Below are 52,116 nucleotides of genomic sequence, written 5' to 3'. Positions count from 1 at the left end.
TGCCTGCTAGACTGTTTATTGCAGGAGAAGATGAACATCTTTTTAGTGAAGAAGGGACAACACAAGGTGATCCACCTGCTATGGGATTTTATGCATGTGGTACAATACCATTGATTGATGCAGGAAACATTGAGAGAAAAGTGACTCAGATCTGGTATGCTGATGACTCTGCTGCTGGGGGAAAACTGGAAGAAATGAGGAAATGGTGGGATAACCTCTGCATTAAAGGACCACTTTTTGGTTACAACCCTAAATCTTCCAAGACATGGGTGATAGTCAAGCCTGAGCATGAAGAGAAGGCAAGAAACTTGTTCCCAGATGTCAATGTGACAAGTATTGGTCGACGATATCTGGGCAGCTTTATCGGAACTGATGAAGGAAAAGGGGCTTTCATCGAGGAAAAAGTTCAAGAATGGTGTCGTGATCTTAAACAATTAAGTGATATAGCATCAAGAGAACCTCAAATAGCATACAGTGCATACATGTATGGGCTTAGTAAAAGATGGAACTATGTGTGCAGAACTACCCCAGGAGTTGCAGATAGGCTCACTCCTCTGGAACAAGTAACACGCGATGAGTTTATTCCAGCTATCATCAACAGGCTGTTTAGCTGCACTGATGAACTAAGGAACATGATGGCTCTACCACCAAGATATGGAGGATTGGGTATACCAGTTATGATGGACATGGCAGAGCCACAAAACCCCTTAAAGAAGCTATTCTCAAGCAGGTAGACAACTACACAGAGGACTGGAGAGTAAGCAAAGGAGTGAAAACTGAGATAACAACTGAACGAAATCTCTTCTATCGACAAAAACAAGCGGAAATACGCCAGGAGCTCGAGTCAACACCACTGGCAAATTTGATGTTCCAACTAGCTGCTGAGAAAGGGGCAAGTGCTTGGTTAACAGCACTACCTTTAAAAGAGTATGGATATCTGATGAACAAACAACAGTTCTCAGACGCATTAGCTCTCAGGTACAGCCTGAACTTAAAGGACAGCCCTAAGACATGTACGTGTGGCCAAAAGTACTCAGCAAACCATGCGCTCATCTGCAAACTCGGTGGATATGTGTCACTGCGGCACAACTCGCTGAGAGACACCTTTGCTGAACTAATGAGAACTGTGAAATGCAAGGATGTGCAGACTGAGCCAGTTCTTCTTCCAGTTGATGGTCTGAAGTTGCCTAAGGGAACAGTACTTGGAGACCAAGCTAGGCTGGACATTTCTGCAAGATCGATTTGGAATGCTTCAGAGAGGGCATATTTTGATGTAAGGGTATTTCATGCCCCAGCCCCCTCCAATGCAAGCAAATCGATCCCAGCAATGTACCAGTCCCATGAAAATGAGAAAAAGCGATGTTACAACGCAAGGGTTCTTGAAGTGGAGAAAGGAAGCTTCACACCTATAGTGTTCTCGACTTCTGGTGGAATGGGTAGTGAAGCTGAAAGACTGGTAAAAAAGCTGGCCAGTAAGATGGAGTACCACACTGGCCAGAGGTACTCGGATGCTGTAGGTTACATCAGAAAGCGCCTTCGCTTTGAAATCCTAAGAACAACAGTGATTTCTCTCCGTGGAGACAGAGGTGCGAGAAAAAACATTGTTAATATAAACAGTCTAGATCTTAACTTGGAGCCACAAGGCCAAGGGTAATTTTTGAGTGTTTAGGGAATTTTTAATATTCTTAAAGGTTTGATTTTATATAGGGTCATTGCTATATTATGTGTATATTGTTTGAATAATTTTATTCTTAAAAAAATATAACCTTATTGAAGCTTTTAAGGTTATTAATGCTATGACTGATTATGGTTCAGACTTGTTCAGACCAAGCAGATCAGACCTCTTAATCTGGTTTCATCCAATAGATGTAGTAAAAGTGTGACAAAGGTCAAGAATATCCAGAAGTCTTTTCTCCCGGAGCGAGTTATTCCATATTGGAACAAACTCCCTCCGGACGTCAAGAACTCTGTGACAGTTTTAGGTTTTAAAATTAAATTAGAAGGATATAAGATAGATATGATTTCTAAAAGTATTACAAATGATTGCTTTTTTTGGAATGTTTCTAATGAAGTTTTAGTAAGAATTGAGGGAGCCAGTTATGTCAGTAATAAAGAGAAACATAACAATTATCTTTGGTTCCATCCTTATGTGGCAAAGAAGCGTTTTATAAATCTTTATTCCACTGGGAAGTTTTAAAAATAGGATAATGTTTTTGATGAGATTGTTTTTAAATATTGTATTTGATAATTAATTAATGTTGGTGGGGAAATATTTATTATATATTTTTTCACACAGTGCGATGATAGTTTGTAGACATGTGTGATGATGTGATGTCATAAATTTTACTTTACTTTACTTTGCATATATATAGTTTGAAAATATTTCTTTATATCATCTTTCAAATGTATAATGAAATACAGCATATACCAAAGTTCACTGATGAATATCCACAAACTTAACCGATAAGACGAAATATTGCATTGGCATTATTGTATTGACCGAAATCCAGTTGTCCAATTATTCAATTCAATATTTTTGTGGTTCTTACATTTTATTTTAATGTCGGAAAATATCAGTCGGTGATTATTTTCAATTGATAAGATTAAACGTTGTAATCTTTATTCGTATTTTATGAATAGATAATAACATATTTGTAAATTATTTGAGTAGTACTGGGCCGCGCGGCGCACAGAATCTTAACGGGTGATACTCGAGTCCAACTCGGCGCGCGTCCTGGTAGGTTATAAACCTATTGACCATTGTTAATGGTCTGGCCCGGCGCGCGCTACTTCGTAGCACTTGCCGTCGGGCAAGAAAGCGGCGCGCGCTACTTAAAAGAAATTTAGACGAGTAACATCCGTCAAATAAACCTACAACGAGATCGTGATAAGATTTGTTCATGTTATTGGTACAAAATCTATGCCAAAAAAGCTACATTAAAATTTGACTTTTAGCCAAAAGCTGTTAATCAATAACAAGTATTTTAATGGTCAATATAATGAAAACAATAATGTCCAACAAACAATATTTAAATTTAAAAGTTTAGCATTTTAATTTAAATTTGAAATTTGTTTTTTGTATTCACTTAAATCCATTTTAACATAAATAAGTAAATCCATTGACTGTTGACCATGTCAATAATTTGTTGAGCTTGTAACTGTACGTTGATATTGCATATCATAGCAAAAAGTATTATTTTATGCGCGGCGCAGCCCAAAATTTAAAATGCTGTGCTAGTTTCTCGATGTTATTTTTTGTTAAATTAATAAATATTAAAACACAAACTATTTTGTGCCGTTTAGCGGTATAGTGCAATTCACTAGGACCAATAGGCCAATTAGCAAAAAGGGGTTCGGAAAAGCCAGTAGTGACACTCGAGACCTCAATTTTATCGAGGGTGCACTGGGCCGGGCCTTTTGAGCTGCCATCTTTCAGCTTCTGTTGATTGAAATTAATGACGATTCAAGTTGAGATTACCTGGGGACCCCAGGCTATTATGTTTATAAACTTGCTCTAACCAGAGCCCTCTCGTGAAACAAGCGCGTCATGCAGTACGCATATACACATGGCTATGTGAATTTATAAACATAGCCTGGCGTAATTGAACGTTCTGATCTAGGCGCGTTTGTGCGATTTTATAATCTACCAAAATAGGTTTATCAGTATACCAAACAAATAGTTATTTCTGTAGATAAGTTCCACCAACAAGAGTGCTGCGGTCCGCCCGCTCACATAGTCACTTGTTAGACTCCGCCACAGCCAAGCGACTAATAGTGAGGAGTTGAAGATATGTATAATCTGTAATAAAGATCAAAATTCATATTTATATTTCTTAAAATTTATATTTCTTAAAATTTACAGTTATTGAAATTTATATTCCTTAACAAACAACTGCGTTTATAACCCCTTTTCCAAAAGTTGTAGACTAGGAACAGTGAAATTACTTGGGTTTCTTTCACAAATCAGGGATTTTAACGACTTTTAGGCCAGTTACAACCCCCACAACCCTTTATTGAATCCAACCCTTACCAGGGTGTCAGAATTCATCAGTCCTCTATCTGTCATCTCTGGCATTTCATTAACATTTCATTGAGCAAGCCCGGAAAAGTGCTCATCTGTTGTAAATGGCCAACGAAAATTTGGTTTAAACATAAATTGAACAACAGTCATTGCTCTTATTAGAGGAGAAAGAGGGTTGAAAAGTTAATAGTGTAGTAAAAATAGCAGACTTAGATATAAATTTAGAGCCAATAAATTGAATTGGCTACTTTTACTACTTAAAATTTACTCAGATTTTTATATATAATTTGTATATAGGGTCATTGTGATATTATGTATATATTGTTTGAATTTATATCTTCGTTAAAACAGAAATTATGCATGTGGTGTAAAATCGTTAAATCAGTGTTGTAATGAAGGGCGCCATCTTAGGGGGCGCAAAATCCTCGTTTGAATGTGGGACGATTTTGAAAAAATTAACTGAGGTACTAGCAAAACTGTGCGTTTTGCTCTAGAAACACTTTTTTGGGAGATTTTACTGGCGTACTTTAAGGTAAATGGTATAGAACTTGAAGTATCTGCACAGGAAAAAGATTTGGGGGTTATTACCCATAACTCTCTACTTTGGAACGAACAGATCAAAGCATGTATCGCTAAGGCAAATCGTATGATTTGTTGGATTGTAAGGAATTTAGTTATTAGAAAAAAGTTGTTATGATTGCTATATATAAAGCTTTAATAAGACCTCATCTTGAGTATTGTGTCCAATTGTGGAATCCACCCGCAGCTCATGGAAGTTGGGGGACTGTTTTGGAGATGGAGAGCGCCCAGAGGCGGTTTACCGGTCTGATTGATTCCAATCTACAGCCGTATATTGGAAATCCTACGGCAGAGCGGCGAATACGTCACGGGGATCTCATTGAAGCTTTTAAGGGGGGGGGGGGGTTCACCCTGATTTTTTTGTGAAACTTGGTTTCGAGATAGCAGTTGACCAACAAACTAGGACCAGTGACCAAACTTTTGAGGGGGTTCCGAACCCCAACCGCCAAACGGTGCCCGCGGGGCAGCCACGCCCATATTTGGTCCAAATTAGGCCCAATTTAGCCAAATACCCTGAACATGCCCAAAATCCAGATTTTAGGTGCTCTACTTGTAGCTAGTGGTTCCCTGAACTCGTATATGAATTTTCATCAAGATCAGACAAAAAATGACTGATTTATGAGCAAAAAACCATATGACCATATTTGGGCATACGCACCAAATTTGATCGATTTTGGCCCATAAATTGGTGAAATTTCAATATTTTTGAATGAAACCAACTTTATATGGAAGGTAAGCCTATACTACACATTATCTATGATTATCAGCTCAGTATCTACCTAATTGTGGATTCTATGTTCAAATAATCGCAAAAAATGAACAAAATTGCCCATATCTCAGTTCGCAATATTTGCAAAACTGACTTCGCTCAAAACAATAGAACTCAATAGGGTGTCAATATTTTTTCATGAAATTTTCAGAATCAACGTAGAATTGTCTCATGACCTTAAGTTTTGGGACAGAATTTTGAGTTAGGCCTTTAAAAAAATTTGGCGGCCAAATTCCAGTTTGGTCCTAGTTTGTTGGTCAACTGCTATCTCGAAACCAAGTTTCACAAAAAAATCAGGGTGAACCCCCCCCCCCCCCCCCCCCCCCTTAAAGTAACAAGTAGGTTAACTGATTATGGATCGGGGATGTTTAGAACTGGCAGATCCGGTCTTAATCTTGTTGCAAGCAATAGATGCAGTTGAAGTTTAACTAAAGTAAAGAATATCCAGAAGTCTTTTCTCCCGGAGCGAGTTATTCCATATTGGAATAAACTCCCTCCCAACGTCAAGAACTCTGTGACAGTTTTAGGTTTTAATAAGAATTGAGGGAGCCAGTTATGTCAGTTATAAAGAGAAACATAACAATTATCTTTGGTTCAATCCTAATGTGGGAAAGAAGCGTTTTGTAAATCTTTATTCCACTGGGAAGTTTTTAAAATAGGATAATGTTTTTGATAAATTTGAAAAATATTGTATTTGATAAATAATTAATGTTGGTGGGAAATATTTATTATATTTTTTTTCACATAATGGGGGGGGGGTGACATGTCTCCAATGTCTCCCGCACCTTATCTTTTCGAAAAAGACAAAGAAATTGGAGACATTGGAGACATTGGAGACATTGGAGACACAGCTTTTGGAGACATTGGGAATATTGGGGACATAATATGGATATTAGGGGGATCATGTTTTTTGTCCGTTTGGTACCCTATATTTTCAAAACGGACAAAAAATAGAGCAGACAAAAACGGACAAAAAATAACAAAATGGCAATAACATTTAGATGCTTCCTCCTCCTCCTCCTCCTCCTCCTCCTCCTCTTCCTCCTCCTCTTCCGCCTCCTCCTCAGTCCTCCTCAGTCGTTCTCCTCCTCCTCCTGGCTCCTCTTCCTGGCTCCTCCTCCTCCTCCTCCTCTTTATCCTCTTCCTCTTCCTCCTCAATCATCAGTCCTCCTCATCCTTCTCGTCAGTCCTCCTCCTCCTAAGTCCTCTTTAAGTCCCCCTCCTCCTCAGTCCTCCCCCAGTCCCCCTCCCCCTCCTCCTCCTATTCAGTCCTCCTCCTCCTCTTCAGTTCTCCTCAGTCCTCCTCCTTCTCAGTCCTCCTCCTGAGTCCTTTTCCTGAGTCCTCCTCCTGAGTCCTCCTGAGTCCTCCTCCTTCTCCTCCTCCTCCTCCTCCTCAGTCCTTCTCCTCCTCCTCAATCATCAGTCCTCCTCATCCTTCTCGTCAGTCCTCCTCCTCCTAAGTCCTCTTCAAGTCCCCCTCCTCCTCAGTCCTCCCCCAGTCCCCCTCCCCCTCCTCCTCCTATTCAGTCCTCCTCCTCCTCTTCAGTTCTCCTCAGTCCTCCTCCTTCTCAGTCCTCCTCCTGAGTCCTTTTCCTGAGTCCTCCTCCTGAGTCCTCCTGAGTCCTCCTCCTTCTCCTCTTCCACCTCCTCCTCAGTCCTCCTCAGTCGTTCTCCTCCTCCTCCTGGCTCCTCTTCCTGGCTCCTCCTCCTCCTCCTCCTCTTCTTTATCCTCTTCCTCTTCCTCCTCAATCATCAGTCCTCCTCATCCTTCTCGTCAGTCCTCCTCCTCCTAAGTCCTCTTCAAGTCCCCCTCCTCCTCAGTCCTCCCCCAGTCCCCCTCCCCCTCCTCCTATTCAGTCCTCCTCCTCCTCTTCAGTTCTCCTCAGTCCTCCTCCTTCTCAGTCCTCCTCCTGAGTCCTTTTCCTGAGTCCTCCTCCTGAGTCCTCCTGAGTCCTCCTCCTTCTCCTCCTCCTCCTCCTCCTCAGTCCTTCTCCTCCTCCTCCTCCTCCTCCCTCTCAGTCATCCTCCTTAGTCATCTTCCTCAGCCATCCTCCTCAGCCATCCTCCTCAGCCATCCTCCTCAGCCATCCTCCTCAGTACTCCTCAGTCCTCCTCCTCAGTCCTCAGTCCTCATCCTTCTCCTTAGTCCTCCTCCTCCTCAGTCCTCCCGAGTCCCCCTCCTTCTCCTATTCACTCCTCCTCCTCCTCCTCAGTTCTCCTCCTCAGTCATCCTCCTCAGCCATCCTCCTCAGTACTCCTCAGTCCTCCTCCTCAGTCCTCAGTCCTCATCCTTCTCCTTAGTCCTCCTCCTCCTCAGTTCTCCTCAGTCCTCCTCCTTCTCAGTCCTCCTGAGTCCTCCTCCTCCTCTTCCTCCTGAGTCCTCCTCCTGGGTCCTCTTCCTCCTAGGTCCTCCTCTTTCTCCTTCTCCTCAGTCCTTCTTCTCCTCCTCCTCCCTCTCAGTCATCCTCCTCAGCCATCTTCCTCAGTACTCCTCAGTCCTCCTCCTTCTCAGTCCTCCTCAGTCCTCTTCCTGAGTCCTCCTCCTGAGTCCTCCTCCTCCTGAGTCCTCCTAAGTCCTCCTCCTGGGTCCTCCTCCTCCTAGGTCCTCCTCCTTCTCCTCAGTCCTTCTCCTCCTCCTCCTCCCTCTCAGTCATCCTCCTCAGTCATCCTCTTCAGCCTCAGCCATCCTCCTCAGTACTCCTCCTCATCCTTCTCCTTAGTCCTCCTCCTCCTCAGTCCTCCCCAGTCCCACTCCTCCTCCTATTCACTCCTCCTCCTCTTCCTCAGTTCTCCTCAGTCCTCCTCCTTCTCAGTCCTCCTCCTACTCCTCAGTCCTCCTCCTCCTCAGTCATCCTCCTCAGTCCTCCTCCTCCTCCTGGGTCCTCCTCCTGGGTCTTCCTGATCCTCTTCAGTCCTCTTCCTCCTAGGTCCTCCTCTTTCTCCTTCTCCTCAGTCCTTCTTCTCCTCCTCCTCCCTCTCAGTCATCCTCCTCAGCCATCTTCCTCAGTACTCCTCAGTCCTCCTCCTTCTCAGTCCTCCTCAGTCCTCTTCCTGAGTCCTCCTCCTGAGTCCTCCTCCTCCTCCTGAGTCCTCCTAAGTCCTCCTCCTGGGTCCTCCTCCTCCTAGGTCCTCCTCCTTCTCCTCAGTCCTTCTCCTCCTCCTCCTCCTCCCTCTCAGTCATCCTCCTCAGTCATCCTCTTCAGCCTCAGCCATCCTCCTCAGTACTCCTCCTCGTCCTTCTCCTTAGTCCTCCTCCTCCTCAGTCCTCCCCAGTCCCCCTCCTCCTCCTATTCACTCCTCCTCCTCTTCCTCAGTTCTCCTCAGTCCTCCTCCTTCTCAGTCCTCCTCCTACTCCTCAGTCCTCCTCCTCCTCAGTCATCCTCCTCAGTCCTCCTCCTCAGTCCTCCTCCTCCTCCTGGGTCCTCCTCCTGGGTCTTCCTGATCCTCTTCAGTCCTCTTCCTCCTCCCCTCCTCAGTCCTCCTCCTCCTCAGTCCTCCCCATCAGTCCTCAACAGTCCTCCTCCTCCTCATCCTCCTCTTGGGGCCTTTTCCTGGGTCCTCCTCCTGGGTCCTCCTTCTCCTGGGTCCCCCTCCTCCTGGGTCCTCTTCCTCCTCCTTCTCCTCCTCAGTCGTTCTCCTCCTCAATCGTTCTCCTCCTCAGTCGTTCTCCTCCTCAGTCGTTCTCCTCTTCCTCCTCCTCCTGAATTGCTGTACAGGGAATGTAATGATGGATGTAATAGTCCTTTCATCATTTAGGTGGGGGGTGTGGCACAATCATACATCTACGTCTCCAGTGTCTCCAATGTCTCCAAAAGCTTTGTCTCCAATGTCTCCAAAAGCTGTGTCTCCAATGTCTCCAATGTCTCCAGGACATGTCTCCGTACCCTATCTTTTCGAAAAAAGACCCCCCCCCCCCCCAATAATGCGATGATATTTTGTAGACATGTGTGATGATGTGATGTCATACATTTTACTTTACTCTACTTTTATTATCCTATAAAATCACTTAATTTGCTCAATTTTAGGGGGTCACATTTTCGACAGGGGGGGCCCCCGGGGGGGGGGAGGGGGCATGCTTCACATTTGAGACCTGCAAATTGTCAGATGATATACTGTTATTACTCATTCGAAGATTCCAATACATGTTTGTGCAAGTTACCTGCCTCATGCACATCCGTTTTTGACATTGGTCATTAAGTTGGTCCAGCAGCTCTATAATCACATATCAAATACTTCTCAAATTGACCTTGGTGCACACTCAATTGTATAGTACAAGTAGATAGTTATTATTTATGATTTTAACTATTTTGCTCTCAAATTTTATATTTCCAATTCAATTAATGGAACAGGGAGCTAGAGTTTTCCATTTTAGGTGTACTGTATGTTTTCGTCGATAATATTAATTATTTTGCAAAATGCCCAGCTCAGGTCAAGCTCATGGTGAAACATGTTATTGAATTGTGGTTATATTTTTCTTTTTTAAATTGCCAACATGGAAGCTTATAGATTTTATCAAGTATTTATTTTATTATATCGTCCGCCTGTTACCATCACCTCAGCTCAATTTTTGGAATCTTTTAAAACTTTTTTTAAAACGTACCTTTTCAAACTGTCCCCAGATGAACTTGAAAAACTTTATCGATAACTATTCTGGTCATACTTAATATTTTATCTTTGCATAATAAATTTAATTACCATTTTCGGGCTTTAGTATTGACGTTATATTTTCAAGCATAAGGTATCGAATCTTTTAGCTCAGTATTCATGATATTTTCTGGGATGACTAGTTCAAACACTGCTGAGTATAAGTTTTATCTTAAAAGCGGTGTTATTTAATTTCAATTTATTATTATTATTATATTTATTTCATTGTAAATAAAGGACAAAATTGAAAATTTGTTTCTAGATATTAAACTTGTTTCTCTATTCATGAAAGTTTATTGTGTAAGTATAGTTAAACATGTTAATTTATATTTTCCTACAGTACATTTGAAATGGCAGCTATTGAAGTGGAAAAAGCTGCAGCTGTTGAGGTAAGAGCGGTCTATTATTTATTATATTCTATGCTTTTCTTAATCAGTTAAACAAAAATTTCAATTAAACCAAAATTTCAATTTTATGCCATTTATTACAGAATCAACAAGTTTACAATAAATCAATAATTGATATTTAATGGAATCCTAATTCAATGTGTAGTATGGCTGTCACTCTTTGAATAGATTAGATATAGGTTGACAGGGCAAAGGAGTGTGCGTGCTGTTCGCTATTGCTCACACCAAACGACAACCTAGTTCAAGACTTGATCCAATAGATTCAAGCACCATGCAAGGTTTTAACTCTGGTAAATACAATTGGTTGCAAAGGACAAAGTTTTGTAACTACCTAATAACAACCATAAAACTAAAAATGTATTTTTTTCAGATACTGGCTTCAGCTGAAGAAAAGGTTGTGGAAGCTCCCAAAAAACACCCACTCGAAAATGCATGGACTCTCTGGTTCTTCAAGGAAGAGAAAGATAAGGATTGGATTGAATGTTACAAGAAAGTAGCATCGTTCACCACTGTTGAAGACTTTTGGGCACTCTATAACTTCATCATGCCACCCTCCAAGCTTGCAGTGAAATGTGAATACTCTGTTTTCAAGGTATAGTTCTTAATTTAAATTATTTTGTAAGTCAATTCTAATTTGAAAGTGATGATAAGATGGTATTGTAATCAGCTGAACTGTTAACCAGACAACTTAGGTACCATATTAAATCTTTAATTAATCTATTAGACACAATTTAGCACAATGTGGTAAATAAACCTTGGCTAGATAAGCTCACTTTTAAATCAGATCAGCTTCAATTTCAAGTACTTCTAGTAATTTCAAGTAATTTCAAGTACTTCAATGTGTCATTTTAATTCAGCTTTTTTCAGATTCACGTCTTGAAAAAATATTTCTCGGTCATTCTAAAATTTGATTATGTTAATTGCGGACAACTCGATGCCTTCCAAAAAGATGTGTTAACTTGTTAAATTGCTTGAGACCCGACAACCTGAAGTTCCTTTCCTTTAGGAGGGGATTCAGCCCATGTGGGAGGATAAGCGAAATTTAAAGGGAGGTAGATGGGTGTACGCTGCTCAAAAAACGATGTCATTAGACAAGCAGTGGATGGAAATGGTAAGATTTCTTTCTCCTTTTTATTGTAATTGTACGCATATCTATTTTAGGAGGGGATAAGCCCTATGTGGGAAGACCCACGGAATTGTAAGGGTGGAAAATGGCGCTACAACGTTCAGCAAAAGCACCAAGGCAGCCTTGATGATAATTGGAAGGAAATGGTGAGAAAAGGTTTTGTTTCTCAAAGCGTGTGTGATAAGTGACAAGTAATGAACAAACTTTTATGCAAACTGCCATGCTTTTACTAGCTGCATCGTGAAATTGCAAATTTTGAAGTATTGAAGGATTTAGCAAATGATCTATGGGCAAGATTCTTGGGCTACGTCCTCTTATGGATTATTGATAAGAAATCCGTAAGAAATTGAGAACTTTTAATTACATAATTGGTTCCTGTCATTATCATGCTGACTATGATGCTGCATGTATTTTGTTTTTACATTTGCATGTAATCTTCTGCATTTGAAAATCAGAAATTCGTTAAATATTTTGTATCTAATTTGGTCACCTGCAGTTGATGAGCATGGCTGGGGAACAATTTGACGAGTATTCAAATGAGGTGAATGGAGTAGTACTACAGCGACGAGCAAGGAACGACAGATTAGCTATATGGGTAGCAGACACTAACAATCTGAACTCAGTGCAGAGCATCGGGTACGAATTATCCTGTTCCTTGGCGTGTTATCATTAATACCACTAATTCTGTTTTACTGAAGTTTAAATGTGTACTATTTGTCAGTGTCGTGATGTGGTTTTGATTTTGCTGTGTCGAATATGGTGTTATTTATTGATTCATTTTTAGACTGAAGTTCAAGAACACCCTGGGGCTACCTTCTAACATAAACATCCATTATGAGGTAAAAATTATTATTCATTTTTTTTTTACTCAAATATAATTCTTATGAACGGCCGATATCTTCTGTGATTTTCGATTCGTTTTGACCGTCATAATTAATAATCTATGTATAATACTCCAGTAACAGGTATTATTTCAGTCCCACGCAGATGCTCAGACCAAAGCATCCAGTCACAAGTTCTCTCTGAAGCTATGATTCGAAATAACTCCAATTTAATGTTGATGTTGATAATTTTCTATACAATTTTATCATTGCACAGAGGGTATTGTAAAAGATAAATTTGGTGAAATTGTTTACCTCAATTTAATGTTATTTGTTGACACGTCATCTAATGTTTGTAAGTTATTTGAAACATTTCCTTGTTTAAAATGGAATTAAAAGCTGTTTTATTACGAGTATTTTCCTATTGCAAGTCAAATTTTAGATCTGTTCAAATTTTAATTCTGGCATAATAAGCGCAAGCATTTAATTGTAAGTCAGAAGATGCCAGTCAATGTTACATTAAATAAGGCCCAAAAATACATTTGCATTATACGTAAGTGATCAGAACGAACATTTCTACTTTCATTTCTATTACCTTTTGGGAGTTCTAATTTATCAATTGCAGGTCAAGGCTCGGTGTTTAAATATGGATGGGTACAAAATTGGTGATATAAGCAGCTTCCTCAACGCTAGTTCCACTGTTGACCAGAAACCTGCCAATGATTTATTTGCAGCTGCTGCTCCGGCTGTAGTGGCTGTTGAGGAAGTTTATGCTCCAAAACCAGATTCTGTTCCAGGGAAACGTCCTAAAAAGAATAAAAGCATCGAAGCTGAGCCAGAAGAACCAAAATTCCCCCAGCTCTCTCCTGAAGAGCAGCTAGAAGTAAATAAACGAACTCTTTTTGTCGGAAATCTCCCTGTAGGGTTAAAACGGAAGCAGCTTCGAAAATTATTTGCAGACTTTGGTAAAATACAGAGTTTAAGATTTAGATCTGTTGCAATAAGTGACCTGAAACTTGGCCGGAAAGTTTGCCTGAAAACAAATAAAATCAACGAAAATGCAACCAGCAAGAATGCTTACATTGTTTTTGAGCACGAGGAGTGTCTTGATAAAGCCTTGGCTAAGAACGGTTCAGTAGTTAATGATCTTAACATCAGAGTGGATAAAGTAGTCAAGTCAAAGAAGGAAGTAAAAGAGGATACTAAAAACTCAATATTTCTGGGCAACATTCCATTTGCAGCAACTGATGAGGATATTAGAGCTGCTCTCGCACAATGTGGTGACATTGAGTATGTACGACTATTACGTGATGCTAAGACTAATATTGGGAAAGGAATTGGTTATGTTAAATTTGTGGATTCGGCAGGTGTTATGTTTGCAATGAAAATCAAAGATAATGTAGAAGTAAATGGGAGAAAATTGAGAATCCAGCGCTGCAAGTCGAAATTAACTCTGGAAAACACACAGAAAGCTAAAGAACTGAAGTCGAAAAAGAATGAAGAATCCCAGAATAGTTTTAGAGGAAGAAAGTCTAAGAGTAGTGATAAGGAAGTTTTTGCTGGGAAATCGCTAAGTCACGGAGCAAGAAATTTGACCCTAATAGAAGACCCAAACCAAAGACTCAAAAGCCGATGTCAAAACAGAAATTTGATAAGAAAGTTAATAAAACTTCGAAGAAAGGAGGAGTTGTTGCAACTAAGGGGAAGAAAGACAAGCAATGATCATGATAATTGTTCCAAATTTTAGCTTAACAATTCACAATAAAACTTTTGGTTGGGTTTCATGATGGACTGCCTCTGCTTTTTGGTCTACTTTGATCAGCTTTTTTAGAATATTTTAAGGCTGGAAGTCTGCTTACTCCATCATATTTTAATTTATTAAATTTCAGATTGAGCAAGGTTTATGGTTTCTTTTACAATTTTTGTCAATCATAACTTTTTAAGTGACTACTTTGTGGGCATTACATTTGTTTACTCAAGACCCCCCGACCCCCCACCCCCTTCAATACGCACAGAGCGTGAACTCTGTTCAATCAATCATCAAAACGTTAACATGGCAATACATTTGAACATAAATTCCAGTTAGTTGTTTCTATTATCTGTTATCTATTATATGTTTCGCACTATAACTAACATTTTTGCCACAGTAGTCATGGCTTTAGCCGCAACAAGGAGAACCAATGTAAGTACATTAATTAAAATACATCATTATACTAGGTACATGGTACTACATCATGTAGTACCATGTACCTAGCATTGTCCTCTGGCATTTTGTCCATATTTTAAAATACTTTTTAAGGAGCTATATTATTATTGTAATATTACTGTCATTGCATTTTATGTACTTTTAAATGTTCTTAACCTAAAACCCCGTTATTCCCAGGTTCGTTTACCACCAGAAGTTAACAGAATCCTATACGTCAGAAATCTGCCGTACAAAATCACAGCAGAGGAAATATACGACATATTTGGAAAATATGGTCCAATCAGACAAGTCCGAGTGTAAGTTTAATAGAAGCGGTTTTAGATTGTCGTGAAATAATAGTAATTAATTAATAATAATAATATTTATGATAACAATAATGATATTGCAGTGTTGTACGTGGGATTAGCTGACTAAATAGCTGATAAAGTACAGGGTATCATCATAATACTCAATCATAAATACTGGCCCAACTAAATAGTGAATAGACGTGTTATAATATTATGAATTTTTGACAGCTTTAAATTTCAGTGGAGTGAACCCAGAAACGAAAGGGACAGCATTTGTAGTGTACGAAGATATATTTGACGCTAAGAATGCTTGTGACCACTTGTCAGGGTTTAACGTGTGTAACAGATACCTTGTTGTCTTATATTATCAATCTACTAAGGTAATTATTATTAACAGATACCTTGTCTTATATTATCAATCTGCTAAGGTAATTATTATTATTTATATTATCAATCTACTAAGGTTGTTATTATTATCTTTTAAATGCTGTTGATATTTAGCTTTTTTAAAACTTGAGGTCATCACTTTGTCTGCCCGTCCCAGAGAACAGATACGCAATGATCTGTTTTCTAGCTCTAGCTCACCGATTTGTTGGTGTTACGACGTGCATCATACTAGGCCTCCTATGTAACAAAGTTGTTTAAATTGAATTGAATTGAAGAAAATAACATTTGTGATCTGACATTTCAATTAATCCTTTGCTTAACAGAAGACTTTTACCTCAGCTGTACCAGAAAGTAGATGCTGAAAAGAAACAAGCACAGTTGGACGCTGCAAAGAGAAAGTACGGCGTGGACGGTATTGCTAAGTAAAGATAGAGTTATCTACTTTTAATTTAATTTGATGAGCAGGACAATCTAGCCGAGTCAATTATAATTCAGAGACGTTGCTGATTATTCAGGAAATTAAGATGAAAGTAAAAGCTTCGCCATGGCCTACAAGTTTTGATTTTCATGATCCAAATGACATCATACAATATACTGAACGTCTCTGTGAAATACTATATGAGAAGTAAACATTGCTTTAAACTTGACTCGATCTTTCGCCCTAGTACTTTTCTATCTTATTTATGCAATATATAGGTTTATTTAACCGAATTATGTACCTGTCATTGCAAACTTCTTATTTTATTCACCTTGCCCGAATGTCAGAATAATTTGTTTCCTTGATTTAATAATGTATCTTCAAACTTAAAACTCAAATTGTGATAATAAGGATTCGATATTATACGATCAATATTATAATCAAATATCCTCAAATACCCAAATTTACATTTTAGTTACCTTCAATCTTACACTTTAAAAGATACCACAGAGGTTGTACTTTCTCTCCAGTCCTCAGTTTCAAATACCTACAAAATAATGTAACGAAGTGTGTTAAATATATAAAAAGGAGCAAGATGGCGACGAAAGCGTTAGCAAAGTCTCTAGGTCTCGTCTCCAACCCTCTCCTCCAGCGGCAACACCACCCCAGAAAACGAACTCAGCTATTCCAGTACCTCATAGTGCTAGACTTCGAGGCAACATGCTGGAAAGACAAACAAAACCAACCATCCCCCGGGGAGATCATAGAGTTTCCAGCTGTACTGTTAGATTGTAACACCGGTAAAGTAGAGGACACATTCCACCAGTACGTGATGCCTGTGGAGAGCACTACTCTCTCTGACTTCTGTAGAAATCTAACAGGAATATCACAAGAAACTGTCAGCCAATCAGATCCACTTCCCGCTGTCATGAAACTGTTCAGTGACTGGGTAAAGTCAGTGTGTGCTGCTAGAAACATCCTTATAAACTCCACTACCGAGCAACCAGGTAAACATCACGCTACGTTTGTCACATGGAGTGACTGGGATCTAGGAACACAACTACTCTACGAGTGTAAGAGGAAGTCAGTGTTCCGTGCTTCCCACTTTAACGCCTGGATTGACTTACGCTTGGTGTACAGGAAGTACTATAAATCTAAACCTCAGGGATTAAATGGAGCTCTGGAGGAGAGAGGGATGATGTTTGTTGGGAGGGAACACTCCGGTATTGATGATGCAAAGAACACAGCTAGGCTTGTTTTTAAGATGATCTGTGATGGTCACTGTTTCAGAGTAACTAAAACAATCCAGGGTAAACAGGTGATGTCAGTGAAACCTGCTACCATCTCTAAACCGAACACAGTTATCACTAAACCTCCCTGTCCTTTTAAAACCACTATAACTCCTCCTCTTTGTAAGTGTGGAACAGCGTCTACTAGGAAACAGATACTGAATGGGGGGCCGCATCACGGTAGATATTATTTTACTTGTAAGAGCAAGTCTTGTAACTTTTACTCTTGGGAAAGTGTTGTAATTCAACTCAATAAAACTCACACGGAACACAGGGGGATCAGGTACTAAACGGAACACAGTAATGGCTGGTAGATAGAATTTATATCAGGATTAATATTATTATTTTGTTAGGATTAAATCCGATTGAAGTTTCTTAAGTGCCTAATATTTTGTCAATAAAGTGTATTTTATTTGAATTTGCTGTTAAATTTGCTATTGTAAGTTAAATTATACGGCTGACATTACAATTGCTGTATTACTATCAGTTCTTTAGTGATACCTTAAATAACCACGGCTCTTATTTCCGTCCATTTTCTTGTCGGAACTACGAATTATCAGAACTACGAAATATTCAAGATCCGCGACTCATTTATTACATTCTTGTGAACTACATTAATGAAACTGATTTCTGAAGTCAATTACCTAGACTAAGTTAATTACCTAGACCAAGATAAACTTTAAATTTCAAATTATCTTTATCAGTTATCCTATAGGTAGAGATAATGAACTGATTGGAATGTAGAGAATGTGATGGCTGCTGCTGAGCTTAAGAAGTTTACTTCTCTTTTCATCAAAAATCAAGAGCAAGGTAAGTTAGGTACAATACAACAATAGGTTCAATAGGTAGGAACAACGCTAAAACAAGCGCGGGCTGTTACAAACGCCGCTTCAATATTAACATTGTATTGTAAAACAGCTGATATTCCCCTTGTTTTAAAGACTCGTTTTAAATAGAATATTTTAAATATCCCTCATATCTTACTCTCCCTCAAGATCCTGACACAGTAGAATTACTCCCCCTTGAACCTGAACCCTCTTCCTCTGCCACCATGTCAAACGAAGGGGGATCAGGCTACAACTCCTGGATACCTAATGTTTGGAACAATGCGGTCCAGGAGGACCCGTGGATGCCAGCCATGACAAAGCAACAGCGCCTCATGGGTTTCATGGCATTCCTGCTAGGGGGGTGGCTTTGTTTCGGACTCTCCATTATCTACATCCCCTTCATCCTGATAAAAGCTAGAAAATACGTCCTGTTATTCTCTCTAGGAAGTGTGTTTACTCTGGGTAGTTTCTCAATGTTGTGGGGCCCCTGGAACCACCTTGACCCACCTGCTCAAGAGAAACAGACTACCTTTCACTGTCTCCTACTTCTCTACCCTCTTCCTTACTATCTACACTGCTATGGTTATGAAGAGCACTGTATTGACTGTTCTGTGTGCTGCTGCCCAGTTTGTCGCTCTTATGTGGTACGTGTTTAGTTATGTACCTGGAGGTGTCACTGGACTTAAGTTCTTTACTAAGTTATTTTCTAGAGCTGTGCTGAAGAAGGCTCAAAGTACCTTGCCTATATAGATTACAGATCAGAGTAAAATTAAGTTTGTTTTCATCATAGGAGCATGCTGTGGTTTAACTTGCATGTTTGATAGGGGTTGACTGTTGAGACATAAGTTTATCAAATATATTGCATGATTGTTGTTTAAACATAATTTAATTTTGGTAATAAATTATTTGACTGTACTACTAAACTGTTAACCCCAGTGACATAAATTTAAAAAGGGACTAGGAATCCAGTCTGGAAAGAAAAAACGGCTACCATATATTTTTAAAACGACTACCATAAATTTTTCGGCCGCTCCGCGGCCGGATAACGATTTCATTTTACTTTGCTAGTTATATTACAGAGGTTTAGTTATTCATTAGTATAGTTATTAATTCATTAGTATAGTTATTCATAATTGCCAAAAGATTGTGAAAGAATTCCTTTCCGGGGCTCGAACTCGCGATCTGCTAGTGTAGTCCTGACGGATTATCCAACTAAGCTACGATTCCATGTACGCTATTGTAATATTTACATATAGATATTCGCGCGTTCCTGCAACTACCATACTACCATACTACCAAACAGTCCATACTACCATACTGGTAGTAGGAAAATCTTGGATCCTGACAGGGATATCTTGGATTATTTGGTAACGCGCAAGTTAAGCGCAAGAACTAGGAATCTGCTGGGAATCTGGCATTTGCGCTCGAATCGAACATCTTCTCGGATAAATATAGAATTAAAGTACAGTGCGCGGCGTTACAGTGTGTAACAACCGAGACCGACTATTTAAAGTTGATTTAATAATTTTGTTGACAAAAATTAGTCGGCGTGGCTATGGAAATTAATATGGCTAGGAATTAGATTCTTAGATTCCTCACTTTATGTCACTGGGCTGTTAACGTTGCGCTAATGACGATTAATTTCGTCTTAACACAGTATAATATAATCAGTTTTAGTTAACTAAATTTGTGATTGTTTTGCACGCTGTTTTGAAGTTTTACATATAAATAATAGAAGTGATTGTACATTGCAATTGTATATTTCATATCAGAAGAATCTATATTCCAAAATTTACTTTGTAGTTCATTGTCCATAATTAAATATCCAATATCATTTTAGTCAAACTTCATTATTGAAATTTAAACGTTGTACGATTTTGAAAAAAATATGAAAAATTGTCTGATCGTTTTATCTGCTATTTCATTTTACCCTAATAAAGTTGATTCACTATAATGGGTATAATTCACTATTATAATTCGAAAGATTATTTCTGTATGTACGACCGCCCACGTGCAAATTATATGAGAAATAGGAAGTTAGGTAAAAACCAAAAGGTTGCATAGCAACGGTGTTGTAATGCGCACGTGCACGTGCAAAGATTTTTGAAACGGCATTTTGATCGGTTGTGTGGTAATTTAAAGTGTCTCACATTTAAATCGGCTGTATCTTCTGTTGGGATGAATATTTTTTTGATGCGATTAAAACTTTCTTTCGAAAGAACACTATTAGCTTCATCCCTGTTACCACGGGCTTTTTAGTTCACTATAATTCACTAATCACTATAATTCACTATAGATAAGAGATCTGAGGCTGATAAAATGACTACAAAACAACCCCTCTTCAACCTAGACAAAGATAAAATAGACGAGCTGTATAAACATGGAGCATTCCTTATTGTTGATGATATGCCTCAAGGTACTGGCAGTTAACATTTCCTAATCTGTCTTATCACGTGATATACTTCTTGAGATAACGACTGTTCTGGAAAATTCCGATATTGTTATTGTAGTTAACTTAATAGCAAGAACCTACATTTTACATTTCTAAGTGGCCAATTTTCTACTGTAAATACTATATTTTAAATAATCCCAGAGAATACGTGTGATTCCACTGTAAGACTACAACATATAACAACAGGTACAGAGTTTGGGGTGGACTACGCTAGCTGGTCAATAGGACCCAAGTTCAGGGGCCTCAAGATGATACCACCAGGCCTACACTTCATATTCTACAGTGCTGTCAGTAAGGAGGGGACTGTGGCTCCTAGAACGGGATTCTTTCACTGTTTTAAAGAGAAAGAGGTAGGTTCCAAATCGTCTTCCAGAGGTAAACTGTGTGCATTGTCCTACATAATGTTCTGTAGTAATACTAAATTATTTTTAATTCAGATCGTGGTTAAAAGATACGACACTCTACAAGAGACAATACTAGATAGTGATACCCAGTACCAACCCAAATGTATTGATACAATGTTAGCTCCATATCCTTACCAGCACTATCAGAGGTTCGTTATCTTTAAGGGTCCTTGTGTGACGTCATAACACGTGGTGTGACGTCATAACACATGATGTGACGTCATAACACGTGGTGTGACGTCATTACCCAAATGTATTGATACAATGTTAGCTCCATTATATCCTTACCAGCACTATCAGAGGTTCGTTATCTTTAAGGGTCCTTGTGTGACGTCATAACACGTGGTGTGGCGTCATAACACGTGGTGTGACGTTATAACACGTGGTGTGACGTCATAACACGTGGTGTGACGTCATAACACGTGGTGTGACGTCATTACCCAAATGTATTGATACAATGTTAGCTCCATATCCTTACCAGCACTATCAGAGGTTTGTTATCTTTAAGGGTCCTTGGTTTACACTTAACCTAATACTTATAGAATTATATTCTTAACAGCTGACCATGTTAGACATATTTTAACATGTATTAGACGTTAAGGTGGACCTCCATTATATTTTTTATGGAAATATGGTATATTACTCACATTAAGTGTGTCCATCACAAGAATCCATTCAATAAAGCACTTAAACACGGGGGCTGTATGTTATACTGTGTACACTGTACAGCATACTGTAAGAGCTTTAATGACAATGTGCAGTTTATAGACGTTAGCCGTCAAGGTGGACGTACCCTCCATGTCGTCAATTTTAAGGTAGAGCGGGTGCCTCACAACCATAGTAACCATAGTAACTATAGTAACCATAGTAACTATAGTAACCATAGTAACTATAGTAACCATAGTAACTATAGTAACTATAGTAACCATAGTAACCAAGTAAGATAACACATGTATTAATGTTATTGTATCAGATGGTGCAGTCTAACAACCCACGTGACCTCGACAACAGTAACACGTGTGCAGCCCCAATGTAAACTGATACAAGCTGCCACGCCCCTGCTTACCAATCCGGACGCCGCGCAGGATGTTGCACGTGCTACCTCGGTGGAGGATAAACTGGATGCTAATTTTATACAGGATGATTCACAGATCATGAGGTACAAACTTTTAATTTATGTGTTCTTAGGAATATTTTGGCAGTTTAAATATTGTAAAGAAGTATGTAACTTAATATGTAACTCTTTGTTACATGCACATTACATTATATATTATAAACCTGAGCGCAAGGGGCTCTTAAACTAATATTTGCTTTTTAATGACTTTTGTACCGCAGTATATTCATTGTACAATAGTTTTAAGTAACTAGTTAGTAACTTTGAGCTTCTTTGCCAAGTTTCTTGTAATATTGTATCTTGTTAAGGTTCAGTAAGGTTGATAGAAAGAGTGCTACAGCTGGATTTAGTGCAGCCCAGCTTACACAGTTCTACATGGATACTACTTCGTCACTTAACAGTTAGTTACTAACATGAATACTTAGCAATGATTGGTTGATATCAATTATACAGTTCTATTAGTTCTGTAGTTATCTTGAGTAGTGGTGTACTACTTAGCTGATTGATTATTGTTATCATTTTGCTATAGATAAACAATATTTGCAGAGTGTAACGTATGCAATACATACATTACATTTTTTTTCTGTGGGTACCTAGCCTCTTATATCTCTGTTAAAAGAGATGGCTGAAAATATATCATACAATAAAACACCATTTTGATAACAATTTGAAACTACGATAGTCTACTGAATAACAAGCTGTTTCAAAAAGCTTTACTGCAGGTCTAATCGAACATTCCGGTTCAGAAGAAGAATTATTAGGAGAACTTCAGGTGTCCTTCATAGTATTCCTGCTAGGTCACGTGTACTCTGCCTTCGACCAATGGAAACGTCTCGTGGACACAATCTGTCGCGCCCAACAAAGTCTCTCTGAGCGCCCAAACTTCTACAAGGCATTCATCAGAACCCTGCACTATCACCTAAAGGAGACACCAAGTGACTTCTTTGTGGACATTGTGTCTCGTAACAACTTCCTGGTTACCACACTGAAGCTGTTGTTCGAGGGGCTGAGGGAAGAGGAGGGGGTCAGTGGTGAGCTGAGAACCCGAGGGGACAAGTTCAGAGCTCATTTGGAGAATTATTATACTTGGGATTTTAATTATTGCGAGGATGATGATCCTGTTGTAGTTGAAATGTTTGAGCCGGGATAATAATTACAACACCTGAAGTTGTTATGAATCTTATTAAGTTAGTTTAACAGATACAGTTAGAAGAAACTGGCATTTTTAAGTAGCATTTATTATGTAATATTTATTGATTAATTTATTCTATCCGAATTTTATACTACACCAAATTTTGTGTTTTATCAATCTAACTAACAGTTAGATAGCGGGTATATAATTATTGTAATTATTTTGAGATATTGAAGTTTAAATGTTCAAACAATATTGGGTTTTTCAAACTTTTCAAACTTTTTCTATCACTTTATAACTGAAGTCATCTTCTTTAGGCTATGTCAAATGTCACAGCTAAGTCAATACAGAACATCACCTTCAACCAAACAAACACATGTTTCGCGGTTGCCATGGAGACAGGCTACAGAGTTTACAACTTAGAGCCGCTAGCAGAGCTGACTCAGGGTTCATTTGAAGATTTTGGGTCAGTGCGGATTGTTGAAATGTTGCACCGCAGTAACTTTATAGCACTAGTTGGTGGTGGTTATCAGAGTAAATTCAGCGCTAAAATGGTCCGGATATGGGACGATAGGGAAAAGACATTTATTTTAGAGTTCTCGTTTGATTCACTGATTAGAGCTGTGAAGATGAGACGAGATAAGCTGATAGTTGTGCTGACCAACAAGATTTATGTATTCAGTTTTCCTGACGACCCCAAACACTTGCAAACAATAGAGACACGCAGCAATGCGCGCGGGCTGTGCCAACTTTGTCCTAGTCTCAGTAACTCTCTGATGATATTCCCTGGCACGCGCGCTGGCAGTCTACAGCTATTTGACGTGTCCACTGCGGGGGCTGCAGTTGGTGCTACTTCTACTCCTCCTACTATAAACGCTCACAGAACAGACTTACAATGTATTGCAATCAATCACAGCGGAGGACTGGCAGCAACTGCAAGTGGTAAAGGGACACTGATACGCGTGTTCGATCTGAAAACCAGGCTACTTGTCATTGAGTTGAGGCGCGGAACTGATACCGCTACTGTTCAGAGCATTACTTTTAACGAGGACAGTTCTTATCTCTGCGCTAGCAGTGATAAGGGCACAGTTCACATTTTTGCTATCAAGAATCCCGAGTTGAACAAGAGGTTAACTGTTGCGAATGTTGGGTATCTGGGGCGCTACGCTGGTTCCCAGTGGGGTATGACTTCCTTTGCGCTGCGTTCTGAGTGCCCGTGTATCTGCGTGTTTGCGCCACCTGGCTGTACGCCAGGCACTGCTGTGAGAAATGCGGTGATAGCGCTTTGTTTTGATGGCACATATCACAAGTATGTGTTCACGGCTGATGGAAACTGTAATCGTGAGTCGTACAATGTCTTTCTAGACGTGACACAGGATTTGGAGATTTGAATGGAGAGTTGTTTAATTCATTAAAATATCTTCATTCTTTAAATTTGCTAAGAAATACTAAGTATTTGTTGTTCTTACTAATTTCAAATGTTCTTTCATGATTTAATTTTCCGATTGTACATTTTGTCAATAATGTTTGCATCCATGCGATAGTTTCAGTTCTGCATTGATGATAGTGCCAAGGTTTGTTTCCAAAACTATAGTTAATGATTTTGTTATGATTTGTTTTGTTAACGATTTTTTATATATTGACTCAAAGATGAAAGATTTTGTTATCTTGATTCTCCAGAATTTAAACTGTCTTGATCTTCTTCTTGGTTACTTCTCTCGAAAATGAAAATGAACTGCGTCATCGAAAAACAATTCTATTGAAGAGCAAAATTAGATTACCTTACTCGGGATTATTACGACGGGTTTATTAACGACCGGTTAAAATATGGTTCGGGAAAAATATGGCGAAATTGCTCAAAACCCACCACATTTTCCCGGTCGCCATTTTACCGGTGTCCAACCTTTCAATTTTAGATTCAAAAATTTTGTCTCAGATGTAAATTTCCTTATTAGAGATAGGCAAGTTTAGAAATTTTCGCATTGCTCACACTTGTGAAGCAAGTCGAATTATCAATAATTGTTGAAAGTAGACAGAAATAATGACTCGTGGTTAATCAAACTAGATAGAAAATAATTTTTAACATTAGAAGCGTAACAACCAGATCGATATTAAGATAAAGGGAGAGCTGTTTAGTCTTCCAATAAGTTGTAATCATCTTCTTTATCTTCATCTGGATCATCCCTTTCATCATCCCCCCTTTTCTGAGCCTGGAACTCGTAATCATATGCCGCTCTTAGGAGTACCTTCATTTTGTCAGCTAAAGGTGCGACAAAATGAAGAAATTAAAAATTGGCCGATTTAAATCAACTTTGACAATAAGGATAAATGACAAGAATTGGGCAAAAAGGTGAATTCTTTGCAATTTTAGCCAAATGAAGTCGAAAAACCTACAACAAGTGTCCCAATAGTCTTCTTTAGTGAATATAAGACAACGATTAAAATATGAGCACCCATACCCCTTGGGAACCCTAAAAGCTGAGTCGGCGGGTTTATTAACGACCGGTGAAAATGTGGTTCGGGAAAAATATGGCGAAATTACCCTAAACCCGCCACTTTATCCCGGTCATAATAATCCCGAGTAAGGTATTTAATTACTATTCTGTAACCTGTATAGTGTATACTGGTGGTCATTGTGTTTCTGGTGGTCATTGTGTTTCATCTAATACTTTCAATTAGTAATTTTTCTCGATAATTTAAACTAATATATGGAAATATATTATTGGCGGAGGACTATGCTGTAACATCCTGATCGAGTAGGTAATACCTGGTACAACACTCAACACACATTTACCTTTAGGATGAGCTACGATCAGTTGTGCCAGAAGATTGGCAGTGCGATCTTCAAAATTGGCAGCAATGGTGAGTACTTCTCCAACACTTCAGTTTATCTTTCTTCTTTAATTTCTTACAGTTCCAAGAATTAGTAATCAATCAGCCGCACAGTTTAAAAACCATCCCTAATTGCAGATAATTAGTAATTAATCAGCCGCACAGTGTAAATACACACTATCCCTAATTGCAGATAATTGCGCATCAAAAATACAATAATTGCCAGCTTTATCCCCCGGATTATTATGTCTGATAACTGTGGTCACACTTGTAACAGCTCAGTGACACCAGTATGTTTCAGTAACTGCAATGCAGAAGTTGGTAGTACAGCTGGGTACACCTAGTGAAACACCCAACGTTAAGAAGCAGCTAGACAGCAAGAGATCAGACGTACAGAGAAGTATTGAGACTACAGGTGACATGTTCAGGGAGGCTACAGATCAATGTAAAGTAGGCTCACAACAAGAACAGGTTAGAACCATATCTAACATATATGTAATGTGTAGTAGTAGTTAGTAGTTAGTAGTTAGTAGTTAGTAGTTAGTAGTTAGTAGTTAGTAGTTAGTAGTTAGTAGTAGTAGTAGTAGTTAGTAGTTAGTAGTAGTAGTAGTAGTTAGTAGTTAGTAGTTAGTAGTTAGTAGTTAGTAGTAGTAGTTAGTAGTTAGTAGTAGTAGTAGTAGTAGTAGTAGTAGTAGTAGTAGTAGTAGTAGTAGTAGTAGTTAGTAGTAGTAGTTAGTAGTTAGTAGTTAGTAGTTAGTAGTTAGTAGTTAGTAGTTAGTAGTAGTAGTAGTAGTAGTAGTAGTAGTAGTAGTAGTAGTAGTAGTTAGTAGTTAGTAGTTAGTAGTTAGTAGTTAGTGTTAGTAGTTAGTAGTTAGTAGTTAGTAGTAGTAGTTAGTAGTAGTAGTAGTAGTAGTAGTAGTAGTAGTAGTAGTAGTAGTAGTAGTAGTAGTAGTAGTAATAGTAGTAGTATTTGTAGTAGTATTTGTAGTAGTAGTAGTAGTAGTAATAGTAGTTAGTAGTAGTAGTTAGTATTAAAGTGCATGTGTTTGTCTTTGATAATACGAATAAAGCTTTCGTTTTTATTGAGATTTTAAGCTTTCCGATCCCTAGAATATTGTATTATATATATTAGTAAATATACGTTCTATTTCCCTAGAAATCCCGGAAGATACAAGTGGAACGATTGAAACAACAATTCAGCGAAGCTATTCAGAAATTCAAGAAATATCAATTGGTACGGAACTCGCGCTTCTATTTAAATATTTAGTTTTTCATTTATATTTTCAGGTTTACCTATTTCTCTGATGAAACTGACCACTTTGTATATTCCATAACACTTGTTAAAATACAGTATTATATTTGATAATTGCACAACTGTTTCACAGCTAGAAGCAGACAAGGAGCGAGCAGCAGTGTCGAGGATGAGATCCAGAACTACTTCTCTTCGTAACGAGATGTCAAAACAACCTAATGTGGACACGGCCTATGCTGATAATGATAGTCTTATGGACGATGATTCAAGGTGAGTTGGAGGAAGAGATAATCAGATTATCATAATATCATCGATAATTACTATTGTTCAGAACATTCTTCATTTTCTGGCCAGATTCCTCCAGTGTAATGTGTAGGATCATATCATGAGCTTTCTAAGGTAGCAATAAAAGAGACAAAACAGAACTCATTGCTTTATACAATGTGTCACATGCTTTTCTTAATGAGTAAATCGTGACGCAATCTTTCATCTGTAATGAGAGTTTTATCTTTAGATTCGGTCACATGTTCAATCGTGCATTTTGTAATACGCGACGACATTTTTGGACTAAAAGTTTATGTAACGTAACATTACAAATTGTCACAGTGCCGCGCGCGCGCGCGCGTGTTTAAGATTCTAACTCATAATCTGCACATCATTTCTGTTCGTGAATCACGAGGTTTAACCATATATAATTGTTCAGGCAGCAAAATCTGTCACAGTTGCAAGAATTCGCTGATGATCTGGAAACAACTACAGCTTTGATTACAGAGAGGGAAGAAGCCATTCGAAGACTAGAGGTAACTAAATGTGATACTGAGCAGCCCAATTTATTGGGAAATAAAACCAACAAGCTAATTTTAGTTGAAGTAACGTTTTGGCATTGCTACGACTCTTTTTCCAAGAAAACGACATTACTTATCTCACAATAGTTTTACTTCAGACAGACATGGTAACAGTGAACGAGATCTTCAGGGAGATTGGAACTATGGTACACGAGCAGGGTGACATGATCGGTTCGTAAGATATATTTTTGCCAAAACCACTTATATTTCCTTTGAGTAGTTTGTTAAAAGTTAATGAAAAGCTGTTTGTATCTCATTGGATCTCATCATAAGGACACTTTCATTAAGTTTTGGCCCAATGACATTTGAATCGCATAGGCTGAATATTATAGTAGTACTAAAGTATTTCTGAACCATATTCGTGATTACTAGGGGGGTCACAGCACCAAATAATTCGATTTTAAATTTGGCAAAAGAGTTTTATTTGGTGTAAGGGTACTTTAAGCGTTATTTTGAGTAATTTAAGCGTTATTTGGTGTTATTTGGTGTTTTTATTTCAACTATTATTATCGAGCATTGTAATGAAAAAACATAATTTCAGATAACATCGAGCACAACGTTGAAGTAGCAAGAGACCGTGTGGATGACGGTGTTGTACAACTCGAAAAAGCTTCTACCTACCAAAATAAATATCGAAAGAAAGTCTTTGTGTTTCTTGCTATTCTAATCGTGTTCGGACTTGTACTGGGTATCATAATATGGCTCACGACCAGGAAAAAGAATTAAGATAAGCGAGATCTGCTTTTATTTGTTACTGCGAACTGAAAAAATGTACTGAAATATTTCAACTGAAATGTCAGAGATTTGAAAGTTGAATTTGTTTATATTTGTGTTATGATTCCAGAATATGTATTAAATGTACAAATCTGCCCCTTGTTTACAAGACGGATAATCTCATGATGATATTTAAAATTTTTTGTACTTTTTGGAGATTTTTTCTAGACTCCCCATCATTACCAACTAGCATAATGATGATCACAACCTTGATAATGGTGGCGTTGTTTGTATTGAAAGCTAAGTTTCAATACTGTACAAGCTTGATATGAAGAATATGCGTGCTATTTACTATTTAGGGGTGCATTCCTACACCCCTGCGTGCTATGTGCATTGGTTAACGTTTTTCCGGATATGAAATAATTTCTAGAACTGAATTTGACATATTATTAATATTAGACTTTCAAAAAATGTTAACTTCATTGTTTGCCATACAATCACGTTATATTATTGTCAATTGAGATTTGTAAAAACCAAAAATCGATATCAATGTTTTGTCTTTTAATCAAATTTTCGTATCACTGCTGTTAAAAACGAGAAACATTCGTTGCCTTTTATCGTGAGATATAATTTTAATTTATGCACGTTTCGTTAGTTAATTTATATATCATTGTAACCATGTGAATTGTAACTGATGAGCTTAATATATAGACTGCTGAGACTGCTGAGCAGCGGCACTTAGTCCAAGGAAGCACCAGTCAGGACGTTGAATAAACAAATAAATTAAACCATCTATCTTGGAATATAATTATCATAAGTATTACATTAAAACACGTTGATATGTTTATAATATTTCTAAACATTTGTGACATTCACTTCGTCCTCTTATTCCCAAACCTTCTATGATGATTATGATATAATTCAGTGATTTTCGAAATTCCACATTGTACATATTAATATATTATGTACCATGTAGAATTTCGAAAATCACTGAATACAAACATCCACATGCAAACTATTAAGAGTAATCACTAATCGATGAACTAAAACAATGAAAAGCATTCATCCCAACTGATATGCGAGGTATCATCTCTTGTTGATAAAAATTAGCCACATATGTCGTTGATAAGAATTGGATTTCCATCGTTACACTCGAACACGAGACAACCGTCGATGGTCGTCTTTTCTGAAGAAATAAAAACATGCATGAACTGTTAAAGTCAAAGCTCCATTGTAGACGTGGTTAATTATCAATTATAGTGGGGATGTGTAGGGTGTGGGTAAAATAAAGATTCGGATCCACTTTACCACTCGATTGAGAGGCAGGATTTTAATCAATCGAGGATTTGTCAGCTTATGAATTATAGTATAACATTGGGACAAATATTAACTTTTTGTCACAAAATTTTGACGAACGATCAAGGGAGCAAATACAATGGTAAGTTAAGGAATTGTTAGGCATGTGAGAACTAGCAAGTGAGATTGAGAACTAACGTCCATCCGTGAGACTAATGTTGCTGAAGAAGCATCCCTTTCTGCAGGAGTTTCCAGAGGCACATACAATTTTACCGTCTCTGCAAACACACTGATTGCAGTTCTCGTCCTTGTAGTAATCTCCGTTTTCCACTTCTTCTCCTTTATCTAAAGTTCATTCAAGTCAGTATAACTGATAACGAAAAACGGGGACAGTGGAAAATATTGCCTGGCAAGCCAATCCCAATGCGCGGCGCTCTTTTCGAGTTTCTAGCAAGCTAGGTAATGGGAAATATAATTCAGTTCAGTGATTGATACCCCCCTCCTCCTGTTTGACTTACTATCGAAGCAGGAACAGATCTTCTTCGTACAGCTGATGTTATCATTTCCTTCACAGGTGCAAGTGTTACAGGCACGTTTAAAGGTTTCGTTTTTCTTGATTGTCATTCCCATGTCAACGTTACAGCTATCTGGACACTGAATATGATTAAAGGTAACTACTACTAGCCGATAACAACAATTAAACTGATTTACATTTTAGTAAACGTAATAGTGGGAAGATGATTCGTTTTTATCAATAATCATCACCTTGAAAACTCAATATCCAGTATTTACCTGTTTCTCATCACAAATGATAACCCCGTTGTCACATTGGCATGTGTTGCAGCCAGCCAGCCAACTGGACCCATGTTCATGTTCAGTTCCCTGATAGTGACAGTTAGCCGGACACACCAGCTCTGCTGGGCACTTTATCTTACCTGACGAGAGAGATTTAAAGAGCTTAAATCGTACCATTTGGTTGATAGTACATACAGTTACACTGGAGGGGGGTTCTCTACACTTGTTACACTATACATTTAATAAAAGGCAAAAGTGTAGTGTAAATTTGCCTAAAAAAGTGTAAAAAGGTGACATTTTTTTCTCGCCAAAGTTATATGTTATACCCCTGTTTTGCCTTTGGAAGTGTACTATGTCACTATGTGAAGACTGATGAGAAAATAATAGGAAAAAAGATGTTGAGAAGATAATTTGGTTAAGTTTAATTTAAGGTGTAAAAAGTGTAATTTAGTGTACCTTTTTTACTACACCATACAACAAAAAAGGCAAACGTATAGTGTAGAAAAGTGTAGTGAACCAAGTTGCTTCGACGTTAATATTTAAAACAATTATTGCACAAATATCACCCATAAAGGGCCCCAAACTTCCCCTGAATATTTACTGTAATTTAATAATTAGTTTTTTTTATGAAAGGAAACTTTACTAACCTGACTGACAGACACACTCAGTGCAAGAGAAAATAACTGTTTCTCCTGAGCGGTAGTAATTCCCATCATCTGCACTACACCCAGCAAGTGATGCACTCTGTACCGCACTTACAGCTGCAAGGACAACAAAAACACACAACATAATCTTTGCGAAAACTCGACGGTACTGTTATATCAGTGGACACGAGGCTATCTCTAGTTACTATTATAAAACTGTGTAACAGACTTGCTAAGTACGTTTATAAAGTGGTATACGGTGGGTGGTGACCTTGATTGAAGCCCCTAGTATTAAATTCTCAGGGACACAGCTCCCAATGTTGTGCCAGCTGGGGCGGTACTACAACGCATCACGTGATTAGAGCTGAAATGTACTATCTACTGCTGGTACTTACCCAACTCTTAAACTAAATCCTTATGGCTCTTTTTGGGTAATTTAATGTTACCATAAATGAATAAACATATGTTTAAAATAAGACGTATAATAATAATATTAATGGCTTTGAAGTGTCAACTCCACGTTTCTTCTGACTTCTCTAGACATATGAACACATTAAAAACTGAGGTTCTTTATACAAAGCCTCACGAGATAATGTGATGCTATGTATCTCAGGCACTGAGCACTCTACTCTCTAAGTCTAGTTTCTATACTCGAGCAGCAGCAAGGTCATTATTGTGTATCCTACTGGACTGCGTGTCATTGCGCTTTATCTGTGTTTATGAACACAAAAGCATACGGTCTCCAGGTGTAATACTAATAGTTTACTGACTTATTGGTTGCGGGTGAGAAATTCAGTCAAAACTGTAAAATTTCAGTCCTGGAAATTTCATTTTCAAAAACTGAAAAAGAGACAATATAATTTTTCAATTTTCTTCGGGATTTTGACTTCCAGTACCTCAATTTAATTTCATGCCATTCTCAATTAATTGACTAATTGGTCCGAGGGCAAAAAGTCCATCTAATCTGTCAAATTTGTGTTTGGAAATTTTCATATTCAATATTTGAAAATGGGACAGAAATTGGAAAATATGAAATTTGTTTTGTTTATTACGGGTATTTGCCTCACAGAATGGCCAAAAAAAAGGAAGGTTTCTCTAAGTCACAAAACACACTTTATTCCAGTTTTTATCTCATAAGAAGCTAAGTTGACACTCATATTTTTCTTCCCGGGGGGTTCATTTAATCTCATAACCATTTTTTCTTTGAGAAAAATTGGCCGGAAAATCTTCCTCCAAAAAAACATGCCTCACAGAATGGCCAAATCTAAATTTCTATAATTTTGTTGATGGAGATACTTTTTCAATTTCTATCACCACACGTTCTTAGAAAACCTATTAAGGAATGGGGTAATAACCTAAAACTCACGAAAAAACTGAGCTGTGAAAAATTATTTCACAAAAAAGAAAAAATGCCTGACAAAATGGCAAAAAAAAAAGAAAACGAGAAAATTTTATTTTTCTAAAACCTTTGGCTCTTGTTTCAGGCATGCTGCTGGTATTAATATGCCTTGTTCACCATATAGGGAAAATTATTTAGGAGGCATGAAATAAAACTAATATTGCCTTACAAAATATGGTACCATTGTTGTGCGTTTTTCATTTTTTGTTCATTGTTTTAACCTATTGTGTAACACCATCTGTTATGTATAAAATTGTGATTTACTATTTATTAAAAGATGAGTTTGAAGTTTGCCTTTGGTGCATATTTTGCATTTGCGGGCGTTTAGCATTTAAATGTAAGTCCTAATTGAACAAGTTCGTTTTGTTTGTGAATATATTCTGTTAAATCATCGTTCTGTCATGACTGGTGAAAGTTGTCTACCTCAAATCCATAGTTAAAATTGAACTAATTTTGTGAGGATTTGGCCTTTGTGAGAGATGACCATTTTAGCAAATATTTGGTTTTCTTATGAACAATGGTCGTTTTGTTAGATGACATAATTTTAACAATATTGTTATATGGGCAGATTTAAATTTAATTAGTTTCAAAAATTAATTCTTCGGCCAAATTAGCTAAAAAACAGTCATATTGTATGCGGCTGGTCTTACGTTCACTCGAATGTTGCGCACTGCCTTTTTTCAATGATACAAACACGTTTATAAATTAGATTACAAATATTTACAATTTGCCCATTCTGTACTACTTTTGTACATTTACCTAGTCTGTAATGTTGTATACGTGGTATGACCCCACGCGCCCCTATAGTGGCGTGCTCTCGATGTCAGGATCGTAGTATAGTGAACAATGACCGCGTGGTCGCACGTGATACATTTAGAAGGTTCTAACATTTGGACGTTGTATTGCTTATTCAACCAAAGAGGTGTCTGCATCAACACCACAAATTAACATAGAAAAGCTTAAACAATTCCCATCAATTCCATTTTGACTTGCACTTTTCTCTATCTTTTTACAGTTCTTGGCGGGGACGGCTTGTTTCACAGCGAGTGCCCACTGGCTTCACTAACTGTATTAAACAAGTATAACGAAATTGGTCGGTTTAAATCGGACGCGGGGCGAGCTGGATCGTCGACTTTATTAATTAGTGAACAGATTTTTACGAGTTTATACGTTTTAAGTGAAATATCTGTCATACTGTTTACCGTCGACGAGTCGACTAGTGCCGCTCCCTGGTTGGTTGTACTAACGTTGAGTTTTAGACCGCGCGTACAGGCGGGGCTCCTGATCGTGCGCCGTGGGTGTCAACAACGTATACAATTTTATCAAAAAAAGATTGAGGTTTACATCTGTATCAAGGGTCATGTAATTTGCTAAACGACCAAATTCGCACTCAAACACTATAGATTTAAAGTGTTCTGTTACTTTGTAATGTATAAATTTGTTTCCTTGGTGATAGTATTTCAATTAGCTAAGTGAACTAATGCGCCTATTCATTGTGTACTTCATTGTTCCGCTAATATTCACATTATTTTAAACCAAATAACTCGAATCTGCGCGCGATAAGAAATTGATTTTGACAGCCTGTGTGAGCCAATGCGTTACTGGTGCGCGCGCTCAGCACCAATTGTCTTCTCGCAACTTGTACGGGTTCCTCGGTCTATATGTTCTTACCGAAGTAGAGCGGCGCGCTTCATTCTCGAAATTGATTATGTTTGCGATGGCTAAGTGTACAAGTAGCGCGCGCCGGGTCGTTCATAACATGTGTCACCGCAATCGCGAGATCGGCGAAGGAATTGCGGTGCGACTGCGATAATTGAATCGTCTGTAGCGGACTGTACATAGTCAACCTTAGATTTTACCGGTTGTACGGTGAGGTACATTGGTTCGACTTTTTGTGTTTTGATTTCGATATAGGATACTTTGCTAACGTCAACTGGACTGTATATATTACAATTTTACTTGAGACGTTTCGCTTATTCTAGTTCTTTCGCTATTGGGGATTATTTAATTGGTGACCCCACTTTCGCTTATTACCCTTGTGTTAGCCTTATCTAAATATACTTAGTTGAGGTTACAAATACCGGCCGGCCCAGCTCTAGACGTCGAACGAGATAGAACTAAATATTTTACAAAGTTACACCACGTTCAACTTTTGGTTTGTTACATCAGTTGCTACTGTCAGTATGCCCACAAATAGGATAGATGGTTTCTTCCGCCATCGCGGGCGTGTACGGCATTCCTGGGGGATCCGAGTAATATTTATTATAGGATGGTTTACGTGGTAATGAGGGGAGGGGTCTCAAGAAGCTTTGGCACGAGTGGTGGAAAGTAAGACATCAGTTAACACGTTTCCTGAGTTCAGCTGGTAACCTTTTTCACAATCAGCGCTTGGATGCGATTGTGGAATTGAAATTTAGTGGACATCTGTCAAATATGTCATCGGGTTGGTTAGCTTGAATGATTGCCATCTATTTTGCTATTGCGCTTTCCACCCGTCGGACTGATCTGGTGTGTGATGTGGTAAATTAGAGTTCCTAAGGCACAGTCACCTAAAGTATTACTGTTGTGAGTGTCATTTGGGCACATATTTTTGATTTTGTTTCATCAATGTGAGCGAATACTAAGTAAATAGTTCATCATTTTGATGAATCATACAGGATACAATAGAATCGTAGCAGGTATCTACAAAAAATAAAAACCGCGTATAAATTTATTATAAAACACAAAAACCATATCTATACACAATTCCAGTTCTGTCCCCTTTAAAAGTGTTATGTCATGATCTGCGGTACAAATGTTAATTTTGAATTTGACGAGTTCAAAATTGTATAAAGATAAAGGTTTGATATGTCATATTATCGTCCATAAAAATAAATTTAAAAGTAAAACATCAAATAAATTATATAAATTAAAGAGTAATAAAAATATTAGTTCTTCTGTAATCGTCTCTAAAAACAGAACGCCATCATTCATTTTAACTTCGCCTCTCTAACCTTTGTTCGGCAAACTGTAAAGTTAATCTAACGAAACACAATCTCAGTTCGCTATCCTAAACCTATCGAGTCTGTGTGCTCGAATAACTTAATCTTCAGCTCAAGCTCGTGTCATTATGTCACGCCACAAACGTGATGTCATCACTCTATCACGTGATGTCTTCATTGCAGCGTCATGCACTTCACCATTTCGTCGAGGTAAGTCTGTACGACATTGAGGGCAGCAGAGAGAGCGCTGGCTCCGAAACCGTGAGTCAGGAGCTCAAAAGTCATGAGCTGAGGACAGGGCACGTTGTGGTGTCCGCTAACCCCTTGTGTGTTCATTATCTCGTTATTCTTAACCACGTTCATCTCCATCAGCTCTTGTAGGTCAGTTATCATCTGTCTGAAGAATAAGGAGGTTAGTTTCTTATTTTAATAAAAAAACTTAAAACTAAATATTACAGTGCAATTAATCTGGTAAATTAAGTAATTTAATTGATCAATTAAACGATTAACTTATAAAATTCTTACTTTGTGTTCATGACGCGCTGCAAGTGCTGTTCCTGAGGTATGTGGTATCGATGAGAGTCGTTGATCACCGCTGCTTTGGCCAGTTCTCGACAGGGGAAAAATTTCTCACAGAGGGTATTGAAATCGTTTGCTAGTTGGGCAGACTCTCCTGAAAAAATAAGGGATAAGTAAAATGTCGTCACGATAATCATGTGCGTCATTACTGCGCTCGTTTTACTTCCGATATTAATTAAGGGGAATTTTTGAATCGGTGACGTCACTGCATAACGAATCAAGGTATTTGGATAACGTCATGTGACTGACGTATTCCCAGACCCGATTTGTGTCCTATTAGTCACCACTTGCAGCTGTTTATACTGAGACCGGAAATCACGTCACGTGATAGACACAGAGTTCCTCTGATTGGCTAAGACTCATTTTGACGTGACATTGTGATTGGCAAATTGGTACAACTCCTACTCTAACACAGCACTGTATCGGACACCTTGCAAGGTGGGCCATTATACGATTACGTCATATTTAGGTAATTAAAATCAGACTTGTAGTGTAATTGGACATGATATAGTCCAATATAGTGTAAGAATGACATAATTGGTCTAAAACAGTTGATATAGTGATGTAGGTATGCTCCTAGGGAGTAATCCAGGCTACCACTGCAATTCTACAAGGGCCTTTCTACCCATAAATATCACAATTATCATTATCATATTCTTACATATTCTCTGAAAGATCATGAGTATTGATGTTCATTAAACAGCTATCACATTCTAATTAGATCTCTCATCCGGGCAAAGATCAAATCGGGCTGTAAAACTGCAACAGTAATATACGGGGTGTTTTATTACAGTAAAATCAATATTTTATACTCGCATTAATGCAAGGACGTATATATAAAAGTTCAGATTAGATTTATTTCAATTAAGCTACGTGTCTGGGCACAGGCCCAAGGTGCAGTTATCTAGTTAGAGGAGAGAGATAATATATTATATATACAGGAGAAAGACAGACAGCAGACAGAGACAGTCAGTCTGCAGGACCCCCCCCCCCCCCCCCTGCAGGATATCTGAAGGATATCCGGACCAGGAGGGCAGGAGGAGACTAAAGAAAACTCATTCCCCCAGAAGAAGTATATAGCTATAGAGGAGGAGACTAAAGAAAACCTATTCCCCCAGAAGAAGTATGTAGCTAGAGAGGAGGAGGTTATTAACACGTAGAACCACTGTACATTTATAACCCTCACATTGGGATGCTATTTTATTGCAGTGGTATTTTATTGATTTAAAACATACGTGACGATGTGACGTTATCAGTTCCTTCGTCTACCTTTAATTGGGAATCGGGGGGAATTATTTTCATGGGGGACATGGGTACGGGGCACCCCTAGGCAGCACCGAACACTATCACTTAATCGCATTTCAACTTTAGCAAATTACCAGAAACATGAAAAGTGTTAGGGTTGCTCTGGACTGTGAACTGGGTTTCAGGTAGCATTAAAACGCGTGTGTCTGAAGTAGAAGATTTTCCGGGCAATATAGCCGAACTTTTAATCGTGTTCGTATACGATAGAGATCCCCACTAAATATCATGAATATTTTTGTAAAGTAGCCCTAATTCGTTCGGCACGCGCCAATGTTTACTTAAGACTGGTAGCTCATTGTAAATTGGATTTATAGAACTTTTGATTGCATTAAATGGGGTCGCAGCGCACGCCAGCCCCCTGACAATACACCCAATAAGAGCCTCTGGTCGAGGTCACGTGATCGGTTTAGGGCCACTGATAAGGTTGGATGATGAACACGTGTGAGGACGAGTTTAATAGTAATGCTACTGTACGGAAGGTTGGGATCCCAGAATAGCCAATGCTCGGTTGGGTTCAGCGCAAAAATATTGTTAAATTATCGGAGACAATGGGTCAGGACACTTTATCAAATATATCAGATACATTAAAGACGAGAGAGGGAATATACACGGCTGGATATGGGCCCGGTTTATCAAAAGAGTTTGGAAATATTTACGCAAAATGTCAACAAATACACTGATAAAAACTTCCAGTTATTTGTCAAGATGCCTACCTTCAAGGAGACTGGTAAAAAGAGAAACGGAGGCTGCTTTTCGTCGGCCAGTAGGAATGGTTATATTTCTTTCTTCAAGTTGGGATCTCAAGGCATGGTTTCCATTTTTAGCTTTAGCCCTGGAAGGATATTTTTGGTCAGAAAAAGTCGAGTTTAAAGTTGTTAAAAATGCAAACAGAGCAGCAGAGACAAAAGCAATTAACAAAACAACAAAATGTCAACTAATATAATACCTTCTGAGAACTCCACCCAATAAGCTGACGTTAAGGGACTCCGGGTAGGTGAGTCTCCTCTGTACTTCCCCAATAGTAACATTGTACTTGCTAGCACCGGAGAGGAGGGATAGTCGGCCTGGCACGGTGCAGAACACCTCCATTGGGTGACATGCTTTACCACTACCATGAGGTGACATGTCGCTCATATCCTTGCTTAAATCGCTCAGGTTCTGGGGGAGTATTGGTTAAACATTTGGTATGAAGCGTTTTACGAAGTGCAGACTGCTTAAATTGCTAAAACATAATTTCACCAAGTTGAGAAAAGTTTGGTAAATAAGACGACGACGAGGCAAAGAAAATAACGACATTTTTTTGGAATTAATGAAAAACAACAACATACCTGGAGGCTATAATCGGAGAGACTGCCGAGAGTCTTGGGTTTAGAGTCAGGTTCATCGGGAGGGGTGAGGGGTACGTCAGGAGAGTTGGGGGTTGAGATGTACACTTGGTTTGTAGGTGACATGCAGTCCTGTGTAAAGAGTCGGGTTAGATACGCAGATATTTAGGTAAATAATGGTGTAATTTTGGGGAAATTGGTGATTTTTGTTGCAGTGCAGTGGTTAAAGCTCAAATATGATCATGACCCAATAGTTCAGAAAAAGGAAGTAAGAATAATTCTTACGGCGACAGCAGCATGATCGTTCCAGTTGAGTCCTTGTTCAGGAGAGGTGTAGTGTTGTCGTACTGGAGCAGGTTGAGGCCAGCCCGGTACCAGGTTACTGTAGCTCAAACTGGAGTACATCATGTCCGTGTCGGTCCGTGGGGGCGAGGGGTACGGCTGCTCGGGACGAGAAGGTGAAACCTCGGGGAAGTAGTGGTACTGTCCCGCCAGTGTCTGGGGACCTGGCTGCTGTTGTGGCTGCTGCTGCTGCTTCTCTGGCTTGAATACTACAGGGTGATCGGTCGGTACTGAGGCTGGGGGAGAAGATCTGTTAGAAGAGCACGGTATTTGGCTGGATTATTCCAAGTTTAATTAGAGGCTCTAAATATAGGTAATAAATCATAAAAGTGCAGCGAGCAAGTCTTTTGCCTTGACTTGCCTGTCACAATTTCACATACTCAGTAAAATACTGATGGATCTAAAACTAATGATGAGCAAGATATTGGTATTTCACCAACAAGGACTCACGATAGGGTGTGTAGCAGCTCGTGTACTGGGTACTAGTCTCAACATTCTCCTGACCACCGTAAAAAACGTCCTTCATAACGGGACCCTGTTGATGTGGCAAACTTTGCGAGTGCGAGGCGACGGCCTGCGAGTGCGGTGGTAGAATCTGCGAGTGACTGGCAGGTGCTGCTCCCTGAGAAAATATCAAATTGTTAGTTTTTATAGAGTGGGGGAAGTTTCTAGAGTCTTTGCTCCATCACAAATGGCTGTAATACTGGTGAACATTTTCATCACTCAAATGACAAATCAGAATCTGTACAGTTTACAGTTTACATATTTGTTGACATTCTTCATTTGGCATGGTTCACGGAGGCTTCAAAGCACATTTTAAAACAAAGCGTGCTTTAAAACCCCCAAACATGCCTGGCCATGTCAGATACTAAAATAACACTATCCGTTTCAAATCTAATTTATCGGGATACTAATTAGATGCCCGCAGTTCTAACCAGATTGGTGACCTAACATCGGACACCTGACAGGGGAAGTTCTACAAGTTCACAAGTTGACAAAAAGCCCAACAACAACAAGCTGCGCTGAGTTATTTGAAATTTGTTTAATCAGTATTCTTACTATAGTGACCACCAGCGATTTGTAATGGCCAGCTCGTGCCAAAAGTCAGGTCGTGACCGATGCGTGTTATAATCAGGCACGAAGTGATTCTTGCTAATAATAATATGTGGCGGCCTCGGGACAGCAGAATATTCAATATTCAAACCGACCGAAATAAAAGATTTACCGATCATGAACACTCAATGTTACCTACCTAATACCCATTTACGTCTTCAGTTTACAAATCAGTGAAACACAAATATTATAATAGAGGGCGCTCAATGTTTGTAACACAGTACCTCATCTTCATAAGAACAGAAATAGAGGGCGCATGCAGATTTGCAGAAATGTGGCTGTTAGGTATCAAAGAGTATAATACTGTCGGAAAAAGAGTATTTACCCGTGTACTTACAAGTGTATATTAACAAAACTTTTTACACGTAAACATTATACTTACTAAGTTTTCATATCTTGGTTGTTGAGTAGTGAGAATTCCCCGACTTTTGATGGTAGAACTAGTATCTGTAACCTCACTGCAACTAACAGGAACCTGCTCTTGGTTTTCTTTCTTGTAGCTTGTCGTGATCTGAACCAACGCTCGTTTGATCGAGTCTATAGCTTTAGCCTGGGATGACAACAAGGTAAACGTGAGAACAACACACAAGTGCAGGTAAAAGCAAACGATCGTGTGGATCGTGGTAAAGGTAAGATATCAGGGTTCGGGGATATAATGTGATTTTACATTTTGTGTAGTTTATTTTGCGGGCCATGTCTGTTGTCACCGGATTTATGTGTCGTGTGTGTGTGTGTGAATTGCAGGGTATAAGCTGCCCCTCGTCTGATTACCAATTGTAGAGCAAAAAGTCTCAACTTCTAGGCTACAGCCTCTTTAACATAATAATCTCACCTGATCAACATCTCCCCACGGTTTCTTGACGGGACTGTTTGACTCGAACACTTTCGGGAGATCCTCAATATTTCTGTTTACCCAATCATCAACCTGAAGAAAAGTTATGGTTACTTCATTGTTACATGAGAGTTGAATACAACGAGAAAACAGTGAACAGACAGAAACATCCAGTACATGTGTGGAGTATGATTTAGTGCCACAATTTGTATGTGGTTTAGTACTATGATACAATACTAGGACTACTAGGAGTCGCCAAGAGAAAAGACATTCAAATTTCCTCATTTCCATATTGAAATTAGAATCTTTATACTCCTGCATAATTAACAGATAATAGCACTCGTTTTGAAGTTGGTTCCCATGGGACCAGGGTTAATCTACCCTATTGATTTGAGGTGAAAGAATAGATTAGGGGAATCACTTCAGGCGAATGACCAGTCAGCCAAAAAAGAATGATAGGTATTGTGGTGCAGTCACGTGACGGAATGTCTCCATGGTGATTGGCTCCTCTGACCACGTGTAGAGGACCATTTGTTTTTGAAGGGCGAGATTGCATTGTTTTACGGCTGGCTACCACTGCTTACTCCTTCATAATTACTGATTTCATCAGTTGACATACAAGATTTTAACGAGCACGTGGACAAGAAGAGAAGTCCACTAATTTAGATTGGTAATTTTTACAGCGAGAGCGACGGGGTAATATTGTAGCATTAACCTGGCGCACCGCCAGTAGTGACGTCACATCCAATCACAGCCAAGAAGGGTTGAACACGTGATACACTCATTGTCACGTGGGCAGCTCCTGAGGGGTGCTGCGCGCGCACGTGCCCCTCGGAATGCTCAGTAAGTAATTTAGCATCCCTGGCCTTCCCCGACTCGGTTCGTTCTGCTATCTATCTTTTACAGGTGTATGCTGACTACAGTCGTGCTACTGTAGGATCCAGATCATTGATTGCCCCCCAATCACTTGACTGGATCCTGAACACGTGGATCACTAAACCAATCAAAATTGAGGACTGAAGTCACGTGGTTTTATGCCCTAAGGGGGTGGTCATGGTGGTGAGTGCAAAGTAAGTGCTCTCTCTACTTTTCTCTATCATTAATATGATAATTGTGCGCGGGATTTTCAAAAACAGATGCCCACATGCACATAGTTCAACGGTGATTAGTGATTTGCTGGGTTAATGGACACTGGAATAGTGCAGATTAATAAAGGGTACAAAATGGCGGGAAGACCAGTTGTCGAAATGGCGGGAAGAACCAATGCTCTTTTCTTACTCCTCAGTTACTATGACGCATTGCTAAGATTTAAGAAGTAAGTACATAAAGGAAACAGACAAACAGGAAAACTGATGAACAGCATGGCACCATTGTACTCCAAAATAACCATGATATCTATTAGTCATTGTTACCACCACACTCTCGTATTTTACCACTGATCCCTTCTTTTCCTGGCTGATGTCATGTTTCATCTAAACAAATTCTTGAATTTCCCTCATGCGATTATGCTTTCCTGAGATCTCAGCATAGCTTCTTGAAACTTGTTTGCAGATCTTTTGCTGTCAGGATCAGTCTTAGCATTACTAATACTGTCGGTCATTTGAAACACCACATTAGATGAAATAGTAAGCAGCCGATAACCACATGAAAGTGTTTTAGTATACCACCTTCGGAGAGAATAAACTGACAAGTTGACAAATCAGTAATCCGCCAGCTCCCTACACATATAATCCAGACAGTTCAACAGCTCAACTTCCTGGTGTAAAAGAGCACTTCACATCTAACAGCTCTATAACTACTTACTTTAGGTTACTTTAGGTAAATACTTACAATCCCGCCCCGTCCCTAACACCCACATAATCGGTACTTGTTTTCCTGAAGAGTAATCTGAAGGAGTAGGATGAGGAGACCGTGTGAAATTTATCACATAGAACAGTGTCCGACTTCAGGGATGGGACGGTGCGATGGATAAAGGAACATGAGTGTTACAAGAGAATATGTACAGATTTAAACCAAAAATAATTATCAAAAGTGGAAAATTAGCCTCTGTTTATTTGCAAATTTGGAGTGGCATTAGGACTATACTGGCGGCGCTATGTAGCTACTTACATCAGGTCCTCTGTCTACCGAACAGAAGTTACAACTTTTCACACGTCCACTATTACAATTTTGTTAATAGTTTTTGGGGTTTAATCGTCGACATGAAAAAGTAACCGCCGGTGGATCGTTAAAAGATTAGTCACATTTACACACATTAGTAGTAAACACTCCATATTGTATGTAGCAAGAAGTAGGCATGTTTAACTTGTCGGAGATTGACAGGTTTGGGCCCCTCCTTGACAAGAAAAGAAAACCTCAATCTAACGCCCTACATCTCGCCCAGACAAGTATAAAACACAGGTATCATTCCAGCTACCACGGAGCAGCTCACGTGACCAGACTTACAACTGATTGAAAATGTTTAAAAGCCTGAAGAACCTTATGCTTGTACAATCTAATCAGCTGCACGTATGGTCATCAGGTTAATACGAGGTGAGTTGCTTGCGGAGGGGTCGTGTCAGTCTGCGGCACCGTCCTGCCTCCCTCACCTACAACACGCACACCTCAGGGTCAACTACGCTACATAACAGTTTTTACATTTTACATTTTACAACCATTTCATGCTTCCTCAACGAGGAGTGTGAGGCCCTATAACATGATCTGACATAGTTCAATAGATACTCTCGTAACAAGGCTTCGTTTCCAGTCAAGCATGTATCAAGGGGGATATCTCTGTGGTGGTTAACAGACAGCTGTTAGTTTGTTTCTTTTTCTAATCAGAACTGAAACCCTACATAAGACTCCAAGTCTTTCGAGTGACCGGTTAGACTGATAAGTCAGTCGAGGTCAGTGAACATCAGAAAATATTTGAGGTGAGATAGAGTCAGGTGACTGGTCGTCTGCAGAACAAAACCCTCAGACTTTGGTAACGAGAGTTGGGTGATGACGTCACGTGATTGAGGCACGTGCCCGACGAGGCATGCAGGATGACTAATAGGATGAGTCGCTAGAAGGCCTTGAGGGGGATACTCGCATATACCTACCCCCTAATTGACACGTAAGGTTATTGAAATTGTACACTGACCGGCAGCGACTGACACTAGTAAATAATGCCTCAATACTGGGGGTAGAATGGCTGGCAAGTCTCCCAGCACTCAAGATAGACTGGTTGGTGGTTGGTTATACAACCCGTCCCCAATCTCCGATTGGAAAATGACCTGACTTAATTTTGATTGTGAATACGGGTGGTACCTAAAGACTATTAGTATTAGTTATCAAGATAGACTTGGACACTAAAGTGAGAAGTTATCTCATGGAATTTGGGACGAAGGCAGAGTTCCGTTTTTGTTCTGCCGTCTACCTCCACTTATCATCACTACAATCTTGAGGTCTTGAGTAGGACTCACACGATTTGAATTGACAAGAAAGATAAACAAGTTGATCTGGTCTGGTATTGCTGAAGTTGGTTTTACCAAATTCCTCTCAGTAAGGTATGTGAGATATGTGTCCTTCTCCCTGGGTCACACACAGTCGGGCCAATAAGTCGGGACTCCAGCCTGCAGTACGTCAAATCCAGCTACGAGTCATATGTAGGACCTGTCACCGTATCCTCTCTTCATCTATAATAAAATGTGCAATATATTTATGTTCCCTAGAATTATGATCCCCGAATCAAACCCCGGATGAACTGAAATTGTTGAGCACAGTCTCCTCAAAATTATTTGTGATTGCATTAAAAAATTACCGCGATGCTATAAAACTATAGCTTGGTCGAGTTCGCAATGTAATGCCACAAGACCAGACTAATAATCGAATGATACTTTATCTCAAGTTCAGGGGATTATTACGGTGTCCTAAGACTAATTAAGGGCACGAGCGAGCAGCCCTGAGGGTTGGAGTCGTGTGTTGGGGGAGAGGGAGCTGATGAGAGGACCTCTGCTACCGGCCAGAACAGGGGGCATCAGGCACGCGCCTCACTCCTAGTAGCGGCCGGGCAAGGTGGCATCTACATTGCTTCGCTCATACCCGTACTGAGACTATCTAATTCACTTTATTCCTCACCCTGAATAGATTTGGTCGACCATGCCCTCTTTGCGTAGACTCCTCTAAAAGTGCGGTCACGTGCCAGGGATTACTGCAAGCCGATTGGTGGAGGAGGATCAGGTGCGGTGAAATACGGTGCTCTGATTGGCGGAGGAGAAGTACGAGGAAAGAAAATTGGTACCCACAATTGAACAGTCGGTCCGGTATGAACTAAGTATTGTAACCTCTAGATAAATACAATGTTTCCATTTTTACTAGCTCAGCACGCTAACGCGAAGGGCGTGATTGTATTACTGATTTTCACAGATAATAGCTGCTTTACAAGCTGTTCTCTCTTTACTGTCCCCTCCACAAAGTATGAAGAAAACCTGCTGGTCCTCTTAAAGTATTTCAGAGGAGTGGCAAATAGGGACCAAGCAATTTACCTTAATGGAAAGTGGAACAATCAAAAGTTTTTGAATAAATCATGAGCTGAAAAGAGGTAATGTGATAGAGAACAAAAACTACCTAGCAGTCAACCACTTAATGATTTAATGTACAGTAATGACCCCTGACAACATTATACGACCCACTACCATTAACACCCAGCTATCTGTACTCCAGTCTTATTTTCCGTCATTTCCGGCTTGATAAACCGCTAAACCGGGCGGTTAATTATTCGGACGCCCAGTTTTAGTACGGTAAAGGCAGACAGCGCGTCTTTCTTAACTTACAATTTTATCGCATTAGGATCCTCTGAACAGTGGAGATATGTCATTATTGAGTTAAATATATGTAAAATAGTTTAATGAGATTGTTAATAGGGAGGAGGATTGGCGGCAAAAGAGGATATAGCCGTCAGATATAATATTAGGGACTGGAAATATGGCGTTATTTTTACCAGTGTCCAGAACACCAGAATAACTGTCATTTCAACCACAATTTTGATCGCGAAAACAGGAAATAATGTTGAATCTAGTGAGAGTCACGACAAACAACAAGAGAGAAATCACACCAAGTAATGTATCCATATAATTGTTCACTGTTCAGCTGGGAACCAGATTTCATTACATTTAGATTATAGTCCAGCGTGCTGGGTAGAGCTGAGACTAATCTCTAAACCTCTTATAAAAATTAATATTATTAACCGATTTGTCAAAGTGTTGCCGTGTACTCATCACTCTGAGGACCGTGACATAATAATGATAACCTGACCTTATTAATACATGGTTTAGCTCCCAGTCACGCAAGCTCCCAAGCTTTTCAAGTTTCCCAATCTGTCCGGCTGTTAAGCATGTTATAAGATGTGGGAACTGAGATACCGATATTATCAGGGCACATACAACTTAGTGGGGGTCTAAGTGGTAATATTAGTGGTAGCAAGGAGAGGGTTTAGACAACCTCTTACCACAGTTAAGCATCAGGGCACCATGTTGGGAGCATGCCTTAAAAACTCACTAAAGAGGTACTTGCAATCCGGCAATCAGGGACTTACCAAGACTCAGAGTCTGTCTAAAATAAATGCTTTCTACTCAGTTGTAAATGTTTTCTAATCTGATTTTAGAAACCCAATGTTTGCTTGAGATTTAATTTGTAGTAGTTGACAGGGTGACATAGGAAGTTCTCATGAATCATGCTGTGATTAGATTGGTGTAAAAGATGTGCTCCTAAAACTTAGGTGTGATATTGCTAATGGAGACAATCTTGAGGGAATGAAAGCTTATTGTCCTATAATGGGGTAGTGTTGAAAAATTAAAACATTAAGTTTCTAATTAGGTTTTGTGGTAGAAAAATAAGAGAGTGTAGTATGTCGGCGGTACTGGAAATGGTAAACCAACTACCTTTGCTGAATTAATTTAAGACAAGATGATTGTAATAAAACTAATGCAGCCAATTTTGATAATGTTTCTCCTGGAAATGGGACACCAACTTCTTTTGTTATATTACTACCGTAAGACAGGCTAATTTTAATGAAATTAATGCAGCCTAGCTCAATAATATTTCTCAGATAAAGGGCTATTGAAATTAATCTCTTTAGACCTAAATTAAACCTTAAGTCGTGGGAGTCGCTCATGGAGATTGACCTATGTTGTCCTTTGTGGAGCTCCCAGCTAATGATACTATTGGTAAAGAGAAGGAAATGCCACGATTTTTGGGGGATATGTGACCGGCAAAACTGGCCCTGAGAATTATACGTGATCTCATTTGAATAACCATTAACCATCCCAAACTGACACTAAACCTTCTAAATCACTGTCAACCGTTGCCATGACGACAGACAGCCACTTTGTCACAGGTAAACGCTCATCGACTCGCCGGCTCATACAACCAGACCAATCACGATACAGGACCTGACCCACGTGACAGTAACCAACCAATCAGAGTCCCGTATTTGTACCACGTGCAGTGAACAAGCCAATTAAACCAGCTGAATACGGTGAAAGTGTATGGTCCTGTGTTGTCTCAGCCCTAAATAGAGGAACAAGCAGGGTTTTCAGATCCCAGTCTCGGGTAACATGTTGCACTGTAATACGGTGTACCCGGCTAAACACTACAAACTGTAATACACATCATCAGGAGACTATCGGGTCCTAATTTCAGGAGACACTGTTTGTAGTGTTTAGCCGGGGTTTAGCCTGACTGTCGGGCCAGAATCCTGGCACTATAACACTAGTCTCACTAGTTCTAAATTATCATAAACACCTCTCAAATAATTCAAATTAATGAGGAAGCAGTATGCAATATAATATACCGCTAAACAGATATAGTGAGCGGGTATGTTAGGGCTCCTAAACAGGGAGCCTGATCTCTGGATAGCTCATTACACAGGACACACAGCACAAAGACTGCCCCTCTCATTAATAAGAGAGACCGGCTGGATAGAGACCCAGAGACCAGACTATAGTCTTGTAGTCTTGTAGGGTTATATGACTTGTTTGGAAGCTTACTTTGAGACTAGACTACGGTCTCTATTTGCAGGGTTTTATGTCAGCTCTCAAGATGCGAGGATATATTAGTTAACCTCAAGTCAACATGTTAAGAGTGGTGAACCTGGTCAAGCTGATATAATAATAACAAAATGTTTAGCAGCCGTGTTTTACTGCTCCACCCTCTGTTGCCTAGCAACGAGAGAGTTACCGTGGAAACAACACCTGTACAAAATATTATCAAAAACAAAATATTACCAAAAACAGGAGCTCAGGGTGTTTAAAACGGAAATAATTCTTTAAAAAGTGTTAAAATGAAATGTTCAGTACGAGAGCCTCAAGGCCACGTTTCGCTGTCTTGTTCTTTAGAAATTTAGAAACTGTAGATTTGCACTGAATTTACAGTCCTGAATTTATGCATGAAATCGTTCACTGATTGATCCCCGTAGTTCCCGTAGTTCGGTATCTTTTAAAAGGCTGATTTGGGTATATATATACAGCAGTATTTGTGGTAACCATATCCTTGGTACCACAAATAATGATAGGAGTTAATGAAAAGAGCGAATTAAATTGCACTAATTTAAAAAGGGCGTGATCAGAGTGATGTAATGTTAAGAATATAGAGGCTTTAGTATCCACACTGGGTTTTCCCTCAGAGTAGTAAACCTTTTCCCGCCTTACGAATTTTGAAATTCTGCTCCATCCTCCGATATTAAAAACTTTCAGAAAAACAGAAATCTGATATTGAGCGATGGAAAATTATGGTCATACAAATAAGATATCTTAAAATGTAAATGTTAAATTTGATATAGAGAAAAACTTACAACCTGAAATGATCGGGTTACATATCCACAAGTAGGAAAACGGCGGTAAACTATATTCACAAGGTATGTGAGAAACGTATGTGCCCTGTATTTGGTATCTTAGTGATCTAATTTCAGAAACTGACACCCACTTCCAAGGTGAAAATGTTCTGGAAATGGTGTGGTTTTACCCTGATCACATCATGAATGATTTGTAGACGGAGAGACTGAACAGTAATGACATGGCTACTTGTTAGGTTATAGCAAATAGTAACGGACTGTGTCGTTACAAGGCTTAAAAAGGAATTTGAGAGCCAAAAATGGTGGCTGATGTAAGATATAGGGCTGAAGCACTACAGTAGTATTCAAAGATATGTTGAGTGAATTAACATGCATGTGGTATGAACATGGAAACGTTGAGAGAGTGATATTTGGGTGTGATAAAGTGGGCAAATGATTGTCAGAGGCTTATATCATAGTTTTCACATGCTACAACAAATTGTAGACACAGATCAAAAACAAGACAATGAACTGTGTACCAGTAATCAGCAAGTGAAACCTAAACAAAGCTATCGTGATGAAGGGAATCATTTGTTATTAGAGAAACAATCAGAGAGAGATGAGGACATACTTGATTATTGGCAGTAGTGGCAGGTGGATCCAGCTTCTGTCTTTTCCTAGCCTGAGGCTCATCCTCTGAAAACCTCCTTTTTATCTCACTGTGACCAACCGGAACATTCAGAAATGGGGAAATGGTCGCTGACATACTGATAATAAACTGATAAAAACGAAGTGTACAAGAGATACGAAGTAGAGATTGTCAACCGGGAAATGCTATGAGTGTGCTGTGATGGGAGATATTACCGGCGCTCTCTCTTCCTCCAGCCTCTCGCAGATGTTGCTACGTCACGGCGCGTGACCTGATCACGTGGGCGACTGATCACGTGACGTTGCTATGGTGACACGTGAAGTGCACGTGATACGGGGCGCGCTCCTGTCCCCAAAACAATCAATGCATGATGAGACGGTACGGTCGCGTGCGAGTAGGATCTGTGTTTGGAAACAAATAAACCGGTCATGTGACGAAGGCATGGATAAGTGGGGAGGAAGGGTGGCATACTGTATTGACAGAGACATCAGGATAGGAGATAAGATTAGATAAATATCACGCACTAAGTAGATAAGATAAGTGGGAATATAATGGCAACATTTGCATAGGGATGATAAACAAAGGGTAGTGAGATTCTGATATCAACTAGGTCCATTGATGAAATCATTGATATCGACACAATCTTTCTCTTGTGTTTATCGGAAAAAAGAGCTAAAGCTGTTTGCTATCTATTGACCAGCTTTTAAGCAAGAACTATAAAAAATTACCACTCGGTCATCGGTGCTCATCAGTTTTAGGTACAAACAGTGTTTAAATCTGTAGACAATGTTTCAAATTTGCAATGTATTACTGCAGTAGCAATAGCAGCTTCAATTGTAGCATCCTGCATTTTTGTTAAAATCGATTTAGGAACTTACAAATTTTAACCTTCATGGTCAAACATTATTTGGAATTCAGATGTTGGCTGAGAGACGTAAAATGATTCAAACACCACGGACTTCATAAGCCAGTATCATAAACTCCAAGTGATAATTCATTTCTCGATATACCTATACCATTGGGAAACAAATATCGAGAACCGTTCTAAGAGCTTAAGAGACACCGCTTTCAATATAATTTGGCGTGTCTTCAGCCTCACCCCTTCCAAGGAGGAGTAACTCTTTGTACAACTCGATCTATACAAGTGTCATTACCATTGCCACCTATGGTAAAGTACGGTGTGATACTATTACAATTAGCATCTTGTATTCGAGGAGCTAAGAGCTATAATTCCGCCCAAGAATCAAGATAAGTACCCTGTTACTCCAACCGAACTAATGAGCGAGAAGTAGTCAGTAGTGCTGAGTGCAGGTGAGACTGTTAATTGTGAGACTAACAACCCAAAAGAGGAGGTAATGTTTGATATGTATATTTCGATTTTCATCAAGTAGCCGGCAAGCCACCATTTGACAGGTAATTCTTTGTTCGATTAGCACTTAGTGGTCAGCACCCAGTTCCACCAATCCCAGCATTTCCATCGCGATTTTGCCGCGATTTACCTGCGAAAAGTCGGTATGTGTCCAAAAAAAGTAATGAAATTTATAATGACACATTTGTATCCAACTTCAATAACTTCCATCATGCACTACCAGTACCAAGGTTAGGAAAAAAGCTGGTCACGGTTGAGGAGACCCCTGCAGACACTGCAGACGAAGGAGTTGATGAAGGAGCAGCAGTACCGCCAGTTTAAATGTAGACTAATGCTCGGCATGGTGCTAAACTTGGCCAGCCAGCTCCAATTAGGAAAACTGGGTGCCATGCTCAGCTGTTGTTGATACTGGACACGTTTGGGCCAATAGTTCCGTTAAAATCATCGACCCAGATAGAATTCAAACGCTGTGAAAATTCAACAATATACATTTAACTCAGCTCAAATAAAAAAGAAATAGACAAATTAGTCACGGTTAAAATCAGTGCAAATAGACATGTTTCATGGACCGGTCATCCGCATTCCCGCCAGTATTTACGGATCATTGACTGCTAGATTGTGTTTGTAGACACGACCTGCACAGAAATGGCTAAAGATAGTAGATACGATGAATGGGAATTTAACGTGAGGACACAGTACCCTACAAATATGCGGAACATGCGAAAATAAATTAAAATTTCATATAATATTCAGAAAATACTGCACCGACTGAAATTCACTATTCATAAAAATTAAGTTACTGTCTTTATATATAATATTGATTGGTGCTACACGAGGTGGATTCACAGCTTCAAAAGGGGGAGAAATTATTCATGTTTAAAAGCTGCAAGTGCACCCACACCCCACTGGGTAGTATTGGGAGTGGTTATAAGGATGCAAGCTCGCTTGAGCAGCGTCGAAGGAAAGAAGGGTAAAAGCAGGAAGCTCCATATCCGTGATAAATAAGAGCAGTTTTACTGCAGTACTAACCAGGGGTGTAGGTGGTACTAACCAGGGTGTAGGTGGTACTAACCAGGGGTGTAGGTGGTACTAACCAGGGTGAAGGTGGTACTAACCAGGGGTGTAGGTGGTACTAACCAGGGGTGAAGGTGGTACTAACCAGGGGTGAA

The 52,116-nt window shown here is 39.2% G+C and overlaps 10 protein-coding genes across 11 annotated transcripts; 8 read left to right on the top strand and 2 right to left on the bottom strand.

The window, feature by feature from the left end:
- Positions 1-10,346: 10,346 nt before the first annotated feature.
- LOC134822590 (eukaryotic translation initiation factor 4E-like) lies at positions 10,347-12,765 on the top strand. Of its 2 annotated transcripts, none has more exons than XM_063833717.1 (6): positions 10,347-10,402; positions 10,791-11,012; positions 11,582-11,692; positions 12,043-12,182; positions 12,331-12,385; positions 12,524-12,765. In XM_063833717.1, the coding sequence occupies exons 1-6, from the start codon at positions 10,364-10,366 to the stop codon at positions 12,578-12,580; spliced, it is 624 nt and encodes a 207-aa protein (XP_063689787.1). In that variant the 5' UTR covers positions 10,347-10,363; the 3' UTR covers positions 12,581-12,765. The 2 variants fall into 2 exon arrangements, with proteins under 2 accessions (XP_063689787.1, XP_063689788.1); XM_063833718.1 differs by lacking the exon at positions 11,582-11,692 and adding an exon at positions 11,427-11,531.
- A 225-nt stretch (positions 12,766-12,990) lies between these two features.
- LOC134822583 (RNA-binding protein 34-like) lies at positions 12,991-14,328 on the top strand. Its single transcript, XM_063833710.1, has one exon. The coding sequence runs from the start codon at positions 13,014-13,016 to the stop codon at positions 14,112-14,114; it is 1,101 nt and encodes a 366-aa protein (XP_063689780.1). The 5' UTR covers positions 12,991-13,013; the 3' UTR covers positions 14,115-14,328.
- A 166-nt stretch (positions 14,329-14,494) lies between these two features.
- Positions 14,495-17,259, top strand: LOC134822591 (splicing factor 3B subunit 6-like). The gene is made up of 4 exons (XM_063833719.1): positions 14,495-14,549; positions 14,751-14,869; positions 15,102-15,240; positions 15,587-17,259. The coding sequence occupies exons 1-4, from the start codon at positions 14,520-14,522 to the stop codon at positions 15,671-15,673; spliced, it is 375 nt and encodes a 124-aa protein (XP_063689789.1). The 5' UTR covers positions 14,495-14,519; the 3' UTR covers positions 15,674-17,259.
- On the top strand, positions 15,772-17,244 carry LOC134823592 (ERI1 exoribonuclease 2-like). The gene is made up of 2 exons (XM_063835127.1): positions 15,772-15,777; positions 16,141-17,244. Exons 1-2 carry the CDS (start codon positions 15,772-15,774, stop codon positions 17,242-17,244), a joined length of 1,110 nt encoding a protein of 369 aa, XP_063691197.1.
- A 347-nt stretch (positions 17,260-17,606) lies between the features above and the next one.
- LOC134822589 (uncharacterized) lies at positions 17,607-18,705 on the top strand. The gene is given in 3 exon segments (XM_063833715.1): positions 17,607-17,764; positions 17,950-18,266; positions 18,268-18,705. Coding segments are annotated over 3 exon segments (639 nt in total). The 5' UTR covers positions 17,607-17,706; the 3' UTR covers positions 18,532-18,705.
- Positions 18,706-20,081: 1,376 nt separating this feature from the next.
- On the top strand, positions 20,082-22,914 carry LOC134822584 (protein AAR2 homolog). Its single transcript, XM_063833711.1, has 6 exons — positions 20,082-20,197; positions 20,420-20,583; positions 20,671-20,786; positions 21,611-21,796; positions 22,060-22,151; positions 22,474-22,914. The coding sequence occupies exons 1-6, from the start codon at positions 20,101-20,103 to the stop codon at positions 22,899-22,901; spliced, it is 1,083 nt and encodes a 360-aa protein (XP_063689781.1). The 5' UTR covers positions 20,082-20,100; the 3' UTR covers positions 22,902-22,914.
- Positions 22,915-23,203: 289 nt separating this feature from the next.
- LOC134822585 (WD repeat domain phosphoinositide-interacting protein 4-like) lies at positions 23,204-24,571 on the top strand. Its single transcript, XM_063833712.1, has one exon. The coding sequence runs from the start codon at positions 23,204-23,206 to the stop codon at positions 24,272-24,274; it is 1,071 nt and encodes a 356-aa protein (XP_063689782.1). The 3' UTR covers positions 24,275-24,571.
- Positions 24,572-25,675: 1,104 nt separating this feature from the next.
- LOC134822587 (syntaxin-7-like) lies at positions 25,676-29,096 on the top strand. The gene is made up of 7 exons (XM_063833713.1): positions 25,676-25,745; positions 26,017-26,186; positions 26,872-26,949; positions 27,101-27,237; positions 27,671-27,767; positions 27,911-27,983; positions 28,354-29,096. The coding sequence occupies exons 1-7, from the start codon at positions 25,685-25,687 to the stop codon at positions 28,536-28,538; spliced, it is 801 nt and encodes a 266-aa protein (XP_063689783.1). The 5' UTR covers positions 25,676-25,684; the 3' UTR covers positions 28,539-29,096.
- Positions 29,097-29,317: 221 nt separating this feature from the next.
- On the bottom strand, positions 29,318-31,527 carry LOC134822588 (kielin/chordin-like protein). The gene is made up of 5 exons (XM_063833714.1): positions 31,265-31,527; positions 30,615-30,757; positions 30,341-30,476; positions 30,021-30,167; positions 29,318-29,712 (listed from the first exon to the last, which is right to left on the bottom strand). Exons 1-5 carry the CDS (start codon positions 31,404-31,406, stop codon positions 29,633-29,635), a joined length of 648 nt encoding a protein of 215 aa, XP_063689784.1. The 5' UTR covers positions 31,407-31,527; the 3' UTR covers positions 29,318-29,632.
- Positions 31,528-35,327: 3,800 nt separating this feature from the next.
- On the bottom strand, positions 35,328-49,808 carry LOC134822544 (transcription factor AP-2-epsilon-like). Its single transcript, XM_063833652.1, has 10 exons — positions 49,561-49,808; positions 41,138-41,230; positions 40,688-40,855; positions 39,643-39,814; positions 39,136-39,428; positions 38,854-38,982; positions 38,472-38,683; positions 38,239-38,357; positions 36,167-36,314; positions 35,328-36,038 (listed from the first exon to the last, which is right to left on the bottom strand). Exons 1-10 carry the CDS (start codon positions 49,693-49,695, stop codon positions 35,816-35,818), a joined length of 1,692 nt encoding a protein of 563 aa, XP_063689722.1. The 5' UTR covers positions 49,696-49,808; the 3' UTR covers positions 35,328-35,815.
- Between the last annotated feature and the right edge of the window lie 2,308 nt (positions 49,809-52,116).

This window comes from Bolinopsis microptera, chromosome 11, assembly GCF_026151205.1.
Source record: "Bolinopsis microptera isolate Bmic1 chromosome 11, MBARI_Bmic_1.0, whole genome shotgun sequence".
NCBI lineage: Eukaryota > Metazoa > Ctenophora > Tentaculata > Lobata > Bolinopsidae > Bolinopsis > Bolinopsis microptera.
Note: the sequence above shows the minus strand (reverse complement) of the source record. Positions and strands in the feature narration are given on the sequence as shown.

Bases quoted from the DNA above. Each gene is read 5' to 3' on its own strand.
- LOC134822590 (XM_063833717.1), top strand. From the start codon at position 10,364: ATGGCAGCTATTGAAGTGGAAAAAGCTGCAGCTGTTGAG. The intron at 11,013-11,581 runs GTATAGTTCTTA...TATCTATTTTAG, and splicing joins GTGAATACTCTGTTTTCAAG to GAGGGGATAAGCCCTATGTG. The intron at 12,386-12,523 runs GTAAAAATTATT...GTATTATTTCAG, and splicing joins ACATAAACATCCATTATGAG to TCCCACGCAGATGCTCAGAC.
- LOC134822583 (XM_063833710.1), top strand. From the start codon at position 13,014: ATGGATGGGTACAAAATTGGTGATATAAGCAGCTTCCTCAACGCTAGT.
- LOC134822591 (XM_063833719.1), top strand. From the start codon at position 14,520: ATGGCTTTAGCCGCAACAAGGAGAACCAAT. The intron at 14,870-15,101 runs GTAAGTTTAATA...TTTAAATTTCAG, and splicing joins CCAATCAGACAAGTCCGAGT to TGGAGTGAACCCAGAAACGA. The intron at 15,241-15,586 runs GTAATTATTATT...CTTTTACCTCAG, and splicing joins TATATTATCAATCTACTAAG to CTGTACCAGAAAGTAGATGC.
- LOC134822584 (XM_063833711.1), top strand. From the start codon at position 20,101: ATGACTACAAAACAACCCCTCTTCAACCTAGACAAAGATAAAATAGAC. The intron at 21,797-22,059 runs GTACAAACTTTT...TATCTTGTTAAG, and splicing joins GATGATTCACAGATCATGAG to GTTCAGTAAGGTTGATAGAA. The intron at 22,152-22,473 runs GTTAGTTACTAA...GCTTTACTGCAG, and splicing joins TACTACTTCGTCACTTAACA to GTCTAATCGAACATTCCGGT.
- LOC134822585 (XM_063833712.1), top strand. From the start codon at position 23,204: ATGTCAAATGTCACAGCTAAGTCAATACAGAACATCACCTTCAACCAA.
- LOC134822587 (XM_063833713.1), top strand. From the start codon at position 25,685: ATGAGCTACGATCAGTTGTGCCAGAAGATTGGCAGTGCGATCTTCAAA. The intron at 26,950-27,100 runs GTACGGAACTCG...ACTGTTTCACAG, and splicing joins AATTCAAGAAATATCAATTG to CTAGAAGCAGACAAGGAGCG. The intron at 27,768-27,910 runs GTAACTAAATGT...GTTTTACTTCAG, and splicing joins AAGCCATTCGAAGACTAGAG to ACAGACATGGTAACAGTGAA.
- LOC134822588 (XM_063833714.1), bottom strand. From the start codon at position 31,406: ATGTTGTGTGTTTTTGTTGTCCTTGCAGCTGTAAGTGCGGTACAGAGT. The intron at 30,758-31,264 runs GTTAGTAAAGTT...CTCTCTCGTCAG, and splicing joins TGAGTGTGTCTGTCAGTCAG to GTAAGATAAAGTGCCCAGCA. The intron at 30,477-30,614 runs GTAAATACTGGA...AATCATATTCAG, and splicing joins TCATTTGTGATGAGAAACAG to TGTCCAGATAGCTGTAACGT.
- LOC134822544 (XM_063833652.1), bottom strand. From the start codon at position 49,695: ATGTCAGCGACCATTTCCCCATTTCTGAATGTTCCGGTTGGTCACAGT. The intron at 41,231-49,560 runs GTATGTCCTCAT...ACTTTTCTTCAG, and splicing joins CCACTACTGCCAATAATCAA to GTTGATGATTGGGTAAACAG. The intron at 36,315-38,238 runs GTAGGCATCTTG...TTATTTTTTCAG, and splicing joins TTTTACCAGTCTCCTTGAAG to GAGAGTCTGCCCAACTAGCA.